General features: G+C 38.3%; 9 protein-coding genes across 12 annotated transcripts; 6 read left to right on the forward strand and 3 right to left on the reverse strand.

Moving 5' to 3' along the window:
* The first annotated feature begins 1,265 nt into the window (after positions 1 to 1,265).
* On the forward strand, positions 1,266 to 2,310 carry LOC137721430 (myb-related protein 308-like). Its single transcript, XM_068460524.1, has 2 exons — positions 1,266 to 1,398; positions 1,580 to 2,310. The coding sequence occupies exons 1-2, from the start codon at positions 1,266 to 1,268 to the stop codon at positions 2,308 to 2,310; spliced, it is 864 nt and encodes a 287-aa protein (XP_068316625.1).
* A 24,746-nt stretch (positions 2,311 to 27,056) lies between these two features.
* Positions 27,057 to 29,200, forward strand: LOC137721112 (pyridoxine/pyridoxamine 5'-phosphate oxidase 2). Its single transcript, XM_068460225.1, has 7 exons — positions 27,057 to 27,212; positions 27,284 to 27,333; positions 27,408 to 27,465; positions 27,600 to 27,632; positions 27,752 to 27,847; positions 28,719 to 28,886; positions 28,975 to 29,200. The coding sequence occupies exons 1-7, from the start codon at positions 27,117 to 27,119 to the stop codon at positions 29,074 to 29,076; spliced, it is 603 nt and encodes a 200-aa protein (XP_068316326.1). The 5' UTR covers positions 27,057 to 27,116; the 3' UTR covers positions 29,077 to 29,200.
* Positions 29,201 to 32,430: 3,230 nt separating this feature from the next.
* On the reverse strand, positions 32,431 to 33,075 carry LOC137720531 (uncharacterized). The gene has a single exon (XM_068459617.1). It carries the CDS (start codon positions 32,934 to 32,936, stop codon positions 32,649 to 32,651), a length of 288 nt encoding a protein of 95 aa, XP_068315718.1. The 5' UTR covers positions 32,937 to 33,075; the 3' UTR covers positions 32,431 to 32,648.
* A 1,085-nt stretch (positions 33,076 to 34,160) lies between these two features.
* Positions 34,161 to 37,418, reverse strand: LOC137719774 (probable alkaline/neutral invertase F). The gene is made up of 4 exons (XM_068458796.1): positions 36,729 to 37,418; positions 35,824 to 36,264; positions 34,886 to 35,444; positions 34,161 to 34,453 (listed from the first exon to the last, which is right to left on the reverse strand). Exons 1-4 carry the CDS (start codon positions 37,416 to 37,418, stop codon positions 34,161 to 34,163), a joined length of 1,983 nt encoding a protein of 660 aa, XP_068314897.1.
* Positions 37,419 to 40,677: 3,259 nt separating this feature from the next.
* Positions 40,678 to 44,315, forward strand: LOC137720175 (protein KINESIN LIGHT CHAIN-RELATED 1-like). Its single transcript, XM_068459191.1, has 3 exons — positions 40,678 to 41,793; positions 42,345 to 43,253; positions 43,913 to 44,315. The coding sequence occupies exons 1-3, from the start codon at positions 41,198 to 41,200 to the stop codon at positions 44,145 to 44,147; spliced, it is 1,740 nt and encodes a 579-aa protein (XP_068315292.1). The 5' UTR covers positions 40,678 to 41,197; the 3' UTR covers positions 44,148 to 44,315.
* Positions 44,316 to 45,180: 865 nt separating this feature from the next.
* On the forward strand, positions 45,181 to 59,366 carry LOC137719993 (uncharacterized). 3 transcript variants are annotated; one of them, XM_068458982.1, is made up of 17 exons: positions 45,181 to 45,640; positions 46,147 to 48,879; positions 49,120 to 49,579; positions 50,312 to 50,540; positions 51,019 to 51,183; positions 51,467 to 51,739; positions 51,861 to 52,106; positions 52,739 to 53,131; positions 53,234 to 54,622; positions 54,792 to 54,848; positions 55,547 to 55,975; positions 56,580 to 56,803; positions 57,334 to 57,467; positions 57,619 to 57,888; positions 57,987 to 58,165; positions 58,280 to 58,383; positions 58,422 to 59,366. In XM_068458982.1, exons 1-16 carry the CDS (start codon positions 45,235 to 45,237, stop codon positions 58,373 to 58,375), a joined length of 7,683 nt encoding a protein of 2,560 aa, XP_068315083.1. In that variant the 5' UTR covers positions 45,181 to 45,234; the 3' UTR covers positions 58,376 to 58,383; positions 58,422 to 59,366. The 3 variants fall into 3 exon arrangements, with proteins under 3 accessions (XP_068315083.1, XP_068315082.1, XP_068315084.1); XM_068458981.1 differs by having other exon boundaries at positions 58,280 to 59,366; XM_068458983.1 differs by having other exon boundaries at positions 45,494 to 45,640; positions 46,167 to 48,879; positions 58,280 to 59,366.
* Positions 59,367 to 60,820: 1,454 nt separating this feature from the next.
* On the forward strand, positions 60,821 to 63,901 carry LOC137720495 (uncharacterized). 2 transcript variants are annotated; one of them, XM_068459570.1, is made up of 3 exons: positions 60,821 to 61,022; positions 62,137 to 63,056; positions 63,191 to 63,901. In XM_068459570.1, exons 2-3 carry the CDS (start codon positions 62,176 to 62,178, stop codon positions 63,657 to 63,659), a joined length of 1,350 nt encoding a protein of 449 aa, XP_068315671.1. In that variant the 5' UTR covers positions 60,821 to 61,022; positions 62,137 to 62,175; the 3' UTR covers positions 63,660 to 63,901. The 2 variants fall into 2 exon arrangements, with proteins under 2 accessions (XP_068315671.1, XP_068315672.1); XM_068459571.1 differs by lacking the exon at positions 60,821 to 61,022 and adding an exon at positions 61,071 to 61,332.
* A 994-nt stretch (positions 63,902 to 64,895) lies between these two features.
* LOC137720113 (uncharacterized) lies at positions 64,896 to 66,721 on the forward strand. Its single transcript, XM_068459124.1, has 3 exons — positions 64,896 to 65,074; positions 65,906 to 65,988; positions 66,531 to 66,721. Exons 1-3 carry the CDS (start codon positions 64,996 to 64,998, stop codon positions 66,558 to 66,560), a joined length of 192 nt encoding a protein of 63 aa, XP_068315225.1. The 5' UTR covers positions 64,896 to 64,995; the 3' UTR covers positions 66,561 to 66,721.
* Positions 66,722 to 67,262: 541 nt separating this feature from the next.
* Positions 67,263 to 69,055, reverse strand: LOC137720112 (uncharacterized protein At4g00950). The gene is made up of 2 exons (XM_068459123.1): positions 68,327 to 69,055; positions 67,263 to 67,480 (listed from the first exon to the last, which is right to left on the reverse strand). Exons 1-2 carry the CDS (start codon positions 68,936 to 68,938, stop codon positions 67,403 to 67,405), a joined length of 690 nt encoding a protein of 229 aa, XP_068315224.1. The 5' UTR covers positions 68,939 to 69,055; the 3' UTR covers positions 67,263 to 67,402.
* Between the last annotated feature and the right edge of the window lie 543 nt (positions 69,056 to 69,598).

Genomic DNA, 69,598 nt, shown 5'->3' on the forward strand with positions numbered 1-69,598 from the left:
TTGATTTAACAAGATTCTTTCTTTCCATTTAAGCTTGATATTCACCACAAAAAGATTAAGGGCTTGAGATTGTCGGTTCGCAGTGAAGGGGTGAAGGAAGATGAAAATAGAAGATAGAAAAGAACGTCCAAACTAATAGTAAATGATTTTTTTTTTTTAATATATTCTTTCTATAGTGGGCCCAAATTGAATATAAATGAGTAACGCTAAGGAGACTAAATTTGTAGATCAATTTTTTTAAACTAAATGACAAGAAAGTAAAATGTTGGATTATTATTTAAGCGTTGATAAACGTACTCATTTCTATTAGTGATATATCATTAAGTTTGTAAATGTTGTCTACAAATTTAGTCTCTAGAGCATTACCCGATAGTACAAATGATGATACAACTAAATGGTACGAATATCATTTCCGCATGAAAAAAGTTAAGGAGACTTTCTCAAAAGTGGAACTCTCAATGGACTCTACCACCTCACAGTTTAAGATCAATTCTATGCCAACATTATGCTAAAAACATGAGGTGGCAAAGAATTCACGGAGAGTCCAACTTTTGAGAGGCCTTAGCATTTTTTTTGGTTCACATTGGACCGATATGTTTATTATTTTAATGCAACTTAACATTTATAAATGAGTATTGCTATGTAGACCAATTTTTTAGATCAAAAATTGCAAATCATGTAATATGACACCAATAAAAAAATAAACACGTTAATCAATACGTAAGTAATAATCTATTCATCAATTTATGAATTCTAGTCTAAAAAGTTGGTCACCCTAACATTATACCCTTTATAAATCTCATTGGACGGATCCATATTAGATATTTTTTTTATCTTATATATTGTTAGATAAATGATCGCATTAGACTTATGTCGTCAAATAAAAATTATATTCGAAGATTAATGATCAAATTCAGACCACACGTTTAGATAAAAATCAACTTGAACAATGATTTTGATTATAGCCTAGTAACACAGTCAACTTATAATGTTTATGTTGCTTGGTAGGTAGTAAGAGATTTACATTTTCCTGTATGAAAATAACACCTATAAAATTATAATTTTTCTGAGAAGTCTCTATCTATTACTCCTTGACACACGTTAGCACCCCAACAAATAAAAAGGGATACAAGGTGTAAGAATCCTTTGTGCTCTACAGAGTTTCAGAGCCCTCTTGTTTCCGGTGCTTTCCCTCTTAATTCCACAACACTTCTTATTATTTATATTCTTGAGAGAGAAAGATATCTAGCTGGATATAGTCAGTCATGGGAAGGGCTCCTTGTTGTTCTAAGGTTGGTTTGAATAGAGGTCCATGGAGTAACAGAGAAGACACATTACTCACCCAGTATATTGAAGCTCATGGTGAAGGCCAATGGAGATCCTTGCCAGAAAAAGCTGGTACACATAATTACTCAATTTGTTATTGTTCATTTTCCACATTATTATATTACTTCTTATGTATGAATTATTCTCCTCATTGTTCTGTAATCTTTTTTTATTTGTTCTTACAGTTATTTGTATCCTACATTTTTTGGTCGAATTATTCTGTTATTAATTATTGTTTTCCATGGTTATTTAGGCCTCCTCAGGTGTGGAAAGAGTTGCAGGCTAAGGTGGATGAACTATCTAAAACCAGACATAAAGAGAGGCAACATAACCTCCGATGAAGATGACCTAATTATCAGACTACATTCATTACTTGGCAACCGTTGGTCTCTCATCGCCGGTAGGCTTCCAGGTCGAACTGATAACGAGATCAAGAACTACTGGAACACCAATCTTAGCAAAAGACTCATAAGTGAAGGAACCGACCCAAACACCCACAAAAAATTATCTGAGCCGATAGCCAAAGAAAATAAAAGGAGAGAGAACCAAAGTTGCAAGAACAGAAACAATAAGAAGGAAATGGTGAAGGTGATGATGAAAAGCAAGACGAAAACAGGCCAACATGTGGAGCCACAAAAGCCTAAAGTTCATCTCCCAAAACCCACTAGGATTACTTCCTTTTTATCCCTACCAAGAAATGACAGTTCTACTAGCAGCACTACGGTTACTCCTGCATCTTCAATCCAAGATTTAAACGGAGGAGAAGGAGGAGCTTTCGGTGTTAATCCATGGTGTAATAATGGGGTTGTGCCTTGTGTTGGTGATCCAGATCAAGATCCTATTAATTCTTCAGCTGATGGCGGCGATGATCACACACTTGAAAATCTTTATGAAGAATATCTACAGGCGCTTCTGACAGACCATCATCACGATCATCAAAATCAACTTGAATTAGACTCATTTGCCGACTCACTGTTAATCTGAAAAAGATATACCCAATGAGTAAATTAAGTATTAGTATAAGATAGATAAATAAGTATGCTTGTCCCGCGCAAGGTTTTCATGTTAGGGTTTGAATTTTAGGTTTCACGTGCTTCCCGTGTAGTTTGTACCCATCTCTGTGTACGGACCTCTTTAATCTTTATTATATTTGTAATTATAATATTTGTTTGTGAGGAAAAAAACAAATTTGTGTGAATATTTTATTTGATAGTGACTTAGGCTTAATGTAAATTAGTTATTAACAATCCAACTCAAGTTCTGGCCTATATTTAACTGACAGGAAGAGGGGGTCAGTGGCACAAAGAATATAGAAAGAGAAATTTATTTGTAGGGTTGTGTAGAGGATGTGTTATTCCCTCTACACAATGCCTTTATTTATAGTAATAAGAGAGAGAAGAAATCCTTCTCGTCCAAGGAATACAAGTCCTAATAGGAAAGAATACCTAGAATCAAATCTAATCTGGGATTTACACAATCACACTTAAATAAGAAGTTTATAACACTCCCCCTTGAGTGTGTAAATACTCATGTAGATTCAGCGTCATGTAGAGTTGAGGAAGTCAACTAGTCGGCATTGATTCTGGGAACACGTTATTCTCAAATAAGGTAGGAACTTGCATAAGGAACTAAGTCTCACAAAAAACCCTATGGCTATCGTGAAAAAACCCGAGTAGGGACAAAATCCATAATCTAAGGAAAAATGCATGAGAAATACAAAGTCATATGAAACGTCTACGGGACATCATCGGGGATATGATCAAACCAAGGTGGGTGCCTCATCAAAACCTCGTTAGGTAGCAAAAACCCAATGGGAAAAATGCTCTTAATCATAGAGAAAAAGAGTGCATTAAGAACAAGCAAGTATACTTCAAGATACTCCCCCTAAGTTTGACATAACTCCAAAGAAAACTAGCAATGTTACAACTCAGAAAGTTTACGCATACCAATTCCTTGAACAAGCTTCTGAAACGTCGCCTTCGGTAGTGATTTGGTGAAGAGGTCAGCCAGATTGTCTTGTGAACGGATTTGCATAACTTCAATCTTCTGATGCTCTTGTTGTTTATGTAAGAAGAAGAACTTCAGCACAATGTGCTTGGTGTTGTCTCCTTTGGTGTAAGCCTTCTTGAGTTGTTCGATGCATGCTATGTTGTCTTCATAGATCATCGTCGAGACATCAACGACGGGGTAAAGATCGCATGAGCTTTGAATATGGCCCACAACTGCTCTCAACTAAGAGCATCCCTAAGTTGCTTCGCGTAAGGCGAGAATTTCAACATTGTTAGACGAAGTGGCAACTAAGGTCTGTTTAGTTGACCTTTAAGGGATTATGGTGCCTCCAATAGTAAAGCAATAACCCGTTTTAGAGCGCGCCTTGTGCGGATCAAATAAGTATCCTGCGTCGGCATAACCTACAAGGCAAGAATCGACTCGAGATAAGGGGGTGTGGCATCACTCGAGGATCCGTAGGGATAAAACAAGCCCAAATCCGTAGTACCCTTAAGGTAACGGAATATGTCTTAATACTAGTCCAGTGTTTGTTGGTGCATTACTATATCTGACCAAAAGATTAACAACAAAGAACATGTCAGGTCTAGTGCATTGAGCTAAGTACAATAAAGCGTTTATCGCACTTAGATAAGGAATTTCAAGCTCCAAAATATCTTGATCATCCTCCTTCAATGAAAGGGATTTTCCATCTAGCGATCAAACGACCATAGGAGTACTCGAAGCTTCGTTTTATCCTCGTTAAAGAGGCCTAACACCTTCTGGGTGTAGTTCGATTGATGTACTAAGATTCCATTCAAACGGTGCTCTATCTCGAGACCGGGATAGTATTGAGTCTTTCCTAGATCTTTCATCTCAAATTCCGACTTCACGTACGTGGCAGTTCTCGCGAGCTCTTCAGGAGTTCCGAAGAGATTCATGTCATCGACATATACTGTAACAATCACAAAACCGAAATGTGACTTCTTAATGAACACATAAGGGCATAATTCGTTGTTCACATATCCCTAACTAGTCAAATACTCACTCAGACGAGTATACCACATTATTCTGGGTTGCATCAAACCGTAGAGTAAACGCCTCAGCCGAATAGGGAGCGTGTTCCGGGGTTTGGAAATATTTGATCCAGTCAATGTAAGTCCTTTGAGAACTTTTCATATAAATTTCCATATCAAGATCCCCAAAACTAATGATCATTAGATTGCCTAATGGTGTTAGGTTTGTTTTTATCAATATTTAATAGCTTTCCTCCGGCTTCCTTCTTGAAAATTCCAAAATATAATTATTTTGTTCATGTGGCATACAAATTATTGTTTATATTTCTTTACTAGGCCATTGGCCTAGCCCCTTTTTTTCATAATTTTTTTATTTATCTCTTTACTATTTTTTGGTGAGGTTTTTCTATCAAGTTAGTTTCTCATGTTTCTTTAAACTAAGATGAGTTTGTGTCTCGAGTGATAAGAAGTATGTGTGATGGAAAGGATATATACTTTTGTTTTTGGTTTGTAAATGGGGCATAAAGCCGAAGCAACCACAACACAAAAGGAAAAAACTTAATCCCTAGAGCTACAACAAACATCTGTCTCAGCGAAGACACTCCAACTCAACCATCCAAAACAAGGCTCCATGAAAGGATCCTCATAGAAACACAACCTAACTTTAAATAAAAAATGATTTTAGATCAGCCACTAGCAGAAATTAGTATTTGTCCGACGGACACATATTTGTTGGGCAAAGATACTTAACCCAACGAAATTGAAAATAAAATTACAAATTTTTTTTAGAAAAAATTTAACGTTTGCTAGACGAACCATTTCTTCGGGCAAAATATTTATTTTCTTCAGACAAACGTGGTCAATGTGCTTTTCTCGAAGACACAATTTCGCCAGACAAAAGTTTGCACAACAGATTTTGCACGACGACTTTTGCCTGACGGAATTCCGTCATGCAAAAGCTTAAGCGACAAAAACTTACTTTGGTCTGATGAAATGATTTCGTCTGAAAAGGAGCTTTTTTTGTAGTGAGCATGGTCAAATTGAACTACTAGAGCCTTGCGCGGGATCAACATGGGAAAAAAATATATATAAAAACGAAATGCACCACGGGTTCCACAACTCAATATTTTGTTCGCTCTCTAGTTGCATATTTCTCATGTTTGAATTTTCAATTTTTGGGTAGTGCAGGTATGCATGGTAGATGAACTCGTGGCCAACTTCTGTTCCCATACAGGTAGATAGAAATATTTGCATGGGATAGTTTAGGTTGGCGAGGTTTAATTAGGGCTAACGGAAATCAACGGCCGTCTATTGCTGTGACAATTTTAAAGGGTCCAACCTTGACCAATTGCTTAATCCCATTCATATCATTTTCCATTATTCCTATGTCTGCTCCACATCTATGGGTCTCTGGTGGGCGCTGTTCATTCCTTGCACGCAAAAACAAGCTCCATCTGGTATTTTGGTGTGGACGCATGTCGAACTTTTTTTCCTACAAAAAAATGTGGACAAAATAATATATATCTAATAATTTCAAGTAGACGGGCCATGGCCCACTTCAATAACATCGATATTGTCTTCACTTGGCCACCTGTTCAATCCGTCAGGTGTGGAGTTTTAATACAAAAAGCCTTGGTGTGTGTTAGAGTGGGGTAATTCTATATAAATTGCTTGTTCTCATTCCCTATGTCCGATGTGGCATAATTGAAATTCCAACACTCCCCAACACGTGAGACCCCATTTTATGGGTCACACGTGAAGTTCCACACATCGGCAACCATTTGAAGCCAAGTAGGGGCTCACCTGTTCACGTAGGGCCAAGTTGGGACTCACCCATTCGCGCAAGGTCAAAGGGGACCCACCCGTTCACGTGGCAATACGAGCCCATCCCCTGACTTTGATACCATCTTAAATTTCAGGCGGGCCATGGGCCCACTCCAACAACACCAATATTGTCCCCACTTGGCCACCTGCTCAATCCGTCAAGTATGGAGTTTTAATACAAAAGGCCTTGGTGTGTGTTAGAGTGGGGTAATTCTATATAAATTGCTTGTTCTCATTCCCCATGTCCGATATGGAACAGGTCATGGGCCCACTCCAACAACACTGATATTGTTCCCACTTGGCCACCTGCTCAATCCGTCAGGTGTAGAGTTTTAATACAAAAAGCCTTGATGTGTGTTAGAATGAAGTGATTCTATATAAATTACTTGTTTTCATTCCCTATGTCCGATGTGGGACAATTGGGATTCCAACAATAAGTGAATAACTTCTCACAATAATACAATAAGTAGAGTTCTCAAAACAGTAGTGACATCAACGTTGTAACCTCTAAGTTTTTATAACATTAATATCGAATGACTTTTAAGCTTGCAAGTTGCAACCCATATATCCTTCCCGATTTTGAAAGAAAGAAAAGAAAAGAAAAGAATCCAAATTTTGTTGTACCAAAAATAGAAGAACCCATTTTTATTAGTCAAGGTCCTTAATATTTAACCCCTTTCTTTTATAACAAGAGCGTGAAGGTCGATGAAAATCTTACTAGGAATGTGAGGATTTAATGTTTCACTACTAGCTAGCTAGTTGTCTCTCACTTCTGCTAAATGATTAACTTCAGTTGTATCTGTAAAACCATTTTGTGAATGGCAATGAATTATGCCGAGAATTATTGAGAGAATAGTTGACTTGGCATACAAGTTAATGAAATCTCTAGGACTCTCGGTGCCCTAAGAAAATAAACATATTGGAGTTCTAAAACATGCAGTCAATTAAGGGCCTTTATTAAGTAAATACAAGGAATGAGAGTCATGACGGGACTATAATTGATTTGACATGATTTGGGTTGATATCATTTCAGATAATAGTCCCTGCTTCCATACCAACTGAAACTCACGAAAACTACAAGCCTATTTCGATAGTAGAGTTCATTGAGAGGTACTGGAAGTAGAAGATTACTTCTACTTTGTTCGCAAGGATCAATGGCTTCATCTTTGTTCACAAGGATCAATGGCTTCATCTTCATAACCATGTCTTCCGTATTCTACAGATATCTTGTTGTTGTGATTTCAGAATGTGTCTCACATGTGGTATCAGAGCCACACAACAAGCTTAGAATTCAGATGAAAGAGAACCGTGATATAATTCTATTTGGTATGATTCCTATTGACTATAATATACGGACTGCTCTGGGTGGTGAGTCTGGTGACTATGGATACTGCTCCGCTAAGTAGTATTCATGAAATTTATTTATTTTTATTTTTTTTGGCTCTTTCATGGATAAGGCATAAAGAAGTGAGTTTTCTCATGTTTCTTTGTCTCCTATAAACCCTAAAATTAAAAATAAATAAATATATATTTTGGTTCGACTGATCGTGCTCTAGTGATATGATTCTGGGGTTTTTCTCGCTTCCGCTTATTGCAATATAAACTAGCCCTTAAATTTTTTAAATTTGGTAAGTTTGCTTATATTCATATTATTTGAGTCGAAGGATCAAATTAACCTTATGAAGACTGTTTTCCTGGGTGAGCCATCATATAGGATTTTATCGGATTTCATGCTTCCCCTCATTCTTATTCTTAATATGAAAATTCTAATGATATTTTATTGAATGGAAGAATTGCATTAGGCATGTTGAAATTTTCTGATTATATAAGCATATGCTTATGATTAAGAAAACTTATATGAAAGAACCTTTTATAATTGAGGGAAAATAAAAGGAGCTGCAAGTTTTGGTTTTATGTTCTCATGGTTTATATTTAGTTTTGAATACAATATAATATCTGCAATTTTACACTTGCTTTATCAAAAATTGAGTTGCATTTGTAAACATCATGACACTAATGTCTTATGCAAGCTCTCGCTTGTCAAGTTTTCTGAGTCTTCAAATGTCAATTCCACGATAAAGGTTTTGGGATCTTCCGACTACTTTTAATTTCATTTTATTCCAATTCCATCCATAATTTTGAATAATAGATTAAAAGGATAGTAGTGTGACCCTTGTATTGAAAATTGATATGGTTAATAAATTTTAATATTTGATTATGTAGACTTTAAGCAAAGTTGTCTAAATGACTAAATCCTTTTCTTTTATGGTGAAAAGGAATGATTTGCTTGTTGTAATCATCAAAAGAATGAATTTTTTGTTACCTATTTGCATTTTGTGTAGCAAATATATTGTAAGATCCCACATCGCCCAAGGGAGTGATCCTTATATGTATATTCTCATCCTTACCTAGCACGAGGCTTTTTGGGAGCTCACTGGCTTCGGGTTCCATGGGAACTCCAAAGTTAAGCGAGTAGCGCGAGAGCACTCCCGTGATGGGTGACCCAGTGGGAAGTTCTCGTGTGAGTTCCCAAAAATAAAATCGTGAGGGCGTGGTCGGGGGCCAAAGTGGACAATATCGTGCTACGGTGGTGGAGCAAGCCCGGGATGTGGTGGACCCCAGGTCGGGATGTGACAATTTGGTATCAGAGCCTAACCCTGGCCGTGGTGTGTCGATGAGGACGCCAAGCCCCTAAGGGGGGTGGATTGTAAGATCCCACATTGCCCAGGGGAGTGATCCTTATATGTATATTCTCATCCCTACCTAGCACGGGCCTTTTGGGAGCTCACTGGCTTCGGGTTCCATGGGAACTCCGAAGTTAAGCGAGTAGCGCACGAGAGCACTCCCGTGATGGGTGACCCACTGGGAAGTTCTCGTGTGAGTTCCTAGAAACAAAACCATGAGGGCGTGGTCGGGGCCCAAAGCGGACAATATCGTGCTACGGTGGTGGAGAGGGCCCGGGATATGACATATATAGTGAATGGTCATTGTTTAGCCAAATTCTCATCAATGCATATTTATCTCATTTTATTATGATCTGATTAGAAGGTTTTGTAAATTTCACTCACCACTCCAGAACAATAATTTGATAAATTTTCTAACTCCAATTTTGATGAAATATGTCATGTTATATTCTGCAAATGGAAAAATGTTCACATCTTTCAGACAAGAAATGGATTTATGGTAAAATTTTAAGTGTTACACTATGTTGCTGGAATTATGTACCATAATCTATTTGTGACAGTATTTTGATATATCTATGTAACTCATAAATTCATGAACTTTTAGTATGATATACATTGAGATGTTTATTTCAGGTCTAGAAAATTTTCACGTGCATTGGTTTTAAAATGACTTATTGGTGAATTTTTAACCTCGAGACTATACTGCAGAATTTACGCAGCTTCTGCAGCACATTCCAATTCGATTTTATTTTTAGCCCACTTTTAAGATAGAAAAATTATGGTACTTTGGATGACACTAAATTTATATATCTACTTCATTTCTGAAAATTTTCATGAATATTGGAGAAAAATTGAACTTTTTGTGAATTATTTAGTCTCCAGTATGTGCTGCAGAATTTTTGCCATTTCTGCAGCACATCCCATTTCTAATTTTCTTTTAATACACTTGTAAAGTCTCAAAAATTATGAAATTTTGGTAAATTAACATATTTGTATGTTTACTTTATATCTGAAAATTTTCATACATATTGGATGAATAATGAATATTTGGTGAATTTGTAATCTCGGGTCTGTACTGAACATTTTCTGCAGTTTCTAAAGCAACTCTCTTTTCAAATTCATTTTTGCTAGCTTAAAAATTTTAAAAATTATGAAATTTTGCGAAATAGTAGCCATATATGTCTAGTGCATACCTAAAAATTTTCATGACAATCTAAAGAGAATTGAGTTTTTAGTGAATTTGCAAACTAAAGTAGTACTGCTGAATTTTGGTACTTCAAAACTAGTTTTGTTATGTGATATTGTTTCACTGATTTGTGCACATCTATTGGTACCGATTATTATACAAGTTTATGGTTCCAATATGTCCTTATTTTATGCAAATTCTCAATACTAATGACTTTTATAGACAACACTGATTAAATTTTGATTTAAAGATGTATTGGTTTGTTTTGCTTAAACCAATGTTTTGTTTGGTCATCAATTCTGATTATGATGATAATTGTCTTTTGAGAGAAAATTGGAAAGTGGCATCAGTTTACTAATTGATCATTTTGGTCCCTATCAAATAACTGAATAACCATGTTTCCTCTTTCGAGAACTCTATTGTTCAATAACAATAACAACATATTTTTGTGTCTGATTGAATCTTTTGAGAATCATTGAATATCCAACAAAACGGTTATTTATGGAATAATTAATCTTGTAGGAAATTTATATGTCAATAACGTACATTATCATACTTGTTTATATTTTATTTGTTATATATGCAACTAATATTGTAGGAAATTCAAGAAGGGTTAATGAGTATATTCTGCTTAAAAGTGTTTTGCTTATTAATTTTTGTATGTTGTTCAAGAAATTGGACTTGTGATTTATATGTTATTGATGGATAATTAATTTGCTCAAAGTGTTTTCTTATTCAGTAGAACTATAAATCAATGTATAGTGAAGCATGGAATTGACAAGATTGTATATACTTCATTTGCTCAAAAGTGTTGAAGCTATATACGTTTGTTGTTGTATTTTATGTTTTAGCTATGCAAACTTAATATAATTAGTTTCTATCCAAAGATGATTTTGGAATTATATGCTTTTGATACAATAAGAAAACATATAGTTAAAGTTTTCTATTTCTGTCAAATGTTAGATGAACAAAACTAATCAACTGATTTTGTATAGTTTTTCAGTCACGAGAGTCACTTCCCTACAAATATCTAGAATCTCACATATTTTATGTTCTAGATCTCATGACTAATGTTTTGCTAATGGGAGTATTTGAAAGGTATATGTTTCATTTTGTTGACATTTACAAAGTTTTTTTTACTCTCTTAATCAGTGGGAGTAATAATAATTTATCTATATAATTTTGTCTATGTTAATCAATGGGAGTAAGAGATTACCTTTTGTGTTAAAATTTTGAAGTGTAAGTGACGGATAGTTTAAGAGTAAATTTTGTTTAAATTTTGTTCATAAGTTTTAATAAGAGCTCCTAATTTTGTAAACAGTATATCGTATTTTACTTGTTCTCTTATTATATTCTAAATTGACAGAAAAGTTGGATTTTGTTACCAACCTTGTTGAGTTCTTTTGTGAACTACTTTTGTACTGAAATATATTTTCATATTTTTAGTTTGACTTTTGTGAGCTAATGTTTTGACTATTAGCTCTTGATATCATGACTTTGTTAGTAACATAGTGCTTTGAGTTAAGTGTGCATGTAATCATAGAGTGCAAGGAATTGTCCAATGTGTGTCTTGACCCTTGCTTTCTTTGGTTCTACACTTAGTCTCAAAGTGACAAGTTACTTGAAAGGTATGATTGCATACTTTAGTGGACTCAAGTGATCACCATATATATTTATCTCGTTGAGGTATTCTCATTGACATTCAAGTGGGAGAATGTAAAACCATTTTGTGAATGGCAATGAATTATGCCGAGAATTATTAAGAGAATAGTTGAGAATAGTTGACTTGGCATACAAGTTAATAAAATCTCTAGGACTCTCGGTGCCTTAAGGAAATAAACATATTGGAGTCCTAATTACATGCAATCAATTAAGGGCCTTAAATACAAGGAATGAGAGTCATGATGAGACTCTAATTGATTTGACATGGTTTGGGTTGATATCATTTTCGATAATAGGAAGGAATTGGTTGAAACCCTAGCTATATAACCTAAGAATAATCCCTGCTTCCATACCAACTGAAACTCACAAAAACTACAAACCTATTTCGATAGTAGAGTTCATTGAGAGGTACTGGAAGTAGAAGATTACTTCTACTTTGTTCACAAGGATCAATGGTTTCATCTTCATAACCATATCTTCCATATTCTACAAATAAGTTTAATATAATTAGTTGATCTCTATTTTATATTGATTTGATTTATTCGTGATCCTAATGTCTTGTTGTTGTGATTTCAAAATATGTCTTACAGTATCAACCCTCATTTCACGGTTCTCAGCCCACGAATATTAGTACTTGAACTAATTCATGGATGCTTTTAGGGTTTAGTAGTTAGGTTAAAGATGGAAGATTGGAACTTGCCAAAAGAAAAAATATATGGAAGATTGGGATGCATCTTAACTTTCAATCTCACAGTTAGAGAAATATGTGTATATCTCATCACGTTAAGAACTTTTATTCAGAGACTGAACCCCAACTTTGCAAAAATTAGCTATAGCGTACACCATGAGCATCTATGAGACTAGATTAGCTATACCCACATTATTTAGCTACTTTAATCCAAAATCTAAATAAAAAAACTTTACTCCAAGAGATTAGTTATATCTCAAGATAAAATAGCTATGTGAATAATTTGTTTGCTAAATTTAGTCAAGAGAAAGAGAACTTAAGAGAATATTAAACATTAAAATATAAGATATGATATGGACATTGCATTAGTGTAACGACATGTCCCTAACAGTTACAGTCTTTATAAATTTTTAAATGTGAAATTTCAAAAATGCCCTTCGAGGCAATTGCATTGACTTTTTTTTACCGCCTTGTCGAGTTATGTAAGATTCATTTTTTTTTGGTGTATCCTTGTAGTACTCGTCGTTACGGACGCGTGGGCGCAAACGGAGCACAATTTGGAGTTATAACGAATGAGATATTAACGTTTAAAGTCGGGGGCATTTTAGTAAATTGGTTATTTTCTAGAAAGCTCCAGATTTTTGGAGCTTAATCCAGACAACCACGTGTGTGACCCAAATTTAAAGAAAGAAAAGTTGGGTGGTGGAGATAAAATATAAAGGAGGAAATAAGGGGTGGGACACCCAATCAGAAAGAAGAAGAGAAGAGGATGGCCAATGAGAGAATGAAGAAATAAGGGGAAATGAGAGAGGGAGGATGCAGCCCACACGACCTGGTACCTGACTCGATGCTAAACCCGATCTTCTTCACCATTTTTCGTTGAGATTTCATCCAAAATTCGACGAATTACATCGACACTCCTTTTATAATCAACTCCACGACCCTCCTTCTTCCTTTTAAACTTAAGATTCGATGTGTTTTCATCCAATTTGGTGAATAACGGCGTTGGGTGCGCCAAGGGTTACGTGGTGGCTATCCACCATTTCTGAAGTAAATTTCGTCAACCACCACCACCATTAGACTCCTCTTGAGTTCAGGAACGAAGCCCAAGGGTTTGTTGAGGCGTTGGAGTGAGTTTGGAGGTCAAATCAGAATCACCCTTTAGTGTTTCAAGCAGGTTTTCATGAAATTGGGACATTTCCCAGCCAAATTGGCTTTAGTCACATTATGAAAGTTGCTTTATTCACTAAGATCTTCATTTCTGTGAAGTTTGAGAATTTTCCGACTAGTGGGGGCTGCCGACCGCCACCTGCGACGACGCGTGGGCCAAGACGTCCCCTGACCTTCCTAGGCTAAATTTGAATACCCTGATTCCATTGGTGAAGTCCAATTGACAAATTTTCATCATTTGAACGTCGTTCCATTAAGGTCCGCCGCTTGATTATTATAGCAATCGACGATTCGACCGTTGGATCGTCACCAAACTTTGATACGTTATAATACGTAATATTTGAGGATATTTGAAACTTACGGATCGCGAATCCGACTTACAGATCTTCCCAAATAGGATATGTAAGTTATATGTTCTAATGATAAGAATTCTTAGACATGAGTTAATAATTGTTCTAGGCGCCGATCGTTCGTGACGCCTTGATGTTTGTGCTAGGGAGTTGTAGCATGGACTCCGGGTGAGTGGACTTTTGGTTTTCTATATATAAGTATATATATGCTTTACATTTTCCCAGAAATTGTTTTGAAAAAAGCGTATTCTTTTAAATGTCATGTCATGCTTGCATTTCATTTTATTATATGCATTGGTATGTATACGCATATTATTGTAGACCAAGTAAGTTTCAGGTGAGTACTGTATGATGTTAGTGGTTGCATTGGTTATGGTTATACGTAGAGGCATGTAGAGTTCATTATCCTACACCCCGGTGTTAGTGCTCACGCCCTTGGCCATGGCACTGTCCTTCACATAATGTTCACCTCCCGCACCGCATGCTCACCTTGGATCCAAGTTTGGTGCACAACCCTGTCGTACAAACCACATTAGGTGGTTCCAACTCATAGGTGACCCGCGATTATTCGCACAACCTTTACATAATCGTAGTACTTGAGCATACATATTTACACCCAGCCCTGTCGTGCATACCACATTAGTTAGTTCCGACTCATGTGTAGGAATTGGTTAATGAGCTATAGGTTTAGCCGTACATGTCACGTTAGGTGACTCCGGCTGGCATATCATTTTACATTGATTTATTTCACATGGCTTACTTATTTCATTGTTGTGATACTTGACATGACATATACTCGGTTTTCACTACTCGCGAGCATGATTTCTATATACGTATATATTATTATTTTCTGGAAAATTATACGGGTTTTACGACGAGGGGTTATAACTAGGCCTGGCAAACGGGTTGTGTCTGTCGTGTTCGTGTCATTTTCGTGTAACACATGTTATCTTAACGGGTCGTGTTGTGTCACACCCGTTATCTTAAAGGGTCCTTAACAGGTCAAGTCACTTTACCCAACAAGTAAAGTGACCCGACCCGTTATAACCCATTAAGAAAAATAATTTTTTTTCCTTAAATTTGCACATACCACACATTACCACATAAATATTACTTCAAAACATTAAAACACATTTGTCGTTTAAGTACTACATCTACACTCGAAAATAAGAGTCTAATAAACAAACATCCATACATTACTAGTTTATTGCAAAATATTAAATGTGCAAGGATATGCAAAATGAAAGAGTTTTTGTTTTCAAGGTTGTGAAGCCTTTCTCTAAAATTTAAACCTTTCCAATGAAACTCAAAGCTTGTATGTTATTCCTTTTACAAAATTCTCAATTTTCATCGATCATCATGACATAAGATTTTGTGGTATCTATTAGTGTAAATATTTTAAATTGAAGATCGAATTTATTTATTGTATTCATATAGGGTCAAGGAGTGTAGCTGTAAAAAAATCATCAAAATCGGAGTTAAAATAACCGTTAAATCATGATTTTTCTTTGATAACCGTCAATAAGTTTTATCCCGTTACTTGATCTCTAAATGTTTGTTTTTTGTGATTTTTAGTGTATGCAATCTCGAGGCATATACAAACAAGTTTGACGATTAGATTGTTGAAATTAGTTTCGTAGAATGCTTATCCCATCAAAACGATAGATTCACTAACACTTAAGAGTTTATTCATACTTTCATTAAGTATAACATAAGATTTTGTGGTATCCACTAGTGTAAATATTTTAAATTGAAGATTGAGTTCATTCATTGTATTCATATAGGGTCAAGGAGTGTAGCTGGAAAAAATCATCAAAATTGGAGTTAAATCGTGATTTTTCGTTGATAACCGTAGAAAAGCTTTGTCCCGTTACTTGATTTTTGAATGTTTGCTTTTTTCAATTTTTGACGTATGCGGTCTTGAAGTATATACAAACATGTTTGACAATTGGATCGTTGAAACTAGTTTCGTAGAATGCGTATCTCATCAAAACAATAGATTAACTAACACTTAAGAGTTTATTCATATTTTCATTAAGTATAACATAAGATTTTGTGGTATCCACTAGTGTAAATATTTTAAATTGAAGATCGAGTTCATTCATTGTATTCGTATGGGGTCAAGGAGTGTAGCTGTAAAAAATGATCAAAATAGATCAAGTTCATTCATTATATTCGTATAGGGTCAAGGAGTGTAATTGTAAAAAAACATCAAAATCAGAGTTAAAATAACCATTAAATCGTGATTTTTTGTTGATAACCGTCGAAAAGTATTGTTCTGTTACTTGATCTCTAAATGTTTGTTTTTTACAATTTTTGGCATATGCGATATAAACATGTTTGACGGTTGAATCGTTGAAACTAGTTTTGTAGAATGCGTATCCCATCAAAACAATAAATTCATTAACACTTAAGAGTTTATTTGTACCTTCATTAAGTACAACATAAGATTTTGTGGTATCCACTAGTGTAAATATTTTAAATTGAAGATCGAGTTCATTCATTGTATTCATCTAGGCAAGGAGTGTAGCTGTAAAAAATCATCAAAATCGGAGTTAAAATAACCGTTAAATTGTGATTTTTCGTTAATAACCGTAGTAAACCCGTTACTTGATCTTTGAATGTTTGTTTTTTACGATTTTTTGATGATGTGATCTCGAAGCATATATAAACAAGTTTGACCGTTGGATCATTGAAATTAGTTTCGTAGAATTCGTATCCCATTAAGTTCAATGGTATATATATATTTATTAAGTAGATTTAAATTTATTTATTTTGTACGTGTAACACTTAAGAAATTGAAAGGTACGTATATTTAAGCCGATCCAATGGTCACCAATTTTTAATATTTAAATTAATATATATAATTATTATAGTTTTTAGGCGTATAAAATTGTTAAATTAATATATATATATATAATTATTATAGTATTTTTTTTAGGGTTATAAAATTATAAAATTAATATTTTGCTTATCGTGTATCGTGTTACCCACGTGTATACCCGAACCAACCTGTTATCTTAACAGGTACTTATCAGGTTACCCGATAACGACCCGATTCGTTATCGTGTCGACCTGAACACCTGTTAATTTCGTGTCGTGTCGGGTTATCGGATCGTGTCAGGAATTGCCAAGTCTAGTTATAACGTTTTCAAAAAGTTTTTATTAAAACTTTATCTTCAGACCCACTCACCCTTATTTTTGCGCCCACTCAGTATTGGTGGCTACCTCTAAGGGTATGATCCTTACCCACACTACTGTACTTTACTTATGTTACGACGTCGCGTGTGAAATGGGTTCATTCCCGCTCACAACGCACTATTGTCTTTAGGTACTTTTAGGTTTAAATTTATTCATTTTCCACATCACTGCACTTTATAGCTTCATCACCTTCCAGGTATCGGCCAGCACAGCTCGATTTGGAGTCTTAGTGGACATTCCGGATCGAAATGTGTCAATTAGTGTAATATCTTATGTGATAATTAAATGACGTGTACATATAATGTCAATTATAGGTGTAGGAATTATTTTTGATAATTCTAAAGTACCATGCAAGTATTATAGACGTTGATAAGTATTTTTTACGTTTAGTATATATTATTTTAACACATTTTTCAATAAAACGTATAAAATTCATGTTTCTATACATATTTTTAACCATTACGAAAGAAATAAAAATATAAATTATTAAGAAAGAAATATAAGTAAATAAAATATTAATTAAAAAATGGCCGAATTTTTTTGAATTTTTTATTTTAGCAAAGTTGCCAAATTATAAACGTAAGTATTTTTCACGTACTATATCCGTTATGTATAATAATTTCCGATTAAATACTTTTTTATAGGGACGATCATTAAACAAAAATTAAGAAATTACACAATTTGATCATGAAATTTTATGCCACAAAAATACGTTATTCATAATGATAGAGATATGTGCATTATTTTCAATGGAATGCAATGGTAACAATACCGACGACACGTAATATTTTTGTCATCAAGCACGCGATGTTCTGTCGAGCACTTTTGGAAAAAGGATAATGTTTGCATTCTTCTCTTGAGGTATGGCTTATTTCCTAATTTGTTGTAAATAACGTATTTTAACTATAAAAATTTCATAATTGGAAGCTTTCAATATCGTAATCTTCATTTGAAGATTATTCCTACAAAAAAAAACATTTGAACCGGAGATCGTTTAGGCATCCAAATGTACCAAATAAATCAACAGTTTATCATGAACATGCTACTTGGTGCCTAAATCGTTATTTATTTGATGCATTTGGATGAAAAAACGATATTCGATTCGAATTATTTTTTTGTGAGGATGATCTTCAAACAAAAATTAAGAGATTGAATGGTTCCGATTATGAAAATTGAAAATTCTTAAGTGAAAATATGTTATTGGTAAGTGAGAATGAGATCATCCTGTAAAGGAGGAATGCAACTATTCAGGCCCGTTATAAAGCGGGATCCCCATTTCAGCCGAAATGGCCACAAGAAAATTGGCTTCACAAAAGAAAATAGGACCAAGCCTGCCCATTTGTGCTTCTATCATACATGATCTGTGTAGAAAATCGGAGCTACGAATCATTACATCTCGTAAACAGTTACTCAACCTCTCTTTGGTTTGACAAAAGTAGAAAGCCCAAAAACAATGGCGTGCAAGGAGGGCCTCGGTTCCCTTAGGTATCGTTTGGTATGTAGACGGGACGGAACGGAACGGAGCGGGAGCAAAGATGCCCTCGGATGGAAACAAGGAGGAAGAAGAAGGAGATGGAGAGGTTATAATTTTGTGTTCCACGGATGTGGAACGAGTCGTTCCAGGGGGTGAGGCGGAACAAAAATTCACCCAAAACTCGTCTCGTGGAACAGCTCGTTCCACTCGTTTTAGGCGCACCAAACGTGGGACGGAACGCCTTGTCCCACTCTGTTCCGTCCCGTCCCACGTACCAAACGGTACCTTAAAGAAAAAGGATAGAGACGATAATAATAACGGACTAGAAACTTGTCCTCAGTTGCTGGGTATTTTCCAACGTACCCCTTGGTGAAAATGCAAAATCTCCAAATCTTCTAGCATCCCACAAGCACACTAGCTTCCAAAAATCCAGAAAAGTGATGTACCGAAGAACTTGTTCCTTCATGATCCTGATGCATACAATGCTGCTGAACAAAAACCCGAAATGTTCTCCGATTCATCTATTGTAGATCGTGATACATTCTGAATGTAGGTATCGACAAATTTTGTCTTGATCCCGTAATAATCTTGCTTCCTCGGATTAAGTAGCGAGGCATAAGACAAATTGGCATCATCAACACAATATTGTATCAACTCTGCCAAACGTAAAGCTCCATGACCGTGAAACAATGATCTTCAAACAAAATGGCCCAAGTCTTGATATCATGAACAATTCCATTTGTTGCTGTCTCATGTAGCACAGTACAGGTTGTTCAAGACTCTTAGCAGTCCAAAGTACCAAAATCGCTTGGTTATATATGTTGTGGTCCAGCTGAACCCAACACTTGTCACCAGCTATATAATTAGCTCAAACCACCCTGTTCTTGTGTAAGACACAGCAGCCTCAAGCATCCAATGCAGATATAACTTGCTGATCTTCTCCATAAAAGTATGTGACATCGATGACGATAAGGTGAATAAGACCTTAAAAACGATAATTCCAGTTAGAATTTGCGAAGAGCGATAATTCCACTGCCATGAAAATTGAAGTAAGCAGTGCATACACTAGCCTTTCTTGCACCAACTAGCTCCAGGAGAATATTTTTCTTGCTTTTTTATGACTTGTCAAGGTAATTGTTGGCAAATGAAGGAACAACTTTTGACTCGGCACCCAAAAACCCAATCAAAGTTGGACAAAACTGCAATATCATGGTTTCTAGTGTAGCATTCCATAATGCTATGAAAACTTCCAATGCATCATCCGTTAAGTGTAGGATACTCAGCCACATTCTGACACTGAAAAGTCACAGTAAGAAAACCAACCACAACGATAGAGTGCTGGAAGGTTATAAACATATGAAAAACACCATGTAGTGCTGGGAAGACATGACCACGACTGGACGAGTAATGACTTTTCTGAAGAAGTTTACAGAATTAAGAGAGAGAGAGAGAGAGAGATTGAGAAAGATTGTGATTGTTAAAGAAAAATGATTCTCATTAACTTTATCTGCAGGGTACAAGGGATATATATGTATCCATAAAATATCTAATCAAATGCTGAGTCATCATCAATACTTTAGCTTAACAGCTAAGCTAAGTGCTAATCTAGTGCCTTATGCTCATTATAGTCTGGTGGTCCTTCACTATCCTTAATACACCCCGTCAAGCTGAAGGAAGGGGATCGAACTGAGAGCTTGAAGCTAAGTTGTTCAAATATGTCTGCATGTAAGGACTTAGTGAATATATCTGCAATTTGAAGCAAGGAAGCCACATGATGAACATGAATATGACCCAGAAGAACTTTTTCTCTAATGTAGTGATAATCAATCTCTACATGTTTTGTTCTTGCATGAAAAACTGGGTTGAAGGCTAGAGCAATGGCACTTTTGTTGTCACAGAAAATACGTGGAGTTTGAAGAAGAGGAAAAGAGATGACCTGCAATATTTTGCAAACCTAACTAAGCTCAGCAGCAGTATGAGCTAGTGATCGATACTCTGCCTCAGTAGATGACTGAACGACTGTGCTTTGTTTCTTGGCGCTCCAAGAGATGAGATTAGGTCCCAAAAACACACAATATCCACTAGTAGATCGTCTGTCCACAGGGCATCCTGCCCAATCAACATCCGTCCATGCTGTGAGAACTTGCTTGCCTTTAGTAAACCATAAACCTAAGTCAATAGTACCCTTCAAGTAGCGAAGAATCCTTTTAACAGCCTGCAAGTGAATCGTTCTAGGACTATGCATGTATTGGCAGACTTGATTTACTGCAAATGCCAAATCAGGTCGTGTCCAAGTGAGATATTGGAGAGCACCAACAGTTGATCGATAAGAAGAAGGATCAGGGAGAAGGGTACCAGAGTGATCCAATTTTGTGGAACTAACAGGAGTAGTATGTGGTTTGACCCCAAGCATATCAGTTTTCTTGAGTAAATCCAGAGCATATTTGGATTGATTGAGAAGTAATCCTTTGGCAGACCTGTGAACTTTAATGCCGAGAAAATAGTGGATATCACCCAAGTCTTTGACTGGAAATAGAGATTGCAGTTTGGAGATAATAGACTAACATACTGGAGTGGAACTCCCAGTGATGATAATGTCATCAACATAGACCAGTATGAAAGTGATGTGAGAATCTTTCTGAAAAAAAAAAGACTAAGATCAGAGGGTGATGATGAGAAACCCAAGGAAATAAGGACACTGTAGAGGGCTTCATACCAAGCTCTGAGAGCTTGTTTAAGGCCATAGAGAGACCTTTTGAGTTTACAAACATGTTGAGGTTTAGACTGATCCACAAAACTGGGAGGTTGAACCATATATACATCCTCTTTAAGATAGCCATGCAGGAAAGCATTGCTCACATCCAACTGATGCACAAACCAATCATAAGTCACAGCAATAGACAAGAGAATTCTGATGGTGGTTGGTTTAGCTACGGGGCTAAATGTCTCTGAAAAATCAAGACCTTCTTGTTGATGGAACCCCTTAGCAACCAACCGAGCCTTATACCTCTCAATGGAGCCATCAGCTTTGTGTTTGACTTTGAATACCCATTTGCAGCCAACTAGATTGTAACTTGGATGGGAAAGTACTAACTCCCAAGTACCAGTGGTTTGGAGAGCTCCAAACTCATCTGTCATTGCTTGTACCCAATTAGGATTCTTAGAAGCTTGATGATAAGTGGTAGGTGGAGAAGGAATAGTGGTGAGTTGGTCAACACATGGTGGAAGAGGGTGTTTAGTGGCTGTAAAAACTTTAGGCTTGGTTATGCCAGATTTTGGCTCTTGTAATCATGGGATAGTGATTAACAGGAATAGAAGAATGAGGGTGGGCTATTGGTGAAGAAAAGGAATGAGGTGGGGTTGCAGGTGATGGTACCGAGATAGGTGAAGTGTTAGGGATGGGTGGAGGAGGAGAGGTAGGAGAAGGAATAGGTATAGTAAAGGAAATAGGGTTGGGAAATGTAGGAGTGATAGAGGGAGAAGACTGAAGTAAGGGTGAAAACTTGGATTGTTTGAAAGGAAATGAAGTTTCATCAAACACCACATGTCTTGAAATATAAAGCTTATTAGTGACAGGTTTGAGACATCGATACCCACTGTGGTTTAGGCTATATCCCAAGAAAACACAAAGCTTACTCTTTGGGGCCAATTTACTAGAAGAATAGGGTTGTAACCACGGATAACATGCACAGCCAAATGTCTTCAAGGTGTGATATTTTGGAGAAGCTTTGAATAACAATTCCCAAGGGCTAACAGAAGAAGTCTGAGGGGGCAGCCGATTGATCAAATAAATAGCAGTCTGAAATGCTTCAATCCAGTACTGAGATGGTAAGCCACTCTGAGATAGCAATGTTCTACCCATTTCAACGACATGCCTATGTTTCCTTTCTGCACATCCATTTTGCTCAGGAGTGTGGGGACAACTTAATTGATAAGTTATGCCATTAACATTAAAGAAATTTTGTAAAGTAGCACTTAAGAACTCACCCCCTGAATCGGACCTTATACATTGAATCTTACTAGCAAATAGTGTTTGGACTTTCATAACAAAAATCTGAAGAACAGAACACACATCTGATTTGTAATGCAGTGGATAGAACCAGTTGTACTTAGTAAAATCATCCACTAGAATTAGGTAATATCGATATCCAGTACAAGAAGGGGTGGGAGAAGGACCCCATACATCAGTGTAGACAAGATGAAATGGCCGAGTGGAAGTACAAGGCAAAGTAGAAAATGACAATTTAAAGGCTTTCCCCATTTGACAATCTGAGCAAAAAGATTTCTGAGATAATGGACCAACAACAGACAATTGACCTTTATTTACTACTTTATGTAGAGCTAAACTAGAGGGGTGTCCAAGTCTTTTGTGCCATGTAGTGATGTCAACTTTAGTTATCATTAAGGCATGAGGCGAAATGGCAATACCAGAAATACCATTGAAAGCATTCCAGTAGAAAGGGTACAAACCACCTTCACTGGGGCCCTGGAAAAACATCATCCCAGTGCTTAGATCCTTGATGTAGAAACCAAAGGGATCAAAGGTTAGGGAACACCAATTGTCATACACAAATTTATATACGGACAGGAGATTATGAGAGGCCTGAGGCACTAAGAGCACATCATGAAGTTGAAACACAGCATTAGGAGTGTTAATTAAAGCGTGGCCAGTATGAGAAATACACAGACCTTTGCCATCACCAACAAAAAGTTGGTCGGTGCCATTGTAGGGTATAGCAGAATTGAGAGACGTTGGATCAGGAGTGACATGATGTGTAGCACCACTATCAGTAATCCAATAACTTGGAGAGGGAGAACCAGTCATAGCAGTCAAACCCATAGGAGGAGGATGTTAAGAAGCAAACTGGGAGAGACGACTACAATAGATAGCAGAATGGGCATATTGATTGCATAGTTGACATGGCATGGAACGACCAGAGAGAACTGAAGATTGTCCCGACTGAAATTGCTAGAATTTTGGCTAGTATTTCCAGAAAATGAGGAACGAGAAGGAGCAGAACCAAGAATACCTCCAGAGTTATTATTTGGGCGATTTGGACCAGGATTACGATGCTGAGGAAAATGAGTGCGATTCTGATAGTAATTACGATTCTGATTCTGGTATCTGCCTTTAGAATTACCCCGAAATGAGGTTGGATTCAAAGATCCTTGTTGAGCAGCATAAGCATGAAATGGTGCAACAGTAGAGGAAGAAGATGCTCGAGTTTTGCGTTTCTAAAGAGAAATCTCCTTGCTGAGTAAAAGTCCATAGAGTTCATCGCCATTCACAAACTCAGTTCTTGTTTCAATCGAATCAACAAACGATTCGTACTCATCCGGAAGACCAGCAAGAATATAAGCAACCAGATCAAAATTAGAAATCGGTTCTCCAGCAGCAGCAAGTTTATCAGAGACATCTTTAATAGAGTTCAGATAATCGGTCATGGAAGCATTACCTTTCTGAATGGTCTGGATCTTAGAGCGGAGACTGTGAACATGAGTGTGCGACGCTCCGGCGAAACGCCGTTCAAGAGACTACCACAACGAACAAGAATTTTCCATTCCAATAGTCAGTGGAAGAAGATCTTCAGCAAGGGTGGAGTTGATCCAAATCGTTAAGATCTGATCACGTTCACACCACAATTCATGCGCAGGATTGAGAATTTGAGATCCAGATGAATCACGAACAAACGGAGGAAGGCAAAGATCATGACCAGTGATAAGGCCAAAAAGATTGAACCACTTAAGAATGGGAAGAAACAAGCTGCGCCAGGTGATGTAGTTCTGACGATTGAGTTTCGTCGGAACCATTCCAGCAATATTTTGGACAGTAATCGTCGCAATCGATGGAGGTACAGTGTTTGAGATCTCACCAAGAGGATGAGGACCAGAAGATGTAGCATGAGAAGTGGAATCAGAGGAATTCAGAGTAGCCGCCATAGAAATACAGACAAATCGCGCAGATGAAAAAAATGAGAAAAAAAATTAGGTAAGACTTGTTTGGGAGATAAGAAAATGCAAGAAATTCAAGAAAGTGGAAGCGGAGGATCGACGTCGGTGGACTCCGACGAAGATACCATGAAGAAGTTTACAGAATTAAGAGAGAGAGAGAGAGAGAGAGAGAGAGAGAGAGAGATTGAGAAAGATTGTGATTGTTAAAGAAAAATGATTCTCATTAACTTTATCTGCAGGGTACAAGGGATATATATGTATCCATAAAATATCTAATCAAATGTTGAGTCATCATCAATACTTTAGCTTAACAGCTAAGCTAAGTGTTAATCTAGTGCCTTATGCTCATTATAGTCTGGTGGTCCTTCACTATCCTTAATATTTTCGAAATCCACCCTTTGTGTGATCAACATATCCCGCACTGCAATTGTTCCCTTCCTTAGTGCAACATCGAACATTCTCATGGAAGGAAAATGTGCCCGGTATTCTCAATCTGCAAGCAGTTGCAAGCCAAAATGATCAAGGGGAAAAAGATTTGCGTCGTTCGCGAGGCAGAGATTCAGAGCAACGGGGAGAAAGAAGAAATGTAACGAGTCGTGTTTAATTGCAACCGCACGATCTCATTGAAAGACATCAGACGACTCTCCACATCATCCCATTTTTCAGCTAAAATGGGACCCTCCTATTAGAGCAGCTCCATCAGGAGCTAGAGCTCGATGGACCGGCAACTTTGAAGACTCAATAACCCCAGCTACCTTCTCCAGCCCAGAGGCCGATTGGGCAAGGGGCCCGAGTGAGAGGCCTGGGTCAAATCGGTGGCCCGAGAGCCCGAGGGCCAAGTGATGCAACGTTGACGTCAAGGTGGCATCAGCCACTACTTAATTATTTTTGCATCAGGTGCTTGCACAACATGTGCGCGTAGGGGCGCATCCCCAACAACATTTCAGGCTCTAGGTCCCGTGGTTCAGACGGCAGAAATGCTACCGTTGGTGGCCACGTGTCACGTTCTCGTCCGTTGGATTTCAATGGTTACTTTTTTTTACCGTTGGATTTCCAATGGTAAAAAAAGAAAAAAATTTGAAACCTTCCGCAATATCAGCCATTGGATTTGAGATCAACGGTCCACGTTATTCCCCTTTATAAATTAAAAAAAAAGAATTAACATTAAAAAATCTAAAATTTTATCGTTGTGCCACGTGGCACATTCTGGAGGGTTGGATTTCAAATTTTTAATCCAACGGCAAAAATTAATTAAGGTAATAAAAATTAATAAAAAATCCGAAAAAAAAATTAAAAAATTAAAAAAAATTTGATTTGATTTTTCTATAAATACCTTCTCATTATCTTCCACCTTACACCACAATTTCATATTTTCTCAAATACTTTCAACCACATTCCAATCTTTCTCTCAAAGTTTCAATCCAATTGGTTTCCAACAAAATGATTAATGATACAGGTACGAATTGGACGTTTATTGAAGATGCTACGTTGTGTTCTAGCTGAGTTAAAGTTGCTCATGATCCGATTATGGGTCATAAGATGTCGTTGTGAGAAATGTGGAGTCTTATTCATACCAATTATCTTGAAAAAAATTGGTGGGATAAGAACGTATCAGGGAATGCAATCATGATTTTGTTGAGAAAATTGGGTTCTAGCTCAGCAATCATGATTTTGTTGAACAAATGTCATTCTATTTTAAAACGACGTCTAAAGTACGTAGCAAGGAATGCATTGTTACAGACAAAATAATCGTCCAAGAGATCAGCACCTCGTCGTTGCCTGCTTCTATCAATGTTTGCGAAACAACTTAGTCTGCAGATCTGAATCATAGATTGGATGACTCGACAGGAATGTGAGGCTTTTTGGTTTCTTACTTCGTCATCTCTCCTTCTACGCTCATCATCCTCATCCTCTTCCATCACATTTTCGCCCACCTGGAGATTGAACATTTCTTCCCCTTGCTTAAACAATTATTTCTCTTGCTCATCGATTTCTCACAACATCCTTGAAGAATACATTGTAAGAATAAGGCAGAAACAATGAATGATGATAGAGATTTTGATTTTGGTATGTGATTTTTTAGGATGGATGGTGGGTTATATGGAGGAAAAAGAAAGGATTAGATCATAGATAATGCCACGTGGCATGCCGTCATTCATTAAAAATTTAATCGAAATTTATCCTCAAATATTGTAAACATATTGTGATACGTGGCGCGACGTGATTGGTTAAAAATTTTATTGGAAATCTATCCTCAACAATTCTGAAAAGGTAACGACACGTGGCACGACGGCAATGGATAAAAATCTTATCGAAATTTATCATAAAAACTTATCTTTTCAGATAATGACACGTAATGCAATGAGAACGATTAAAAATCTCATCCAAAATTATTTTGTATTATTTTATAAAATAAAAAATACTAATATTTTCCTATCCTTTCAAAAGACAGTTATTATTTATTAAAAGACAATTACTGGGCTATTCAACAATGAGCTGCCCTAGGCCCTTTGCAACAGCGTTGCTCTCTGTGCAACTATTATACTTGGAAAAATCAACAAACGGGGAAACACAGAGAAGCAGAGATTAGCGGAGCAATGGGAACACTAACAGCGCCGGCGCCATGGAAGCAGCTCCTTCTCAGCGCAATGGAATCAAATTCCCACCTCAGGCACTCTTGCTACATTCAGCTAGTACGTCTCTCTCTCGTAATCAATTTTTTTCTGTTAAAGTTTGAATCTTTGATGGTTAATTGGTTATATAGGCTACGATCGGTTGTAACGGGAGACCTTCAAATCGGACCGTTGTTTTCAGGTACTGGCTCTCTCTCTCTCTCTCTCTCTCTCTCTCTAAAATCAAAGTTGAAGACTTTTCTGGGTAATTGTCAGGGGATTTCAAGAGGACAGTGATAAGATTCAAATCCACACCGATTGCAGAAGTCGTAAGGTGTTCTTTCTCCTTCTACCCAATTTGTACTTTCCCCCAATTTACATGTTTCTTTAGATTTTAAGATGATATGACGTTTGAGCTTTGAAGGAATGGAAGTTGGAACTGACATTTCTGCCTAAAAACTATTGCAGATTGAGGAGCTTAAGAATTGCCCTTTTGCCGAGGTAATTTATCTTTGAGGTACATTCCCCTTAATTTCTTAAGAAACGATCGGCTTTCTATCGATATGCACTACAAACAATGCTTATTTTGTGCTTGGGACTTTAATTTTCCATGTTTTTAGATATGTTGGTACTTTACTGACTCGTGGGAGCAATTTCGGATCAGTGGAACAGTTGACATGGTTGATGGATCAAATCCCGACCCCGTAAAACTTGAGGTAATGTCAATATCCTTATAATGTATGCATCGTCATCTGAACTTATACTTTGGATATGGTGTTTTTGCTGTGGCAACTCCTTTGTCTAAATTTTGAGTCGGAACGTTTTAGGATGTAAGCGATACTGCAGAAATCCTAGTTTCCATGTTAGATGGCATGTTAAACATGTATTCATCAAATCCAGTTGATTCGTCGAAGGGCTGCGGGTAGGAACTTCAAAATTCAGTTTGAAACTCACCGCATAGTCTTATCCTAACTAAGTTAAGGAAATTTGGTCATCAAGGGCCTAACTTAGTCCCAACATGCTCTGGTGTTTTGTTGAGGAAAGTAAAGCCCGATGAGGCTTAATTTGACATCACTTATATAAGCATAAGTCTGGGATCTTCGTTGATCATCATGTCTATATGAAGTCCCATGCACATGTATTCGGTAGTCAATACAATTCATACAAAGTTTACCGAATATTTTACATGTTTGCTTATAAGATTTCAGCTAGATTTTGCAATATATTTTGATTTCTCATGTAATTTCTAGAAATCGACATGCTTTAGGCCAAAGATAGTAAAATTGGGCGAAGCTTGGTGCTGGACTGAAATTAGTTTTTGGCATGGTGCCACTTCGTCGGCTTCCTTACAGAGCAAGGATGAAAGATACTGTGTTTTTGTCGAAAGAAAATCCCACAGTTGAGCATGTTGCCAAGATGTGGAGGTGGAAGGTATACGTAAGACGATTGAGTGATGTTGGACATCATATGGTAAAAACAAGTGTGTTTAACTAATGAGTTAGTCACGATCATCGACCTCACACAGATGTTTAAAACTGTGGGTTTCTGTTTGTTCCTGATATTCCTCTCTAAAATTGCCTGGTGCAGCAAAGAGAGAAATCTTGGTTTTCCACTTCTCTGAGATCAAGACTGCAGTATTTGGGGCCGCATCCAGGACTTCCTAATCTGAGTGAAGAAACACCGGCGCAAGTGTTTCTTGACCCTTCTGCAGGCCCGGCTGCTGCATTTTGCGTGCTTTTTCTGGACCCTCAACAGGTTTAATAGCTTCTCCGGTCTTGCATTCACCTAAAAATTTGCTTAGTTTCATCCCTGCTTATTTTCCTGCATTTCATTGCATTCGCAGGTTGATTTCTTGAATCTGAAGAGTAACCAGAGGGTAACATTTTCATCGACGCAAAGTCCCAATGGAGACAAGTGCTGGACTTCGGAAAGGGTTAACCCATAAACATCTGTTCTATGATTTTAGATTCAAACGATTTGCCATGTACTGCTAATTTATTCTCCTTCGTTTACATATAAAAACGAATTGCCAAAGCCAGAGCTAGTATTTCAGCCTAGTGCCAGTTCTTCATCATCTGTGGCTAATGTTGGTGGCGGTGGTGGTGGTGGTGTTTTATGTGCTCCTGCTTCTCTTGCCCTTTGTAACGTGACATAAAGACTCCTTCAACGGCAACAGTAAATTAATTAAAATTTTAGAAAAGTAGTTTGATCAAATCTCTTAAAACCTTAAACGTTTGATCAAAGAAATTCACAACCAAGCATCTAGATCAAAATGCCCATTAAGAAAAATATATTTTTATAGAATTTGCACGTATACCATATTGTTGTATAAATATATTTTATAGTATGCTTTTGTAGTATTTTAAAATTATTATAATAATATTCTTCTTGTCATGTAACATGATATTCACATATATATCTAAACCGACCCGTTATCTTAACAGATGTTTATCAAGTTAACAGATGCTTATCAAGTTACCAGAAAACGACCCAATTCATTAACATGTCAACCCAAAATATGTTAATTTCATATCGTTTCGTGTCGAGTTAACAAGTCATATAAGGAATTATCAGACCTACTTAGATTACAAGGAATTCCGTATACTTGAGGAGACCATGTATCGATTGTATAGAAAGTTGAAGAATCTATTGAGACGTTCGAGTACCAATTTTTACCAGCCCAAACTAGCATATTATGCCATTAGCCCGTAGTAGCTGAAAAGAGGTAGAAGTTGCACGAAAACAAAATTGCATTTTTGAGTAAAAGAAAATCAATTTAAAAAATTAAATTACGTACACGTCAAAATTTGAGCTACCCATAATTGTGTCTAATGCATGCCATGCCACGCCACGATGCCTTTAAAACTACGCTGCATCACTGTGTGTCATGGTGCAAGGTTTCATATAGTAATTTGAGCATGCAAATGTATCTAGGTTTTCTCCAATGCGGGATAGTAGCTGGATGTGAGTATTCGGTTGATCAGAATTACACAACTGACCAACCGGCCACTCACATCCTGCAAGTATCCCATAATGATTTGTCCCGCACTGGAGAAATTGTGTGTACGACCACTACTACTGCTACTACAATAGCAGCAAAAGCAGCATATGAGCTAAAGTTGGTGCAGAGAAGAATCTCCCATCTCCAGCTCTCTTGGGTGGCTTAAAAATATAAGATTCAAGCTCGCTGAAAGAAGTCAAAAGCACTTGTTCAAAAGTGCTTATGAGATGAGCGTTATAAGTAGCCTCCCAGGAGTTAAAAAGAGTTGGGTCAACTGGTTGAACAGACAGCTAAGCAGAAACTCCCCTCCCATGAAACTGCCACTGATGTGAAAAAAAATGGTTGAATCCAGAAAATTGGGTTTTGGCTCCTTGCAGAACTCCCTAGGGACGCCACATGCTCCAACCCCCAGAATTGCAACAAATTTACAGGAACTTGCTGCACTCGAAGATAAAATTTCGTAACCTCCCCACACTAAGCACTACTAAACGTGAGAGCAGTCAGTGTTAAGTGTGAACAATCTCCAAAATACAAAGTTTAGGTTTTGATAGTTGGTTCAGAGACTCTCACAGGGATGGGGTGCTTGCCTTTTCCTCCGAGGACAGGGTGCAAGGTTCGGGCTTCAAGGGGTAGAGTCTTGAAGGGGAAGCGAGCAAGGCTATACATAATCCAGCGCTGCATCTTGATGCTGATTTGCTGGAGAGAAGAAGGTAAGTAGTGATTAGAGCAGTTGCATCTGAGCTATCTGCAAATAAGTAATGTAGATGATGAGCTGAATGAAAAATGTTTCCTACCTTTGTTCTGCATATCCAAGCTGCTTTCGTTAATATTCCCCTGTTTTTCTTTCGATGATTTTTTGTGAATCGTTCTTTCTAGCCACTGTGCTGGTTAAGCAATCATCCCAAACCAAACGTGCCATTTTATGATGCAGCATCTTATTTTCAAACAGACAATATAATCATACCTCTGAAAGCACCAAATTTGCGGTGAACACTTGGCACATAGGACTTCTGCTACTCCTGAGATTTGAATCCCTTCCTCCTTGGTTATGTTTTGAATGCTCATGCTTGAAGAGGGATTCGTTGTTCAACGATGTTTGATTTCATCAGTAAAGGGAACATAAAAAATTCATACCATATCTGGTAAAAAAGTCATTTGCATACAAAGGTGAAAATCGAAGACTTATTCACAGTGATGTGCAATACTCAGATCAAATACTAGACTGTGTCTGTGGTATCTTTCACAAAGACTGAGATGCGGCTCTTAAGGAAAGAAAGACAAACTTTAATACGCTTTAACGACTTTTGTCGCACATAGCGCTGAAGATCTTGCATTAACAGAAAGGTGAAGACCGTTGATGCTACATCTTATAGTTACGGAAACAGACACCATGTCAGACCGTTAGTTCTAACTCAACAATCAATTTTGTCGTATGTTGCGACATAGACACGATCGAAATCATTAATCCAGCGAAAAGCTCTGAGTTTCGATAGACAATATGTATAAAAGAAAGGGAGAAAGAAGGAATTAAAGAACCCTAGTCAGCCATTTTTCTGTCTGCAAAGTCGCAAACTCAGTACATTGGAAAAGTACTTTCTTTCTAATCTTCTGGTCTCTAATTGTTCGCAAATGATCTATGGTCCCCAAAATGAACAACAACAACACACAAAAAGGCACACTAGTTCAATAAAATGAGACCATCGTCCAAAATCTGAAAGGAAAGTCATCCATGAAAAGTTTGGCTCGTGATGCAAATTCGTGGTTCGAATGACCAGAAACATAAGAACAAACCAACACAAACGCCAAAACGTTCCACATTTTCCAACCTAAACAACATAACACTTTGATAAACTAAGATGTAACCACCCATTACGCATGTGAATTCAGAAACAAGTAAAACATCAAGCTCGAATCACTATAAGTCCGTAAAATATCGAATAAAATCCACCGACTGATGTGTGGGACTGAGGACTTACCCACATAATTTTCAAGCTAAAGTGACATAAGCTAGTCTGACCAAACTATAACGTTACATAGAAAAACCATAACTGATGTTAGCATGAGAGAGAGAGAGAGAGAGAGAGAGAGAGAGAGAGAGAGAGAGAGAGAGCCTATGTAGACATACAATTCCGATGCTATCATTCGATTGTTTTCTTTCCATAAATAAAATTAAATCCATTTTTATTTTTATTTCTCAGACGAAAATGCTACCATCCAAGCTAAAACTGCTGCTTCCAGAGCACTCTAGATGCATACAGTGATTGTACCTTACGCATGTAAAGGTTGTACCCTGACACGGAAGTAATAACGTCAGCTCTGGAAATAGCATTTCCCCTTTCCCAAACTCATCAAAAATTGAAATTTTACAAAAATTCCCAATTTCATACAAAATCCAAACAGAATTCCAATTCGTACGAGACACAAATTAAATTACACATAAAAAGCAAAAGAAAGCATTGAAATTTCCTCTTCTAATATTCACCGTATGTGAGATCTGCTGCGAGTGAGTAGCTGTATTAAGCTGAAACGCCGTCGCTGAGGCGGTGGTGGGTGGCGGCGGCGGGGGGCTTGATGGGCTGATCGGGGCCGGCGATGGCCTGGTCTTGGTGGGACCCGGCGGTGGGCCTGGAGGAGCAGGAGGAGGAGAGGAAAAGAGGGCGGTCGTCGTTGGTGATGTTGTGATTGTCGTCGTCGAAATCGGCGGTGTTGAGATTGATGCAGGAGCAGCGTTCCAGTGAGGCGAAGAAGGCGGAGGCGACGTTGGTGCCCACACACGACAGCACGGACATGCAGTTGGTCTCCATCGTTGGATCACGTTGATTGAGCGGTACAGATTGATCGAGTGCAGAGTTTCGGTGAAAGGGAGAGGAGCAGCTGAGCAGAGTTTTGGGGGAAGGAAGACAATGGAGTTTTTGGGAAATTAGAATTTGGAATAAAGGGATACCGGAAGTCTTCTCTATGCTACGTTGTGTGATTTGTCCGTTTCTTGTAAATTAATATTTGATTTTCGATTAAAAGTAAATGGTTTTGATTCTGTTAATAAAATTATATTGCTTTAGTACGGTGGTATGGTTGTATTTTTTTTTTTTAATATATAAATGAGAAATGTTATATTCAATTCTCGTTAAATGTGGAATTTAACGTATTTTTTTATTATAAAATATTAAGAAAAATTGATGAAAAATATTTGAAAATTTTAACGATAAAAATAAAATAAAGGATAAAATGAATAGTATCAAGATTGATTTTTTAATGAAAAATTGTGATTTTTCATTAAACTAAACAGTACTGCGAGCTTTTCGTTAAAGTTCTCTAAATAATATTATTTATTAAATTATTTGAAAAAAAAAATCGTTTATTAAAAATAAAAATATTATATTATATTTTGTTACTTTCATTAGGGCTGCTGTCAGCTGATTATTTTAAGTTTCCTATTTTTCACCTGATCAGAAATGGATAGTATCCCCAAATTTTGACCACGCCTTTGGCAAAGAACATGAAAAATTAGGATTAATTGTGATACTGGCCATTGAATTTCTCCCAAGTTTCACTTTTGGTCCTTCAATTTAGTTTTCAATTTCTATATGTCTCACTTTAGTTATTTTATCAATTTTATTTTAGTACATTTAAACTATTTGTATTACTCTTTAAATATGCATGCAAATGAAATAAAGAGTAACAAAACGATGTGCAACGTAATTGAAGAATCATGATATTTAAAAATCAAATTCAACGACTAAAGTGAAACACGGGTACAAATTCAAAGATCACTGAAATGATTAACCCAACATTTCCAATCACTAAAAACACAAATCAGAAGGGCAAAACTATGAAACCATAAAGAAATGAAGCCAAAAAATGGATGAACCACTTTGATAGGTTTATAGCCAATCCATGGCACAACAAAATCTCAAAAACCACTTCCATGATGTCCAATTCAATCAAAAGTAGAATGGTAACTCGATCAGTTTAATCACCCGTTATGTACCTCCATGTAATCATGTGCCACTTCACTGTGGTCTTCTTATTCAGAAAGAAGCAGAGCGGGTAAGCCTTGGCTTGGCTATCTTCTTGTCCTCTTCAAGAGAGATGAGTGCAAGATTGGCCGGATTCTCGATCATCAACTTAGCAACCAGGTATCCGGAGATGCTCCAAGTCTGGTACTTTCTTGCTTGCTTCCCAATGTACCTCCCTGTCTTGCCGTCATAGTACTCGGGCCACCCGTCTTTCGAGAGTCGCTGCTCCACCAGCTCGATTGCTTTCTTCGCCATCTGAGGCCTCCCGGTCTTGATGCAAGCTGCGGTAAGCAGCCACAGCAGCGCTGCAAGAGAGGATGACGCATTAACAATTGTCAAGCCACATTTGCATATTTGTTTTAGAGCAAACACCAGCATTCGATGAGCTACACTAAGTTACTAACAAACATCAAATATCACGTCAAATGAAGAACAACGGATTAGACACGCTGCATAGCTGAAGATTTTGATTGGAAAAGTGGCGGAAATTGGTAATTGAAAGGTTTTAGTTGAATTATACTAAGAACTGCATACGCTTTGAAAAGAAAAATGGAACTGCAAATTGTCACTTGATCGGTACGTGAAAAACAAGCAACAAACAAAAACAGCCCAACAGCTTATTCAACGATTTAAACGAAAAATCTTCACTACTTCAATGGCTAAAATGAGGATTAGAGGTTCTAAAATGGACAAGCATAACAACTGCAGTAGCAATTAGCAAACATATAAGAGCTTACTTGGCCAAGAACCACCATTGTGGTAACTCCATCTTGTATTTTTCGGATCAAATCCGGTGACAATTCTCCACTCATGTCCCTCCAATGCAGGGTAAATAATTTTCAGAGGCATCTCCCCAATCAAGTCCTCCCATCGCTCCTCAATCAAGTCCATAATCGCTGTAGCTTGCACAGGTGTTACCAGAGAGCTGAGGATGGCAATACAATTCCCAACTAAAAACCACCTGAAGTCCATCCTAGCTGGGCTAACATTGCCGATCAGATATCCTCCTCGCAAGGGCATAAAATCAAAAACCCAGTCAGGGATAGACTCTGGAATGACATTAAACTTATTGACGGCAGTATGGGAATACTCCTCAGTTTTGTAGCGGTACACATTGTTTAGCTGTGTAAAATCAAGCCAGTAATACGTCTGGATGTGAAAGCTGAGAGCTGAGATGCGCTTATCTATCCGCTCAAGGAACTCCTTGCCACCACGTTCTGGATTCAACAGCTGCCGCGCACACCTCAATGCAAAGTAGAAGAGTGCTTGAATCTCAATTGGATAACCATACATCCCCTGTCCAAAAATCAAGAAAATGCATGAAATTTGGTTCACTTAATTATAAGGTATCCTTAGACTAGTTGGGAAAACCATGGATGCAATTGACAAGGCCAAACCACAGAAAATTAGATATCAAGTAATTTTCCACAAAATCACTAAGAGATCGAAGTGAAAAACATGCGAGTTATGGCATTCTAACTTCTCTAGCAGGCAAACTATATTGCCACATAAACAAATCCTGTACTGAACCAAGATTTTACCACAAGAATGTGTCTATTAGTACATATCATTTCAGCTAGTGAGGCCAATATTCTAATAGGAGTTGGGAGAATCAACCAACCCAAAACTGATACGCAGTTTCAAGAATCCTACAAACAGAAAAGAAAAGACTCACCATCCTCCTGTCGATCATACTACAGCCATCTGCACAGAGAAGTGTCGGGAATGTGTCGAACCCATCTGACAGGCAAAGATTGAGAATTAACTTTATTCCCGTCTGCACCTCAGGAAGCTCTGCCAGTGAGTGATCACGAGTGCATTTGGTGTATGATCTCAGCAAAATGATCCACCAGAACCCAGAATCAATAGGCGCAACTCTTCCAATTGCGCTGCCACCAAAATCCGCAACTAAAGTTTCATTCTTACGATGTTGATCAAAGAGAACCTTAAAACTTGCTGGCAGAACGCCTTCTCCAAGCGTAAAATTATCGATCCTTTTTTCCCAGCTTTGGAGGTGGAGGGTCTTGAGGAGAAAATTCTTTACAACATCTCGTTGATCTGGTTCTTTTTTCATCAGGCAGGCCAAACCACTAGGAACAAAATCTCTCACAAACACCTGCATTACATATCATTACTTGATTGGGATCATTCTTAACGCCTATTTCCAACCAATTCAAACAATATAAACAAAATAAATTGAAGTTACCAATTCTCTTTCCCATATTTGTAGTATTCTGAATACTGACATCTATCAGGTGAACACTAATAAGCTAGCTAATTAGTGTCACAAGTTATCAAATACAATGAAGAATAATACTTGCATTCACCATTTTCAATGCCTAAATTTCCGAATTAGAGACACACAAACACTTGCAAATACTCCATTTTCAAAATCTAAACTTCGGAATTATAGACCAATTAATCAAGAAGCACTAATCCACAATTAGATGCACTAATAAACAGATAATCAAGAAGCATCAATCAGCAACTAATCAACAGTTGATCAAGAAGCACTAATCAGTAATTAATCAAGAAGCACTAATCAACAATTAAGTTATTAACAAGAAACATTTGGTATACCTGATTGTAATTCAAAGTCTCAGCCGTTGGATCCATAGCTGCAAGAGTGCCCACTGGCTTGCCTTTGAAGTAGACGTACGACTTCTTGAGTCTCTCCCAAGCCTCCTCCACCATCCCTGGACTCCCTGCCGATTTCGTCTTTGGCGAACCTTCCTTCCAAGGATCCAAGTTCTCAATAAGGCTCGCTCCCACACTTGGAGACGGCAACAGTACCCCTGGCTTCGCCGCGCTCACACTCACTGGAACGTCGTCATTTCGCTGGAAGTTCGTCGTCTTCTTCGCTGGCGGTCTCTCGCACTCTTCCTTCCGTTTTGGCACCTCGCCAGCATCCAAAGATTCCGTAAACTTCTCCGAGCTTGACTTCTCCGTCGGACTCGAATCAGAGGTTATTGCACTTTCTTCTGCCGACTTTTTTGACTCAGCATTCCAATTCGCAATCATTTGGTGAATCTGATCGCAATCCAAAGCTTCTGTGGATTTCAGACTCGATGTCGAGCCTTCATTGGTTAAAGAATTGGAATCTTTCTCCGACGGCTTTGCCTCAGGCTCTTCTTCATCGTTCGGAGAGCATGAAATCCTTTCCGGCGAGATGACATCATCGGAAGATTTCTCGACCGTCGCCGGCACAGGAGGCGGAGGAGCCTCCGCTTCTTTTGTTTCGGTGAGGAGATCATTGAGCGTTTTCGCCATTTCCTACGAGAAAGAGGAAAAAATCGATACAGAGCTGTAAAATCTTGAGGTAGAGAGAGAAAGAGTGTGTGTGTCCGTACAGAAGTTAGAGAGAGAGAGAGGTATATAAAGGGGCGCGATTCTGGGTGGGGGAGTCCGAGTCAGGGAGGACGGGAAAGCATGGGTTCGTTTTGGCGGTTAGAAACGGAATTGAAGCAACGAGTCTGACGAATTTCGTTTGGGCGGCGTTGGGAATATCTTCATTTCTTTGGGGGCATTTCCGGAAATCAATGTCAATGACCGTTCGTCTGCGCGGGAAGGGAAGTGCTCGTCATCTGGAAACGACACCGCATAAGGCACAAATGAATCGGTGATTCCCACAAAAATGGAACCAAGATTTCTTTATGCTCAAATTGCGATTTAAACTTGGGTCAATTTTACGACTCCTCTCAAAGCTAATTTGACCCAATTTGGCCCACAAATTATGTTCTCGTGTCTCATTTTACTTACAGCATTAATTCCGTAAAATATAATTATACAATAAATATTTTAGTTGTTTATTTAAATAATCTTCATTGATGGTGATCTAACAAAGAATTAAAAGTCTTCCTTCAAATAGTGATATGACAATAAGAATGATAGGAAACTCTTATGGCTCATTTGAAAGTATTTAAAAAAAAAAAACTTATTTATATCTTGGTTTTCAATAAAGCTCATCTATATGTTTGCATGCAAATCGACGAGGCCTTGCATAAGCTAATAACTTCATCTTCTTCCTCTAGACTTTTCATAGCAAGTGGGATTGTGGGTTGCAATACCATAAAACCACTCAAGCTCTTCAATTTTATTTTACAAGTTGCATTACCAATAAGGTTTAGGTAGTAAATGAGAGATTTTTCAGTGTGATCGGCACATAAGGTGGTATACCATGTGTTATTATACAAATGATATGATATGGGTGTTAAAAAGTTAATAACTTAAAAAATAAAATTTCTCACCACTTACATAAAAACACGTGATATACCATTTGTATTCCCGTCACAATAAAAAAATTTCTCGTGGTAAAAGCTCCTTGGTATTCAACCTATTTCTTATATTTGGAATATTTGAAATTACAAAAATCATCAGGGCACAGTGAGTTAAAAAAATACAAATCTTCCGCTAAATTAGGATTAATTACACTAACATTCTCTAATATTTATCGAGTTTTAAGAAAATCCTTCTTATATTTGAGACATTACAGTAAGAACCCTCTTATTTTATTTCACTTTTAAATAACCCTTTAGTCAAAATTCTAATTATAAATATAAAACTCTATCCTTAGAAATTACTTGAAATTAATATCAAAAGATTTATAATTATATATATAAAATTACGAAACATTAACACCAAAAAGAAAATGACAAGACAACACAACACGTCACAACATCAACCCGAGGGTTTCAATATTGTAATTTTTGTTCTACTTTTGATTCCTTGGGCCATCCCAAGACGATGAAGCTTTGAGTTGTCGCCTTAATTTTTCATTTGAGTGGATACAAAACCAAATACTTATTCTCAATTGTTCATAGAAATCCACACTATAATACATAAACATGATTGTTTTCTACCACTGAAGTGTCTTCTATTTCAATTTTTTTTTTTTTTGTAGAAAGTAACTAGCTGAAGTACATATTAAATTCATAAAAATAGAAATAAAAACTTAAATTACTCTTATACACAACAATATTAATCTAAAATCACTCTTGTTTATAATTTTTCTATGGAAGACATAACCAAGATTAGTTTTGATATGTATGATTTTTTATTTTGGTATTTTTGAGTGGTCCAGAAAATTGACGGATATAGGAATCTACTTGATCTTTGTAATGGTTGGATCTCACATAAAATGTGTACCATTGAAGGCCATTTTGGGAAACCTGTACTTAAAAAAAAAAAAAAAACTGTTTATATTGTGCTTTTAGAATAATCAGTTATAAAATAAAGGAATTAATGAACTGTATTTAAAAAAAATGTTGTGAGTATAAAAAAACAATGCAAAAGCGTTTGATAAACTTTAATGTAAAAGTAATATAATTGTATATAATTACAAAAAACGGACATAATAATGATGGGTAGTGGCAACAACGGTAGCGAGGCCAATGTTGGGCTATGGCTACTGTAATGGTGGGGGTACAATGTTCGCACCAATAACAGGGTATGGTATTTAGGTTGTAAAGGTAGCAATGGTGTTAAAGTCAATGATAGAGGCGATAACGATGGTTGTGGTGGTGGTGGTGGTAGATTATGGATGTGACAATGCCAATGATGGTGGTGGTAATGGCCGTGGTGGCAGTTGTGGTGCTAGTGACGGCGATTGTGGTGGTAGTGGTGCGATGGCAGTGATAGCAATTGTGACGATTATAGTGGGACGACAGTGGTGATAATGAGGATAGTGGTAATGGCGGTAATGATTTAAGGTTAATAGTTGTAGCGGTAGGTGGTGGCGGTCGTTTGTTCTCTAATGGAGAGGATGTGAATAGAAGGATAAATAATATAAATTTTTGAGGGTATATAACAATTAAAAATATTCATTAAACGTCCAACTTTTTTTTTGTTTTATAAAAACAACTTATAAAAGTTGTCGTTTGGAAGATATTGCTTTAAAAATAATGAAAACTAATGAAAAAGGCTTGAAACTTTGAGTTTTAACAATAAGGAAAAAAATGTGTTGTAAGTGAAAGTACCATGATTGACTATTTAGAGTAAAAATTTGGTTTTTTGTTAAAGTAAACAATACCGGGAGTTTTTTGTTAAAGTTTCCTTAAAAATAAGTAATGTATTTTACTTTTATAGATTTGTATCATCTCTTGAGCTTAGGAGGCTGAGTCTCCTGAGCAAATCACACAGACCGTTGGATTTTAATCCAACGGCTACAAATAGGAGACCTCTCTAAAAATTATAATAATTGTAGCCGTTGAATCAAAATTCAACAACCCGTGTGATTTGTTCAGGAGACTTAGCCTCCTAAGCTTAGGAGAGGATCCAAATCCTACTTTTATCAAACTTTTTTACATTTTAACTTTTTAACTTTTTAACTTTAAAATTTGAACAGTTTTGTATATAAGTAAAAACAATGTCAAACAAAGTCTGAATGAGACGTAACATTATAACCGGACCTGAAAATAATCCAATAATTGCAGAACAGATACTCCGGCCCACGTTGTGGGCCGATAATTACAAAACAGCAGAAACCAGCCAGCTCCAGCCTTCTCTGACTCTCTCTCTCTCTCTCTCTCTCTCTCTCTCTCTCTCTCTCTCCTCTCTCGTTCTATTCCAGTCAGCAGAGCAGAGGAACATTACAGACGAAGCAAAGCATAGAAAGACAGCGCAGAAGGAAGTGAAAAAAAAAGAAGAAAAATTACTATAATGGATTTCGTATCTCTGTTGGTCCCCTTTTTCGTTTTAAAGCTGATCATCAAATTAAAGCACTCCAACCCCAATTCCTCCATCATTGGGCGTCTCTTCCAAGCAACCCTCCATCCCCACCCCCATTAACTCTCTCTCTCTCTTTTTACCCACCTAATCTCTCTCTCTCTCTCTCTCCACACTGAACCAAATTCAAGTTTTTACCAGCCCCTTATCAGTTCCCTACTTCTTGTAATACAGAAAAGGAAACCCAATTCAAATTCTTCATTTCCGCAGCTATTTCTCACCACATTTGGTAAAATTTAGCTAAATTCAGTTGTGGGTATTTGAAATATATCAATTTCTAGCTTGAATTTATCGAATTTGATTCTGGGTACCTCAGCTTTTCAGCTATGCCAGGCTTAGTCTCACCCAAAAACTCGCCTCTTGGAGCACCTTCGCCGCCAATTTTCGTACCCGACCCGGCCCGCAAAACAGAGCACTCCAATGGCGCCAAAACCCCATCGCCTTCGACCACTCGGGCCAGACCCGCCAAAAAACCAGCCTCAGAGAAGCTACCCATCGACGAGACCTCGCTCGACAACCCGGATCTGGGTCCCTTTTTGCTGAAGCTCGCCCGGGACACTATTGGGTCGGGTGAGAACCCGAATAAGGCCTTGGACTACGCCATTCGGGCATCCAAGTCATTCGAGCGCTGCTCGGGTCCTGGTCTTGACCTGGCTATGAGCTTGCACGTAGTGGCGGCGATATGCTGTAATTTGGGCCGGTTTGAGGAGGCGGTTCGGGTCTTGGAGAGGTCCATTGAGGTGTCGGATCTGGAAAATGGGTCGGATCATGCTCTGGCAAAGTTCTCGGGGTACATGCAGCTGGGTGACACGTATTCGATGCTGGGACAGCTTGAGCAGTCTATTTTATGTTACGGGTCGGGTTTGAAGATCCAAAAGGAGACTCTGGGTGAGTCGGATCCGAGAGTTGCGGAGACTTGCAGGTGAAGTAAAGCTCATCTCTTTATCTTGCTTGTTCAGCTCTACAGGCTCATTTTAGCTAGTAATGCTGTAAAATTGCTACATTGCGCCATGGTTTATCTGGTAGTGAAATTACCATTATCTTAAGGATTAGTTGTGGGGCTATATGACTGCTTTGGTTAGTCTGCTCGCGCTAGTGGGCGACTCACAGCAGTTGATACATTTAGCCATGTGTGAACAACTCTCAACCGTTGATACACGCATCAACGTTTGGAGATGTCCACTCGCCCGCGGCTATTGTTAACAATTGATTAATATTGTAGGATGTCGCATGAATCAATGGTTATCAAACACTTACTTTGCGTTAACAACTTATCGATGTGTGCAGAAATTTGACTGTGTCACTTGTATTGATAGGCTTATCCACTTAGAACTTGCTTATGCAATGTAATTTCTTCACAATTACCTGTACTATGTTTTCTTATTATCCTTGGAAAACAAAAAAATAATAATTAGAATTTAACCACCGTAAAAATGTGCTGGAAACACAAACATAAGACATTGGAAATGGCAGGTACCTAGCAGAAGCCCATGTCCAAGTAATGCAATTCGATGAGGCGGAGAAATACTGTAGGAACACGCTTGAAATCCGCAGGAAGCACAACTCGCCAGCGTCTGTTGAAGAGGCTGCTGACCGGCGTCTCATGGCTCTCATTTATGAGGCAAAGGGAGATTACGAATCTGCACTTGAGCACCTTGTCCTTGCAAGCATGATAATGATTGCCAATGGACAGGACAATGAGGTTGCCGCTATTGACATGGGCATTGGCGATATTTACTTATCTCTTTGCCGCTTTGATGAGGCTGTTTTCTCCTACCAGAAAGCACTTACTGTCATGAAATCCATGAGGGGCGAAAATCACCCTTCAGTAGCATCCGTCTTTATTCGCCTTGCTGACCTGTATTACAAGACGGGTAAGTTAAGAGAGTCTAAATCCTACTGTGAGAATGCTTTGAGGATATATGCAAAACCTTTACCTGGAATCGTACCCGAGGAGCTTGCTAGCGGGTTGACTGAAATCGCAGCCATCTATGAAGCTGTCAATGAGCCTGAGGAGGCACTGAATCTCTTGCAGAAGGCGATGAAGTTATTAGATGATACACCTGCACAGAGGAGCTCTATCGCAGGAATAGAAGCACAGATGGGCGTTATGTTCTACATGGTCGGGAGGTACAGGGACGCTTGGACGTCTTTTGAGAGTGCTATATCAAAGCTTAGGGCCGGCGGGGAGAGGAAATCTGCCTATTTTGGTGTTGTGTTGAACCAGATGGGATTGGCTGGTGTGCAGTTGTACAAATTGGACGAGGCTGCTCAACTTTTTGAAGAAGCAAAGGAGATACTTGAGCAGGAGTGTGGCCTTTGTCACACCGATACTCTTGGAGTGTATACTAATCTTGCAGCAACATATGATGCCATGGGAAGGTAACTCATCTTTGACACATAAGCTACAAGGATTTCTTAAATTCTGTAAATAGTTTGTTTTCGCTGCTATTAGAATCTACACAGAAGCACTTAGGCGGCAGACGTCTATGCCCCATTGTTTATACTTATGATCACTTTTGTTTTGTTTTGTTTTATGTTGAATTATTGTTTATCAAAAAATACTTTTGCTTGCAGTGAGCTTGTATGTCTAAGATATAGTGGAAGTATAGATAGTGAACAATTTAGCTTGTAGAGTTGATGCGGTCTAATATGGGAGGCCTGTCAAAAGTCACTTTAGTAAGGAGTCCTCACATTTGCTTGAAGTCGTAATCAGTTGCTACTCCCTGGTACTCATGATGATCGTTCCCCTATTCTTTTGATCTTCCGTGGGTAATTGTCAGGCGGCTGATGTAAAGTAAAAGGTTGAAGGCTTGTATCAGAAAGTAGAGATGCTTGTCCATTTTGAAATCAATTACAATTTATACTTTGAGATCATAGAAAATTTTGCGTGTTTGCAGAATTGCTGAAATGCCGAGCGTCGTATTAGGTTTTTTTGATTATCCAGTCGTAAAACTTGTATAGGGATTTTACCATGATGTTTGAGTTCTGTAGCAAGTTCAGTTTGTCCTTTGAACATGAAATTCTGTTATTTATTACAGAGTAGAAGCTGCAATTGAGATGTTGGAGCACGTCTTAAAGGTGAGGGAAGAGCAGCTTGGGACGGCAAATCCAGATTTTGACGACGAGAAGAAAAGGCTAGCTGATCTTTTGAAAGAAGCAGGAAGGGCAAGGAACAGAGAAGGAAAATCGCTTGAAAATCTCCTCGATCCCAACTCCCAAAAGACAAAGCAGGAAGGATCCAAGAGGCGGTCTGGATTTGGATACAAAACCTGACAGAGAACGCCTCTCTCCCCGGCTCTTCTTTCCCTTGCCGCAAATTTTGTGCATATCATGTTTAAGCTATTTAACTTCCACTTGGTTTCACTTCCTGTATTTCTTTTACTCTCGTTCACTTTATTCCTGGATGCTTCTCTTGTGAAATTTAAGTCGTGTTTGGACCTTTGTTGAACTGTTTTTTTTTTCCTATCTGGTTCCTTGCTTACTATCAAGGTTGTGTTGGTCACTGTGTAAGTTACCACTGCTCAAGAACCAAGACCCGAGAAAGACTCGGCTGTCACCCGGGATATAACCCACGTGATGAGTGTTATAGGAACATAGATATATCTCGGTTGTATGCAAGAGGCTCTTGACGATGTGAGTTTTGCTTCTAGGAGACTACCAACCAAACTAATGGACAATAGCAGTCTAAACTGCAGTCCAAAACCCTCAAATGGAAGTCATACAAGCCACCAAAAACACATGGAGATTGAGTCTTATAGTTGCTAAACTTACCTATATTTCAAATTCATAGTGTACACAAAAATAAAGAATCATATAAAGTTGTAAAGTTTAGGCTTAACGGGAGCTGACCAGTGCCTGAAGTTCGAAAATATTACCTTATCGGATTGAAAATCTTGATCCATATACTTATTTTTGGTCAATTAATCAATATCCAAATAAATTCATTGAATCGAATCTTGAGAAGAAAAAAATAATCAATATAAAATGATATTATTCAACCTCAAACTCATTTGAATGTAGCAAGTAGCATGACACGCTTACCACATACATACAGTAGTAATTAGGGCAAATTGATTTTTCTTTTCAATTTTAATTTCAAGTAAATATTCGAATTTGGTACATTTTTTTTTAATATTGTAAAAAGAAAATATCACTTTACAACCTTGAGTTTGATTCGAATTACACATGGAGATGGAGGCCATTTCAGTGATTTTGCCTTTGGTCTGATGCAAATATTTTTTAGGGTCGTTTCGCCTACACGACGTCGTCTCCTTCGCGCCACAATCAACGTCTGCCCTCTTCCTCCCTCCCTCTTCTTTCTATTTTCACGCGCTCACCGTCTCACCAAACCCAAAACCCAATGCCGGACGCAGACGCACCCTCCGCTTCCCAAACCTCTATCTCCGCCGCGGGCCCCACCCAGCACCTCCCACTCCAAATCCTCAGATCCGACCCGACACCTCCTGCCCCGACCCGATCCGACCCACCGGGATCCACCATCGACTGGCTCCCCGACTTTCTGGAATTTTCATGGGTCGCCTACGGAGCCTCATCACTACTAGTGATCTCCCACTTCCCCTCCCCACTCTCCGATACAGAAACACTCATCGGACCCATTTTCCGGCAGGTATTCGAGCTCTCCGGCGACCCCTCATCGGCCGTCGAAGCTGTCTCTTGGTCCCCTGCCACGCCCTCGATTGGCGAGCTTGCTGCCGCAGCTGAGAATTGCGTTTGGGTGTTCTCGCATGACTCGGCGACGTCCAAAGGTGCGTGATTGTTGGAGGTTGTTTTAGTGTTTGGTTACTGAGAAAATTGAGAGAGAAAATGAAAAGTGAATGTTAAGGTTTTGAATTGACAGCAGGACTTGAATGAATGTCTAGTAGCAGGTGTGTAAACTGCTTGCAGCAAAAAGGTTTCATATTTCCTGTTTGGTTGCTGAAATTTAAGATAGAAAATGAGGTGAAATGTTGATATTTTGAATTGGCGACTGGACTTTGGGCATAGAGTACAGAGAAGCGGTTAGATGTCGAACGTAGTTGTTTTCTGTTTGGTTTCTGAGAAAGCAAATCAGGAAAGGAAGTGATATTTGATTACAAATACATTGACATTCTTGTGATTTTCTGCATTCATGTGCTACAAAATGGCAATATGATTAATGTTGGCTTTTAGTTCCTAAAAGTTTAGTAATTTATTATAGGCAATAATTCTGTATTCTTTTGTTATTAATTTGGTTTGTATGTATTAAATTTCAAATCTTTTTACTCATATTCAGGTTCTTTTTGTTGGAGCCAGAATGCAGTACTTGTACAGTCGACGAAGGTTAAGGCAATCAGATGGACGGGCTCAGGGGATGGAATTATTTCCGGTGGAGTTGAGGTGGTTTTGTGGAAAAGAAATGGCAGGTTTTGGGAAATTGCTTGGAAGTTTAAAGCAGAGCTGCCACAAAGTATGGTCACCGCAACTTGGTCTCTCGATGGACCATTTGCAACTGCAGCTTATCAGAGTAAATGGCAGACTGAAGGATTGTCAACTAATAAGGCTAGCAAATGTGTGTTAGTATGTCAAAGTGATGGAAAATCTGGATTTTTGAAATCCGAGCTACATCATCCTCATGCTGTCTCAATGATTCAATGGAGACCATCTACCGGAAGGCATTTAAACAGAGATGCAAAACATCCACCAAGGCAATTGTTGCTCACTTGTAGCACAGATGGAACTGTTAGGTTATGGTGCGAGGTTGATGAAGGAAGGGGAAGAAAATTTGGTAAGGACATGAATGACCCCAAAACAATGAGATGGTCATTTTCTGTAGCCGCTGTAATAGAGATAAACCAGGCTTTGAATGGACTTCTGGGCACTGATATATATGTGATGTGGGCTATAGAAATTGGGGGTGTATGTAAAACTAGTGAAGGAGCTAAACAAATTTTCTCCACAAAAGGTTATCTGCAGGACCAGGCTGGTAACTGCGAGTGGATAATTGGGTTTGGCCCCGGAATGTTGGTAAATTTGTGGGCTATACACTGTCTCGACGATGTCTCACCAGTAAGATTTCCCCGGGTTACTTTATGGAAGACACAGAAACTGCAAGGTCTAAAAGTGGGACATTCTAATTGGACTGGACTTTCTAATTGTAAAGATGGAATACCTCTTAATAAAGTTGTTATCTCAAGGAACTGCTTGTCTGGTCCACCAACATTATGCTCTTCGGTTCATTTATTACCTTGTAATTCCTTGGTTTGGTCACAAATACATACTCAGACGTCAAATAATATAGAGGATGCACCCGTTAATAAATCTGGTGTGGAGAACATCTTATCATGTTCAGCTGGTGGACTCCTGAATTTGGATGGTCATGCTGGAAGAATCTTACAAGTAGATGTGCATCCTTATAGCTGTGAAGTTGAATTGGCTGTCTCTTTAGATTCTTGTGGATTACTTCTTTTTTGGTTCTTTTCTACCATTTCCAACTGCATCTTGCACCGCCCAACATTAATTCCAACATGGGAGCTTTGTGGGAAGCTTGCGACTCAAGGTTCATACTCCAAATATACAAGCTTGAGGTGGGCACCATCAATCGGAAATGAAGCAGTTATTCTTCTTATGGGACATGCTGGAGGGATTGATTGCTTTGTTGTAAAAGTTCATCACAATGAGGAAGAAAGTATAGAATGTCACTACTTATGTACAATACCTTTTACAGGTCATGGTCCTTTTGTGGATGGTCCTGCTTGTATCTTTTCAATTCCTTTGCCTTCAACTTGTCCTAAAACCCTAAAATCTAATAAATTTTTGCTTTTGGGTGTATGGATGAATGGGTTTCAGGCTCTTTCTTGGGAAATAACCTTGCATTCTTTTGATTTGTCAAGAAGCTACTGTGAGTGCAATTTTGATGCAGGAAATGCGTCTGAAGGCAGTATGTGGGGATTTGAAACTACTTTTGCCGATAAAAGATATTGTCTTAATGTAAAACCTTGCTCATCACAGATCCCAGATCCTCACATGCATGATGAGGTTACAAGTTTTGCTGTGGTCTACCCGGGAAGAAAGATATCTATGGAAAAGAATTTGGCTTCTATTATTGATCGATGCTGTCCTCCATATATTATGGCTACAGGTTGCTCCGATGGTAGCTTGAAATTGTGGAGGAGTGACATGGATAAGCCATCAACACCTCACATTCCATGGGAACTTGTGGGTAAGTTTCAGGCACATCAAGGACCTATTAGCCATGTATGCTTGTCTGACTGTGGTGGTAAGATAGCAACCCTTTGGAAGGAGCTTTCTTCAAATACTGTTAGCACTCTTCATATATGGGACTCTGTACTCCTAGCAGGTGCAGGGTCTTTTATGCTAGAAGGTACAATATCCTTTGGTCAAGATCTTGTTGCTTTAAATTGGCTATCATTTGGAAATGGTCAGATATTACTTGGAGTCTGCACAAAAAATCAGTTGCAAGTATATTCCCAGCAGCGTTACGGTGGCCAGACTTTATTAAACTCTGAAAAATCATTGAAAACTGATATATGGGTCTGCATTGCGTCGACTCATACCTTCCCTCCCATTAATGATTTCTTTTGGGGCCCCAGATTGTCAGCTGTGTTTGTTCATAGTAGCTACTTTTGTGTAAATAGTCAGTGGTTATTCCTTGCAGATAAGAAACATCTTGTTAATGTAGATCCAAGTTACATCATGGAAAATTGCTTGGATTCTGTGGGTGGAATGGAAGAGGACATTAGTTCTGGAATTTTCATTGATTGTGCACTTGGTCAATTTAGTAAAATATTACTTGATGACAACAGAGGAGATTGCAAGTCTCGTATTCCATTGGAGATTGATTTGAAAAAGGATTATCTTTCTAGCAGCTTGTTTGTAGCAAGGGCTCAACTGAAGTGTAGTGGGGCTACTAAAGTAGGTATATGGACCATGCATGACGTGGTTGAGCAGTTAAGTGGATCTCTGCCAGTTTATCACCCAGAGGCTCTATTTATGAATATCTATTCAGGTATTAATATCACAGAAGTTCAAGTGAGTTGTGTGGTACTGGTTAAAATCTTCTATTCATCCCCCTCCCCCACTCACTCTCACACCCTACACTCTCTGCATGTCTCTTTTTGTCCCAATTTGAAGTTTCCAAATTGTCTTTTACTTCTAAAGAATCCTTTTTGAATTCCTTGTTTTCCAAGTAAGTATTTTTTGTAATATTTAATTAGTTTAATAAACAAGGAATCTGTAATGTGTTTAGGAAATTGGAAGCGTGCTTACATTGCTCTGAGGCATCTTAATGAGTTTCTCTCTTCTAATTCTTCTCCCGAGAGGAAGTGTAGCCCTGCAAAGTCTAGCCATTGCATTCCGCAGATTCCTTTGTCAAATTTCTTTGATGCACATATCTCAATAAATTCAAATGACAAAGGATTTAAGTGGAGTGGTGATGCATCTGTATTTACGTCATCTTCTCCGTTTCAAGTAGGCTTTGGCCAATCTACATATGGTTTGGACTCTTATGGTTCCAGTAATATGATCAATTCTTCCTCAACAAAATCTGAACTCAATGACTTTATTGAGCCTTTTGAGAAGTTGTACAAGTCAGCAGCTATAAGTGACATAGAGAAGATTCAAATTCTTTCCATTATAGATCTACTTACTGAATTGTGTAGTTCAAACTCTAGTTCTGCATATGAAAGTCTTGACGAACCTGGACGGAGGTATTTCTGACTTCTGTACCCCATTTTGTATTCTTTTATTTGAGTTACAATTCTTGAATTTGATTAGAGGTACATTCACAGTGAACACTAATTTCTAGCTAACATAAAACATGAAAAACTGGATTTTAGGTAACAACAGCCCTCCAATTTGCATAACTATAAAAGGGTAGGTCTGAAACCCAATAGAAACCCAAACTGACAACCATCCCACAAACCATCTGCACCCTCCCCTCTATAATTTTTGAAGACTCTTATATTTTGTTCCATACGCACCATTCAAAACACAGCCAACACACAGAGTCCACAAAGCCTCTTCTTTGCCCAACCATATATACTCTTATTGGAAGTGTGTGGTGATGGCTATTTTCTGGGTGATTTAAAGGGAGAGGAATAAAATTATATTTGACAATGGGAGGAGCGAGGAGACATTTTTTCGTTGGAGAGGGTTCGCTTTTGGGCGTCTCTATGAGCCTTGTCTTTTCCAACTTTAGGGGTACTAATCTTTGACATTTAGGGAAATTTATAGTGAAAATATCTATGTTTCAGCTGGGTAAAATATCCAAGAATAAAAGGTTGAGCAGTGATGAATAATTTTTATCTAATAGTGTTGCATAAAACTATACTATTTGCTCATAACTTTTGTGAAGTTGTTTAGTTCTTTATAGTGATTCAAACAATGTTTTCACTTTTTCTAATTCTTCTATTTTATTCTGAACTGTCCATTCGTTGTAGGTTTTGGGTTGGATTGAGGTTTCAGCAACTACATTTTTTCCGAAAGTCTGGTAGATCGGCATCCGTGGAAGAGTTGGTAATTGACTCCAAGTTGATTGGATGGGCGTACCACTCTGATTGCCAGGAGAATTTATTTGGGTCGTTTCTACCTAATGATCCATCTTGGCAAGAAATGCGGAATTTGGGTGTAGGATTTTGGTTTACAAATACAGCACAGTTGCGTTCAAGGGTAATACTCTAAGATTATTCTTTGTATACTTTTATGCACTAAACTAGGGAAATGGCTCTTCTCAATCTTCTTACATCACCAGAAAAGCCGGTTCTCTTCTTTCCAATTTCCCAAGCAGTTATCTAGAAAAATAAAAAAGATTAAAAAAAAACGTAGTAGTTAAACCTGTCTGTGATGTCCATACATTTTGGCAAAGATTAATATGCATTGTGTTGACCAAGTGTACCAAGGCAATAAATTGATCTCGCATAAGCAATGAACCTTAAGTATATAAATAAAAATAAAACAGTTTCAAAAGGCAGTTAATTTGTTTAGTTTTATTATTGTGCGGTAATTTTAGTTTATCAAGTTATGGTCATGTTTAAGATGTTCAGTGACTTCATGCAGCTTCCTTATTGTGCTAGGAATATAGTGATTAAAATTCTCTTCATGATTTTATGCAGTTAGGACATGACTCTGTTTTTGTCTTTCACTATAGATGGAGAAACTGGCAAGATTGCAGTATCTGAAAAGGAAAGATCCTAAAGACTGTGCATTGCTGTACATTGCACTGAATAGAATTCAAGTTTTGTCTGGCCTTTTCAAAATAAGCAGGGATGAGAAGGATAAGCCCCTTGTTGGATTTCTTTCACGCAATTTTCAGGTACTTTTAAATTTATAGGCGGGTAATATATAATCACTTGTTTAGAAGATTATAGAGAAGGAGTTCTGTCGGAGGAAATGTTTCTTCTTGAGTTGAGGTCCTCCTTGTCCCATATTTTTTTCTCTTCATTTATTGGTGCCAGTATGGACTCTCTCTCTCTCACATTTTTTTTACTACTAACTATCAGTTGAACTTGACCGGTAGATTGTCTTAACAATATTCAATCTTAGGTTGTCTTAACAATATTCAATCTCAATTTTGCATCCACGTTTTATTCTTTCAGGAGGAGAAAAATAAGGCAGCGGCTTTGAAGAATGCATATGTCTTAATGGGGAGACATCAGCTGGAATTAGCAATTGCTTTCTTTCTGCTTGGAGGTGATACTTCTTCTGCAGTCAATATTTGTGCAAAGAACCTTGGGGATGAACAGCTTGCATTAGTTATCTGTCGACTAGCTGAGGGTCGTGGTGGGCCACTAGAGAGACACTTAATTACGAAGTTCATGCTACCATCCGCAATTGAGAAGGGCGACTGTTGGTTGGGAAGCCTTTTGGAGGTGTGTTTATATAGTTTAACACAAGTATTTCTTGTTAAAATGGACTCTGCCACTGTCTGTGATGTGCTGCAGCGCAGTTCTTTAGATGTCATACCTTACGGTGACTCTTCTTGATTTGCAGTGGGAGCTGGGAAATTACTCTCAATCTTTTACATTCATGCTTGGTTTCCAAATAAATTCTGCAACTGAAAAGTATGCACTTTTGTCCAACGGTGCTCCTTTTTCAGACCCAAACGTTGGTCTGTATTGTCTAATGCTAGCAACCAATAATTGCATGAAAAATGCCGTTGGGGAGCAAAACAGTGCATTACTCGGAAGGTGGGCAATATTGGCTACAGCTACTGCATTAAACAGATGCGGTCTTCCAGTAAGTTTACTGTTTCATCCATGCTGTTGTTTTGAATGATATATGCTGGATGCGAATGTAGTGTTTTAGGTGATTCTTCCTTTTATGAAAGATTAATGACATTCTGAAATGTTGGCCATATTATTGTCTCATGTTAACCTGTTCATGAATTCCATAATTTATAGCTCATAACCTGTTTCTATCAAAATACTGCTTGAGTTTTGACTATATAGTTTCACCGTCCAGTTTATACACTGAGATGCTATAATCTGTAGGACTTGCCTATACAAACTGGTTTCTTGTCTTTGTACTGGAATATGTTGATGATTTTTTCTGTAGTAGGCGGATAGGTGTCATACTATGTGTACCATGTACATCCAGATCTCTGTGATGAACTTATCCAAAAACAGAAAAGCCTCCCGCCAATTTTACATAAAAACTCCATACGACTTTACATGTATTGAAAGGCATTCGAATTGGTTGTGCATATGGTTTTGCACTTCTTGTTACAACTGCTCTTCTAAGGTTCATACTGCTTTCTATTGTCTTATGGTTTGTCAAGTGTAATTGGATTTTATTGTATAGGTGTATGATTGGACAATTCTTATGTTTTGTAAGGATATGCGACTAATAAATCTCATACTTATTGTAAGCTTGAAGCTTTGGAGTACCTTTCGTCTTCACCAAACATTCCTGGGGATACAGATGAAAGGGGTACGTCAGATCTTGGGCATTCTGAAAATCTGCGTTCAATTCTAAATCCTTCTCCCAGAAATTCTAGCAATTGGTTATCGAGTAATGTAGCTCTCCATCTGGAGTTCCAAGCCAAATCAGATTTGACACTTCAATACTTATCAAAGTTGGTAAGAGAGCATCCAAGCTGGGTGGATATTGTCTTTGGATCTTTTCAAGATAGTACACCTGTAAGGGAGTGCAAAAATCAGGAATATGTAAAAGTTCTTGAATCTTTCCAACAGAAGTTATACACAACACTAAATCAGTTGGAGCAGAAGTTTTCAGTGGTTCCCTTCCATCTTGTTAGCATGGTACATTTATAGCATGTGATGTGATCAAATCTGTTAGTTTGTCTGACATAAAGTGATTAGTTGTCCTAGATTGACCTTATTTTTTTCCTTTTCATTCTGCAGATTTTAATCTCGCTGTACGATTATGGGCTGTGGTTTGTTGGATATGATATATTACATAGATACACTGCTCAAAATCAAGATCTAGATAAAATCCAAGCAGCTGACAAATTCCTATCATATGCTCTTATGCATAAGCCGCTTTTGAAGGCCACCAGAGAAACTTCCCTTTTGTTTTCACGCGTTATTGTTGCCTGCGGTATAACATGCTCTGTTCTGAAGTCGCCTTATATTGAAGACAAAGTGTCTGGTGATAGTAGATCTACAGGGTCAGATGCTTTGGAGTATTACTTTCAAGGTCTTATACTGTTATTGAGGAGTTTAAGGGCTGCTTTGGGAACGACATTTTGCTCCATCACGGAAGATCTCATCATGGAACCCCTTACAATCATTGATTTGATCGAGTATTATGTACATCTTGCATATGCTTGGCGTCATAGAAACTCAAAAGTTCTCTTACTATTGGTGCAACCCCTTCTGATCACATTTACTAATGGGCATACACCTTATGAAGTTGATATGATGAATATGAAGAAACTCCTCACCCAGATTCCAGAGGTGGTGGTTCAGAATAATGTGGGCCTTCAGGTTTCTCAAGAGAGAAATATGACGCATTTGGTTCCAGAAGATGAAAGATGGCAAATCATAAGTGTTTGCTTATGGCAACACATATCCAGATTCATGCAACATAACTTAAACATGTTGTCGTATAACCTTGATGATGGCTGTTTTGCTGGTGAACCCCATCGAAAATATTTTTCATGGGCACCTAGCTCTGCAAGTTTAGATTCTGATAGCAGCAGTCTGAAAGAACTGATTGGGCTGGTCTCATTGAGCTTAGTAAAGTTATTGAAGCCCACACTTTCACAGGTTGCCTCTTATCATGTAAAACAGCTAGCATCACTTCTACAGCACAAAATGGATAATGGGTTGCGCGTAACGACTCTTGTTTGGTTAGAAGAATCTAACAAGTCTCAACCCGGAGCTCTCAATGAGCATCTAAATCAGGATAATGTCAAATTGGACACGATAGGTGAAAGACTTGAATCTGATATGTTATGGGATGCCTGTGCTGACCCTAAAATAATATCCGAAAGTTTTGCCCAGGAAAAAGTAGACTTGTCTCACTCTCTTGATCATAAACCCTCTAATGGATGGGGTACCATAAACAGGGGCATTGGAGCTGCAGATGAAACTGAGGAAATTCACCATCATGAAGTTGCACTCAATAGTAGTTCTCCCAATAGTGAAGCTGGATCACCTGCTAAAAGTGTATTTCGGGGTGGGCATTCTTTCCTTGGTGCCTGGCAGAAAGACACAACCATTACAAAGGAAGTCACACCTTTTCTAAACCCAAAGGAGATACATAAGAGAAACGGGGAGCTTTTGGAGGTACACATCTCTTCATTTCTTTCCTCTATAACTTTTGGCAATTTACAAATATTATATTGATCACTGCATGAAGATCTTTGTATTGAATTAGGGTTCTAAATCCTGAAAGAGGACATTTTTTGGCACTTTTGATGATATTTTTTTAGTGATTATCTTCTATCTGGATCAGGCGTTGTGTCTCAACTCCATTGACCAGAGTCAAGCTGCACTTGCAAGCAACCGAAAGGTATGTTCCTTCACTTGAACCCAAATCTGGTGAGGAAATCCTTAAATTTATTTTCATACGACTAACCATCTTCTGTGTCTTAACACTTCTTAAAGGTTTGATTCTATTAGCTTGGGCGTGCACTAGATATAACCTCCTATATTTTTTTCCTTGAGAACTGTGATAAGTACCTCATGTATTTTGGTCATCAAAAAGCCCCAAAAAAAAAAAATGTACTGAAATACATGCCATATAACCAACTAGTAGGTCCACAATGATGTTTAAATTATTGCATATATACTACTTACTCCCCAGAAATGTGTCCTGTGTATTTAAAATTGTTAAATTTCATTTTCCTTTGATTATGGAGTTCTCTATATACCTACATAAGCAAACAAGTAAAATTGAAGTTGAAACTTCAGCTTAAGAAAACAATGAAAATTTTACTAAAACTGTATAAATTTATTGAAGTTGAAACTGCAGCTTAAGAAAACAATGAAAAATTTACTAAAACTCTAAATAAATTTATATTTAGTTAGGATCTTTCCTACAATCAGTTTGCCTGCTTTCTTTATCGCAAGATCAGCTCTTCCAGAAATGCATATATTGTAAATGATTTAAACTGATTTTTCAATTTTGACAAATGTCATTGTTTGTACTTTGCACCCCGTATGGGAGCGCATCTGAGAGAGTATTAATTTCAACTTCTTGTGGTTCAGGGGATTATATTTTTTAATTGGAAGAATGATATGCCTTTCAGAGATCAATCAGATTATATCTGGTCACTGGCTGATTGGCCACCAAATGGGTGGGCTGGTTCTCAGTCAACCCCTGCTCCAACATGTGTTTCTCCTGGTGTTGGTCTTGGAAGCAAGAAAGGAGCACACCTTGGATTGGGTGGAGCAACTGTTGGCGTGGGTTCTTTTGCAAGGCCGGGAAGAGATTTGACAGGTGGTGGAGCATTTGGGGTTCCAGGTTATGCTGGTATGGGTGCATCTGGTTTAGGTTGGGAAACTCAAGAGGACTTTGAGGAGCTTGTTGACCCACCAGCTACTGTGGAGAATGCAAATACGAGGGCTTTTTCCAGTCACCCATCTAGACCTTTCTTCTTGGTTGGGTCTAGCAATACACACATCTACTTATGGGAGGTATGAAACTTTTGACAGTGAAGTTATTGGATTTGCTTCAAGATCCTGTAGATACTATTTGCAATCTGTTATCTGATATCTGCATTGGGTTTCCTTGAGTGGTTTTTGTGAAGATTCTTATAGATCTCAACAGAGCAGGATAGAATCTTAAGGAAAGTCTTCTTACGAGGATATTTTAAATTGTATTATCATATAGTATTTTGCTTGATGACTCTTGTGGTCAAATCCAAAGTTTTTTTGTTGATTACAGTTAACTACAATAATTTGTTACTAGGGTGCATTCAGGCAGTATTTTTTTTTTTTTTTCTTTTTTTTTTTAGACATTCATAATTACCCCAGAAACATTATATCTTTGTCCCCTTTGTGGTAACTGGTAACTTATATTTTCATCATACACTTGTATGTTATTCTACCCTGACCTCCAATCTATCCTGCACACTTTTTGTAAAATATTTCTTCCTACAATGCACTATGAAGAATGCACTGAAACTATGTTCAAATACAATCATAATAAGTGCTGTAAAGTGCAATCTTGTGAATGTTTTGCCATCTCTGTATGTCACCTTTAAGGGCATATAATTATATGTAAATTTTATAAATGCAGTTTGGTAAGGACAAAACTACTGCAACTTATGGAGTGCTGCCTGCTGCAAATGTCCCTCCGCCTTATGCTCTTGCATCAATATCCGCTTTGCAGTTCGACCACTGTGGACACAGGTTTGCTACTGCGGCCTTAGATGGAACTGTGTGCACGTGGCAGCTGGAGGTCGGAGGAAGGAGTAACATTGGTCCTACGGAGTCATCTCTATGCTTTAACAGCCACGCATCGTAAGTGCTATATAAATTTTAAAATTCATCACACAATTCCAATTGTTAAGCTCTTAACTACGTTTTGGAAAAAAAGTGTAGCATCAGGAATTCTTTTGAGCATTGCTGCAGTATGTGTTAAGATGAAGTAACAGTAACTTTTGCTTCAAGATTTTTTCATTTTGGGATGGCTACTTCCCTCGTTATGATTTAATGCAATCACTCTATGGTGATAGCAGAAACCTGATATTATTGTAATACCCTCGTATAGTTCTGGACTTCATTGTGTTCAACAGTTTGTTGTTAACCTAAACTTTAACTGTTTAGGTGGATGTTGATCCATAGCAAATGACCATTTGTATTGAAGTGCTTATCTATTGACCTTGATTTATTATTGGTAACCTTTTTCAGCATGTTTGCTTAATTTATGTGTGTCATTTGGTTGTCTAGTATTGTTTGTCTGTATGTGCATGATTATTTGTTGACCTGTGGTTAACACTCAATTTTAGTCTGATAATTTCTTATCGTTTCAACTGTAATTTCATTTGCAGCGATGTTGCTTATGTCACTTCAAGTGGATCAATCATTGCTGTGGCTGGATATAGCTCCAATGGTGTTAATGTGGTTATATGGGATACATTGGCTCCACCTACAACCTCACGAGCTTCTATTCTTTGTCATGAAGGTCTCTCTCTTTCTCTCTTTCTCTCTCTCTCTCTCTCTCTCTCTCTCTCTCTCTCTCTCTCTGTGACACTTTGGACATTGTTATTAACTTTCTTGTCCAGTTAATAATTTTTCTTGATCTTGTATATGCCTTTATTTTTTTCTGTGTGAAGGTGGTGCACGCTCTCTTGCTGTGTTTGATAATGACATAGGAAGTGGCTCTGTTTCCCCACTTATTGTGACTGGTGGTAAAGGTGGTGATGTCGGACTTCATGATTTCCGTTACATTGCTACTGGAAGGAGTAAAAGGCATAGGCATTCGGATAAAGGTGAACAAGTCATCAAGACATCACCGAATAATGATACGCATTCTGAAAATGGTACCAAATTTGGGGAACAAAATCAAAATGGGATGCTTTGGTATATACCGAAGGCTCACTCAGGTATAACCTGATTAATTTTCATGCAAGAGTAACTGTGAATAAAATTATTTGTTGGATCACTTATCATTTAACTTTTTACTGAATTAATCTGGGTGAAGGGAGTGTGACCAAGATATCCATAATCCCAAACACGAGTTTGTTCTTAACGGGAAGCAAAGATGGAGATGTTAAGCTTTGGGATGCCAAGAACGCTAAGTTGGTACATCACTGGCCGAAGTTGCATGAAAGGCACACATTTTTGCAACCAAGCACTCGAGGCTTTGGCGGAGTAGTCCAGGTAAGTCCTTTGTTCATCATATGTCTGTATATGTATTGTAGTTAGACACAGTAAGTGATTTCTGTTACCTCGTAAGATAAATTACTTAAGGTGACACCACATTCCATGTCATAGGCTGCTGTTACAGATATAAAAGTCGTTTCACACGGTTTTCTTTCGTGCGGTGGAGATGGCACTGTAAAGTTAGTTCAACTCAAAGACCACATCTGAACTCATGGACAATAGGACTGACTGCAGAAAACACGAAATTTTGCTTAACCGTCCACAATTCAAAGTTGGTGATTGGTGAAAACGAGAGATACTTCCCACATTGCTTGACTGTTGCTTGTCACTAGCATATACTGTAGTCGACTGGAGGATGAAATGACAAAGAGACGCTCCTGGAATTTTTACGCGTTTGGACAAGTGAATGCGGTATGAACTGTATAACGTTTCTTGCTTGGAGGCGTCTTCCAGGACCATACAATAAGAAAAGAAATCGGATAGGAAGTTTATTGGTTTTTCACCGTGATCTTCGAGCAACGTTGTTCGGAAAGCCGGCATGGTCGAGTGTATTCCGTCGACTGATCTACCCTTCTCATGGCAGTGTCTGTTTTCGAATTACTTAATGTGCATTTTGTGCTGAAACAGAAAAATAACCCCTTATTTTTATCTACCTGTAGTATTTTGCATTAACTCAAAACTGTTCCAAAAAGCTATTAGGAGAGAATGTAAAGTGAATCAATTTTCCACCATTTTACGTTATATTTTACTGAAAGTTTTTTACTGCCATTCCAGCCCCCGGACAGAAAGTAAAAGAGAAAGGAAAAGGAAATGTCAAGATATTCTCTGTGGTCTCGACCCTGAATCTCTGATTGTCTGTGGGAAGAGAGGGTGAGTCTGTGGGCAGAAAACAGCACACGATAAGCACGTGGCACTTCCGGTTTGCATTGCAAGCAACTACAAAAAAAGTCAAGTGCTTTTAGTCTGCTTTTGGTTGTAACTTTTACTGGAAGGAATGCTTCTAACTTGGTTCACACCTTTTGCCCGTTGGATAACTAAAATTCCCATCAATTAGGCCACTTAATCAGCCTTTGTAGGTTGTCCATGCTTGGCCACAAATCAATGGGCACACCCTGAAAAATACCTCATACCTCTCTTGATCTTTCGTATTGAGTCGTGACGATGATGTTAAAACATGAGCATCAAATTCAAAACCTACTAATACCAAATCTTTTGAAACGCTTTTATTCTTTGATTTGAGATGAAATAACACATCACTCGTGTGATAGAATGTGAGGATTCGGCTCTCAAATCAATTGGCAATATGTGAAGTGGCACGAAATATTAGGTGGGCACACACTATATACTCATGGCTGCCTTGATGATCACTATGTTCAAGTAAAAACAAATCATATTCAATTTTGTACGTAACTTATACTAGCATCAATCATGCGTGATAGTGACATAACCGTTGATGATTATAATTCGTGCGGTATACACTATATCCAACGCACATCAAGAACGACTATAATAACACCATGAGATCAACGCTAGCACAATCTAACGCACATCAACGATGACTATGATAGCATCACGAGATCAACGCTAGCACAACTCTACATATCATAGTCACCTAATTCAAGATCTTGGTGATTAATTCAAGCTAAAATCCTAACCCTTTTAAACAAAAGGGTCCACCTCATCACTCTCTCTCACTTGGTCATGGGGCCCACCCTAGATGCCAAACTTCGCTCCATATTATCAATGTATATCTATTACCTGGGAGAAGCCGAAATGGTTGGTTGGTCTATTTGGACCCCCCATCCCTAGAAAGATTTTTTTTATAAATATTATAATATATTTCTATTTATTTTATGATACATTGAATAATTGCTTGAATATTGATTACTTTAAAAAATTTCTGCCAACCCACTCATGTTCGGGATTTGGATGGAATTGGATCCTCTCCGAGGCAATGCCTCAGGATCCTTCTGACCAGATAACATGAGCTGTTGAATTTTGATCAAACGGCTACAAACAAGGGCTTCCTCTAAAAGTTATAATAATTGTACCCGTTGGATCAAAATCCAACGACCTGTGTTGTCCGGTCAGGAGGATCCCGAGGTATTGCCTCGGAGAGAATTCAATTCCGATTTGGATTTCATCCAAATCTAAATTGTGGGAATTCTTGAGATTCTCACATTTTAATTATTCATCGTGCATTGTGAGGTTAGAAATTATTTAATTTTTATTTAAAATTAAATACAAATGATATCTGATGAAAATTGACAACATGATGTACAATAAACGGTTAAACGTGAGAATTCTTAAAATCCTCACAAAATAGATCCGAAAAAAACCTTTTTCCCCATTTGCCTTGCCCCGCGACAGTTTTCCCTCTAAAAAGACTAAAAAATAACACTCCAAAGGGTACAATCCTATCCTATGTAATATGTGGACCCATCTTGTACCCTTGGATCTCCCATTACCGCCACGTGTCACGAATCCACCAACCGACTGCAATTTTACATCTTCGAGTGGATATCATATATCGGTATTTAATTTCAAACCCAAATTATGAAACATGGGCCCCCCACACGACAAAGACTATGCTGGTAACGCCAATACGGCGTCGTAGGAGTCTCGAGGGGCAGTACAATATTTGGTTGCTGAATCGGGCTGTGCAGAACTGCAAACCGACGACATAAATGCAGGAAAGTGATAACCGAAAAACGAAAGCTCTTCTCTGACATCTTCTCGCTTCCTCTTAGATTCCTTGTCTGAATTTCCGTCTTTGCAACCGCAAAACGGTTCGTTTCGTTGAATGGTTTAGATCCAAGTCTAACGAGTTCCCACTTTTTCATTTACCTCAGAGGTTTGTTCTGCTTCTCTGTTTTTCTGCTTCTTCCCGTTTGATGGAATTGAATTGCTGGGTGCTTTTGTTTCAAAGTTTTTTATGGATTTTTTTGTTGGGTTTTGTTTTTCATCATGTTTGCTAATCTGGGTTCGTCTCATAAATTAACAAGAGATATTATATGCTGGCTGTTTAATGGTTAGTAAGGTCATTCAGAACCCTTTGGCATTTTGCATTGGGGTTGCTTATAGAAAGAAAACAAGGGTTGGATTACGGACGGTTGAATGAATGTTTGAGGGTTTGGTCTTTTGCTTTTACTCATCCAGCGGAGGTAATGGCTCTTCAACATCTTAATTGGTATAATGTTGTTAAAGCTTTCTAATTTTTTCGTGGTTTCGGATTTTTGTGCAGTTGCTAATTGTGTTATCCATTGGTTTTTGTTCTTCTTCTGATTGTGTTGGTGTTTTGATTCGTTTGAACTTCTTTTTTGTATTTGTTTTGAGCGATGCGGATTAAGATTTGTTTTTTCATTGGAGTTAAAGAAAAGGAATGATGGTGATTGGGGTTTTTGATTCTCCTCGAGTGGGATTCTCATAAAGTCAAGCGCGCACGCAGCGAGCTTGATATAAAGGGGAGTAGGTTGTGGAGTTGGAATCTAGGAATTTCCACATCGATCGCAGTTGTGTGAATTGTAAGGAGATTCGGGTTTTGAATCAAGATCCTTTTTTATGGAAGAACTTGTCACCAGTCAAATTGGCTGGGTTGACAATGGTTGCAAAACCCGCCCGATCATGATATGAAGTATAGCAAGCTTTAAAATCTGGTTTGTATCTTATAGTTTTTCGGGTAATGAAGGATTTCGGCTACTTCTAGTGTGTGAAATCGGGATATCCGGTGTCCCATTACATAACTTCGACTGACTCTCCAAATGAACTGTGAACTTGTCAAATATGTTGAAGAGTTACCATCGTCTTGATTTTAATTTTAGAACCTATCTTGGATTCTTCTAATGAATAATTGTTTTGTTTTTCTGTTGTTGTTTCTTTAGTGGGATTTCGGTAGTGAAATAGTACGACCCTTTCTGTTGGATTAAATTTCTGATCTTTTCTTCTTTTTTTTTGTTAACAATGTGTAGCCTTTTACAAGGTAAAATGTGCATAAGAATAGCAAGTTGATGGCAGCAGCAGAAGCAAGGGCTGTGTGGCAGAGAGCAGCTAATCGTTGTTTCGTCCAAGAGGATGCCAAAAGAGCTCCCAAGTTAGCCTGCTGCCAATCCTCGTCTTCGACAACTAGGCAGGTTGATGCTGGGCCTGCAACTGGTGCAGAAGGGCCAGATCATCCTGCCGCTGGTTTCATGCCTATCAACCGGAATCCATATTCTAGTCGACCCTCCGATACAAGATGGTGGCTGCAACCTAGCTATGGGTACCAAAAGGATTTTACATACGAACAGTTAAATGCATTGGAGGCTGACATGGAAACACTGAGAGCTGGGTTCGTGAAATCAACACCCAACACTAGCGAGGTCCACCAGCAAAAAGCAGAATTCACTGATGCGGATAGTATCTCCGCTGTTTGTACGAAGACAGACTACAAAGTCCAAAAGCAAGATGTAAGCGCCAAATTTTGTGAAAACATGCAGGAACTTATCCAATACGAAATGAAGGAAAAATGTGAAATAATGGGGATGGATACCATTGATTGCCCAGTTTCCAAGAAACCCAAGGAATTTTGTTGTGACTATCCTTGGCTTGGAGGTGGGAGGGCTGAACCTTGGTGGCGGACAACGGATAGAGATGAATTGGCTTCCTTGGTTGCTCAGAAGTCGCTTAACCATATTGAGAACTGCGACCTCCCCCCACCTCAGAAAATGTATCTTAAGAGACATCCATATGCTGATATTGGATGTTCCGACCCGAATGTGATGTTGGGGACATCTTTAGATGCGAAGGCCCAAGCGAATGATCTTTCCAATATGACTACTCCTGCACATGGCTATCCAGAATCTGGAAAGGGAGAAGCACCCGGAGAAGGGCACTCCGACAAGTCATTCAGGTGTTTATTACATGTTAGATTGACATTTCAGATCCTTGTGTATTTACAAATTCTTTCAGATTTTTAGATTGTACTCCATCTAAAAAAAAAATTTGGGACTAGCAATCTGAGATCAGTTGTATTACTACGTGCAGAGACGTCATGGAGATTCAACAACCTTCTGAGGGTGAGCCTACAAAAGCTCAGCTAATGGAGGCTCTTTGCCATTCTCAAACACGTGCAAGGGAAGCTGAGAAGGCAGCAAAGCAAGCTTATGCCGAGAAGGAGCACATCTTTAAGCTCTTCTTCAGACAAGCCTCTGAACTCTTTGCCTATAAGCAGTGGTTCCGATTGCTGCAGCTGGAAAGCCTTTATCTCCGTATCAAAAACAATGACCAGCGTCCAAGCACCACTGTTTTCCCGGAGGGACTTCCATGGATGCCATCCAAAGGCAAGAAACTGCGGAGGAGCCAGCGTAAGGGTGCCAAGGGTAAAAGAGGAAGGAGGGCCGAACCCAGACACGACATTACAACATATGCTGTTGCTTTTGCATTGGGGTTCGGTCTTGTTGGTGCTGGGTTGCTCCTGGGATGGACTGTGGGTTGGATGTTACCCCATTTCTAGGCTGTGTAGTAGTTCTGAGTTCTGACCAATTCATGCTTCTTGTAATGATTGTTTAAAAGGGAATAGGTATTTTGGGTTAGTTTCTTATTTTTCTGTGTATTTCGTGCAGGTTATTCGTAGTTTTCGTGTGTAAATATACCCCGATGTACGTGTATAAATACTGCGAGGACGGATGAGATTTTGCATAAATTTGGTTGTTATTCTTCCACCTTATGTTTGTAAATTATAACGAGTCTTGCTTCCTTTTCCTTTTGTTTTCCTATGTAACTATATCAAGACCTTGAAAGCCAGTTTGGTGTTTAAATTTTGTGTGTTTTGACTTTGATGGTATGATGATTTATGATACTTTTGTGTAGCTTCAGAATATGGCATCACGGTTGGAAATTTTGAAGAGACGACTTTCCTGTCCTGCTGAATGAAGAGTTATTTGCCATCGATGAGAGAGAGAGGAATCAATCGGTGTTATTGTCACATTAGTGTTGTCCTACTTAATTTATTCATGTTATAATACGTTTATCCACTTATAACGCTAATACTCACTCAACCTTATGATTTACTCTTATTATATCACGTTGATAATATATTAACACATCATGATCCTCAAACTCAAGAGAGAACTCACTTTGACATAAGATAGTGTTATGCATTAAAGATTCTTCAGTGGGTGGTGTTTACCCTCTTTTTTAGCTCATGAAGAAGAATACCATATTTGAGCGGACGTCTAACTGCAAAGAAGTCTTTCAATTTGAATACAATTATTTCTACAATTTGAAGGCGATATGGTTTACTGTGCGTCAAACTGTGTCAAGGAGGGAGTTAAAAATGCAAGTGGCCTTTTATCATAGTGGTGGAAAGATGTTGAGTCCTTACATGAAGACGTGAGTTCAAAGTCCGTCCTTAGGTAATTTAATATTTAATTTAACAAAACTTATCGTTTGACAAAAAAAATAGACAAAGGCTAAAAATATATTTCGTGGAAAAAGTAGACACACGTCCATCTGAGCCCGAAAATGTGATTATTAATAAATATTTCCATTTTGCCCATGAGTTGAAGAGAAAATAACCCAAATATAAACTTGGGTCTCTCTATTGGAACCAAAATCAAGGAAGCAAATGGACCATAATAGTTAGGACTGGATTAATAAGAAGCCCAACTTTGAGCCCAAAATTAAGTTCCGAACCCGATTCGTTAATGACCCGTCCCTTCACCCGGGTCTTCTTGCGAAGCAGATCCGTTTCTGGTTCCTTCCATTTCCTTGCAGCTTTCTAGGTCGTAGGTCAGACGACGAAGAGGATCACTCACACGCACAAACTCGGAATTACACACACCAGAGAGATGGCAGTGATGGAGAAGCTCAGGATGTTCGTCGCTCAGGAGCCTGTCGTCGCAGCTTCTTGCCTCATCGCCGGCGTTGGTACTCTCTCTCTCCCTCTAGTTAAATTTAGGATCGAATTGATGGGATTCAAATGCCTAGAATTGGAGCACTGATTTCAATTTTTATAAATTGAGTTTTGGTTTCGTGTTCAAAGTTACCGATTTGAGGGGGTTTTCTTCTCAAATTAGATGATGGGCAGTTGCCAATGCGTTTTCTTTTGAATGTTGGAGCAATGAAGGTGTAATTTAGAGCCGTTTGATGCCAAGGAAGTCTTGGTTTCCTTCCCTTTGAAGTGTGAAGTATTGCATACTTTAAAGGAGGAATTTGCATGCATGTTCCAAGGCAAAGTTTGAATCTTTTGGCTGAATTTCGATATCTCGTGATCTCTTACAATTTACAAGTTTAAGAATTCCATGTTTTGGAGCTGTTTGTGTTTGCATTCATTTATCGGAGAAAAATTCTAGGGCTTGGTTCTTGCTTGAGCTTAGTAGAGTAACCATATGCTTCCATGGCTGGAAAAGCATTGCCGGAACGGTTGGGATACTCATTTTGTTAATCGTATTGAACTGCAATATATTTTTTTAGTTTTACGTTCTCAGAAAAATAATTAGTTCTTAATGAATTAGAATTGCATTTTCCAATTGCAAAATTATCCCTATAGAAATTGTATTACGAGATGTGATCGCTCGTGAGAAACTATGTTCCATTTTGCTATATTAGATTCGGGCCAAATTTGGCTCCTAATGTTTTCAAGTTAATAAATCAAGCATTCTAAGAATCATCTAGTCAGTATCTGTTAAGGTTTCAAGGGCATTCCTGTCGGGGTTATTTTCATCTTCAACTGACTTGTTATTGTGGATTGAATTTCAGGACTCTTCCTTCCCGCTGTAGTAAGGCCAATTCTAGATTCCTTTGAAGCTTCTAAGCAAGTCCCCCAGCCTGCTTTAAGTGATGTGAGTGTTAAATCACATGTTAATTTGAACTTTCATTCGTACCACCTAATTATGCACTTTACACCATCGGAGTACTTGGTATGTTGTTTTGCTCGTAGTGAAATGTTCACGGCCGATTCATGATTTTCCAGATTAGAACATAATTTAACTTGGATAAAGTGACTGCTCAAAAGATCTAGCATTGATACTATGATGGTGTTCAACTTAGATCTTATCACTACTGAGCTGCTTTAAGGAACCTATCGAACACGGTGTACTTCATCTTATAGTTAGAATGGTGGTCTTCATGGAATGCTTATGGACCCTCACAACTTGCTTTCTCTCCCTTTAAATAGGTCTACATGGTTTGGTGCCCTTACACTGCAATGAGCATGTAACTTGGAAAGGATAGGAAAACAAGAACATAAAATAATCAGATCCTCTCAACTTTCCCTGTCCCTTACATACATTGACTGATTTGATACCCTCACAACATTTTGACATGTTCTAACCTGTTTGTTTACTATCACTCCTTTTCTGAATTGCCCGGGTATTTTTTGCAGGTGGTTGCAGGTATGACAGGTAAAAAATAGCGGTGATATGATTTATCGGTACAGGCAACAAAATTCGAACGATTTCCCTGTGTCATTTTTCCATTTTCTTGAGCATTGAAATAAGCATGACAAACTTGTATGGAGACAGTGATGCTGCATGTTGAATATTATCCTTTTTGTTACAAGCAGATGATTGGTTTCCTGTCGCGTTAACTTTAACTAGCCGAAGCTTAATTTGAAGCCTAATCAATGCAGTTCTTGTTAGATTGAAGCCTAATTTGAAGCTTAATGAATGCATGTTGGACACAAGTGTCCGCTGCTGTTTTATTCTTCATATGAATTCAAATTTCTTTCCATCGTCTTGTATAAACTTTCGTTTTTTCCGATAAACATAATTTACAGGTTTGAATGCGTTTCTGATCCCCATGTTTTGCTCGGGTTTTCGATTTGGCCAATTTGGTCACTGAGTTCTAATCTGTTAAGTATTTGGGTCATTTCCGTCTCATTTCGGTGTTAATGCACAGACACGGAGGCTCACACGGCAGCGATTAACATCAAATTAGGCAAAATGTACTGAAATTGTTGACAGGATAAAGCACATCAAATTAGGGCTAAATTTTACGCAAACACATTACAAATTCATTTTACACTTTACATGTCCCTATGGGGACTGACCCTAAGGCCTAACCCATAACAAAGTCACCCACAATTCGGGACCATCCCAGTTTTCAGCACCGCCGGCGGCGGTGTTTCTGAAGTCTTTAGCTTGAGTATGGAGAAGAAAAGGTCATTTTCCATTGACATATAATATTACAGGACTAGAGAAGTTGACAGTAAACTGATTTGGATGCACTCCACAGGTACACAGAGACAAGCCTAAATCATATAACAAACCCATCTTTCTTGAATTTTCTATTCTTCCATGGAACTGCCTGCTTCAAGCTCTGTTTGACTGTCGCCTGCAAACATTGAAGTAAGTTTTACTTCAATTACAAATAACTTCAATGTTCCCAAGCGAAAATCTAAATGTCTGGTTGGAACTGCTTTTAGAATGCTTGAAAACGCTTGCACATGGCGGAAAAAGATTAGAAATGACAATTGCAAAGATTGAATAAGCATTTGAAAATGCTTCTCCAAAAAGCAATTCCAAATGCTTCTAGCTAAAATGCTTACAATCAAAAGTGCTTCTTCCAAAAGCATCTTAAAATGGGCCATAACGACTTTTCCTTAAGTCGTTACACTCGTGGCCTTGGCCAAACCAGCAGCATAACATGTTCTCACACTCCCATTCCATTCCTCTGCCTACCCTACAAACCCCAATCTATCTTGCCCTACTTAGAGACCTGCTTAGTTGGGTACATATAGTATGGCGTTATGGCATGCTATATACCAGATGAATATGGCATGCACCGGATGAATAGAGGGTTGGATATGCGGCCAAGATTCTAACGACCAGAGATCCCGGTGTGTATGTGCATACTATATACCGGTGCATACTAAAAGAACCCCTTTCTTTCTCTAGCAAAGACCTTAGATCAATTCGCCTGCAGAAGAGGGGAACCTGTCACACCCTTCCAATGCTTTGGACCAGTTTCTCAATGACATTAAAACCATCTAGAGTTCATACTTTCTCGGTCAAATTTTATACAAGCGATACTAAAGAAAGGTGGAATGGAACTCAGGACATCAGGTGCAAGGGTGAATGCGCCGACAAAATTTTAATGATATGTGAACGTGCCATAATATATAAAAATCCATTTAAAATTAAAAGCCAAAAGATGAGATAAATGAAAGAAATTATTTACCCAGAAGTGAGGTTTGGCATGAGAGAGACTAGAAAAGCTCCCAACCCTTGTAATCCTTGGCACCTTCTTCTTCACCTTCATCCTCCCACTCTCTCCTCCCACACTGCCACCACCGTCAATCTCACCGTCCACAGAAGATGGAAAGACATAACTAGCCCCACCAACGTCTCTTTTTCCCTTCATCACCCTCCTCCCCCATGAGTCAAACCACCCTCTCTCCTTCCCTTTCCTGCTCAGAACCAGAGCACCAAGCCCCCCTCCTCGCTCGGGGCTAAAACCGCCATAACACTCCATCCTGAATGAGGAAGACTGAAACTTTGGCCTGCCGACATAAGGACCCTCCAACACTGTGGTGGGAGAAAGCTGTTTGGCTTCCAAAAGCAGCCTCGGAGGGAGCTCTAAGCACTTTTGGGAAAAGTCAGTGGGGTTTTGAAGGGTGGCCAGGGCAGTGCAGGGCCTTGGCTTCCCGGGCTGTTCTTCCCAGCGGAATGGAACAGAGACTGAGGTGTTGTGGGGTGGGGTTAGGGTCCCTGATGGCTCGTGGGAGTGAAATGGTGGGGCAGAAAATAAGGGCAGCTGTGGTGGCTCTGCCTCATCAGATCCCAGCCCCATTGCTGTAAGAGTTTTTTGAGTGTGAAAAGGGAGGAGACAAAGGAGGAGGAGAAAGAGAGAAAGGAAAGTCCCCAGAGGAAAATAAAAGGCAAAAGTCACTTATATCTTTTAATTGAGGGTTGCTATGTTTGCTAAGCTCGTATTATTGCTGCTTGACAGGAAATCCCCACAGATGGTTATTGAACCCACTTTTTGTTTTTAATTAGAATTACTGTTGGGGATAAAAAAAATGTTGGGATCAATCGCGTGTAACGTGTGGGTTGATTTTAATCGTTTATGTTTATTGGACTGACAAAGTGGAAATGATTGTATCAATTTGTGACTGTTCCTAACCATTATGCTAATTGAACTCACAAAGTAAGAAAGGCCATATCAGTTTTGCACGTGTTCTCAACTAATCCTAAGCATTCATGCTACATTGCTAATTGAGCTCACAAAGCAAGATCGGGCAAAATTAGTCTTACACAGAGCGATTGTTTTAGCAATTCCTGTTGGATAATACTAAAAGCAAAGCAGGATTCCGTTCAATGTGTGTTTGCGACTAATCATAGTATTCCTCTTGAATATTAAAAGCAAAGCATAAACGATGAAGATCAATCCTGCACACTTACGCTATTGATCTTAACATTTCTCATGATAATAATACAAAGACATCCACTT

This window comes from Pyrus communis, chromosome 16, assembly GCF_963583255.1.
Source record: "Pyrus communis chromosome 16, drPyrComm1.1, whole genome shotgun sequence".
NCBI classification, from domain to species: Eukaryota; Viridiplantae; Streptophyta; class Magnoliopsida; order Rosales; family Rosaceae; genus Pyrus; species Pyrus communis.

Coding starts and splice junctions, on each gene's coding strand:
- LOC137721112 (XM_068460225.1), top strand. CDS start 27,117: ATGGGAACACTAACAGCGCCGGCGCCATGGAAGCAGCTCCTTCTCAGC. Junction 27,334..27,407: donor AATCGGACCGTTGTTTTCAG/GTACTGGCTCTC, acceptor GGTAATTGTCAG/GGGATTTCAAGAGGACAGTG. Junction 28,887..28,974: donor TTTTTCTGGACCCTCAACAG/GTTTAATAGCTT, acceptor TTGCATTCGCAG/GTTGATTTCTTGAATCTGAA.
- LOC137720175 (XM_068459191.1), top strand. CDS start 41,198: ATGCCAGGCTTAGTCTCACCCAAAAACTCGCCTCTTGGAGCACCTTCG. Junction 41,794..42,344: donor AGAGTTGCGGAGACTTGCAG/GTGAAGTAAAGC, acceptor TGGAAATGGCAG/GTACCTAGCAGAAGCCCATG. Junction 43,254..43,912: donor ACATATGATGCCATGGGAAG/GTAACTCATCTT, acceptor TATTTATTACAG/AGTAGAAGCTGCAATTGAGA.
- LOC137720531 (XM_068459617.1), bottom strand. CDS start 32,936: ATGGAGACCAACTGCATGTCCGTGCTGTCGTGTGTGGGCACCAACGTC.
- LOC137719993 (XM_068458981.1), top strand. CDS start 45,235: ATGCCGGACGCAGACGCACCCTCCGCTTCCCAAACCTCTATCTCCGCC. Junction 51,740..51,860: donor GGTTGGGAAGCCTTTTGGAG/GTGTGTTTATAT, acceptor CTTGATTTGCAG/TGGGAGCTGGGAAATTACTC. Junction 53,132..53,233: donor CCTTCCATCTTGTTAGCATG/GTACATTTATAG, acceptor TTCATTCTGCAG/ATTTTAATCTCGCTGTACGA.
- LOC137720112 (XM_068459123.1), bottom strand. CDS start 68,938: ATGGGGCTGGGATCTGATGAGGCAGAGCCACCACAGCTGCCCTTATTT. Junction 67,481..68,326: donor ATGCCAAACCTCACTTCTGG/GTAAATAATTTC, acceptor CAATGTTTGCAG/GCGACAGTCAAACAGAGCTT.
- LOC137721430 (XM_068460524.1), top strand. CDS start 1,266: ATGGGAAGGGCTCCTTGTTGTTCTAAGGTTGGTTTGAATAGAGGTCCA. Junction 1,399..1,579: donor ATCCTTGCCAGAAAAAGCTG/GTACACATAATT, acceptor ATGGTTATTTAG/GCCTCCTCAGGTGTGGAAAG.
- LOC137720113 (XM_068459124.1), top strand. CDS start 64,996: ATGGCAGTGATGGAGAAGCTCAGGATGTTCGTCGCTCAGGAGCCTGTC. Junction 65,075..65,905: donor TTGCCTCATCGCCGGCGTTG/GTACTCTCTCTC, acceptor ATTGAATTTCAG/GACTCTTCCTTCCCGCTGTA. Junction 65,989..66,530: donor CCCAGCCTGCTTTAAGTGAT/GTGAGTGTTAAA, acceptor TATTTTTTGCAG/GTGGTTGCAGGTATGACAGG.
- LOC137719774 (XM_068458796.1), bottom strand. CDS start 37,418: ATGGCGAAAACGCTCAATGATCTCCTCACCGAAACAAAAGAAGCGGAG. Junction 36,265..36,728: donor AGACTTTGAATTACAATCAG/GTATACCAAATG, acceptor TATGTAATGCAG/GTGTTTGTGAGAGATTTTGT. Junction 35,445..35,823: donor GTATGATCGACAGGAGGATG/GTGAGTCTTTTC, acceptor ATTTTTGGACAG/GGGATGTATGGTTATCCAAT.
- LOC137720495 (XM_068459570.1), top strand. CDS start 62,176: ATGGCAGCAGCAGAAGCAAGGGCTGTGTGGCAGAGAGCAGCTAATCGT. Junction 63,057..63,190: donor CACTCCGACAAGTCATTCAG/GTGTTTATTACA, acceptor TACTACGTGCAG/AGACGTCATGGAGATTCAAC.